Source organism: Nicotiana sylvestris, chromosome 4 (assembly GCF_000393655.2).
Source record: "Nicotiana sylvestris chromosome 4, ASM39365v2, whole genome shotgun sequence".
Taxonomy (NCBI): domain Eukaryota; kingdom Viridiplantae; phylum Streptophyta; class Magnoliopsida; order Solanales; family Solanaceae; genus Nicotiana; species Nicotiana sylvestris.
In genome coordinates this window covers 285,974-358,062 of record NC_091060.1, presented here as the reverse complement: position 1 = coordinate 358,062, position 72,089 = coordinate 285,974, and the positions used below count along the sequence as shown (strand labels likewise).

Sequence of the window (72,089 nt, the reverse complement as noted above, 5' to 3'; positions counted from 1 at the left end):
AGATGCGGAACCTGGCCCCCTAAGTGATTTCCGCAGATGCGGAGGAATTACCACAGAAGCGGTACTGCAGGAGCGGTGGTGGGATCGCAGATGCGAAAACCCCTGGGCAGGAAATTTATAAGTCATTTTATCCGCGATTTTGAGCCATTTTTCCTCCATAGCTGAGTATTTTGAGAGCTTTTTGAAGGTGATTAAAGAGGGATTCAAGGAGAATTGATTGGAGGTAAGATTTTCGAACCTAAAACTCAAATCTATTGTGAAGTTAACCTAGAAATTCTTGGAACTTAAGCTAAAAATGGAAGAACTAGAGCTTGGGATTCTGAAATTTTGAATTGGGATTTGAAGGACCATTTGAGGTCGGAATTGAGAACTTTTGGTATGTACGAACTCGTGGGGTGATAATGAATCTAATGATGTGAAAATTTCTGAGTTTTGAGAAGTGCAGCCGAGGCTCGGGTTTTGCTAATTTCGGGATTTTCGATATTTTTCGGTTGTTTTCACTTGGGTTTTGTTCCTTTAGCATATTGTGATGTATTCGTTCTGATTTTGGATAGATTTGACGCGCGTGGAGGCCTATTCGAGGGGCAAAGGCGTCGCGAGCTAGAGTTGTAGCCGGTTCGAGGTGAGTAATGATTGTAAATGATGTCCTGAGGGTTTGAAACCCCGGATTGCACATCGTAGTGCTATATTGAGTTGAGACACGCGCTGGATGATGAGTGTGGGGTCTTTTACTACTGGGGATTGCGACTTGGTCCGTCTCGATCGATGATTTTACCGCGTATTTGACTGAACTTATTTGTTATCATCATGATTTGGGCTGATTGCCATATTTGGGCTTCGTGCCAACTATTTGAATCCTTCGGGGATTTTTATCACTGTTTCCTCACTGTTTTGACTTATTATTTGAACTCAGTCCTGTTGGAATCTACTATTTTACGAACTCAACCACTTTTACACAGATTTGAAACTTAAATGACATTTCTAAATGATGTTTTGGGCTGAGAACTACTGTTTTACGAATGCCCGAGGGGCTTGTGATGATTTTCGGACTGAGTGAGGCCGAGGGACATATGTGAGGATATGCCGAGTGATATGAGGCCGAGGGACTGAGATACTTTATATGCCATGAGGTGGCTTGAGTCATGTGAGGCCGAGTGCCGTGTGATATGAGGCCGAGTGCAGAGAGATGATGCCACAAGGTGGCTTGATGTAGCGTTTGGGTCGTAAGGGCCCCTTCGGAATCTGCACCCCCACAGTGAGCGCGGGTACCCATCATGATTTGAGAGTGAGGCCGAGGGGCTGATATTGTACTGAGAGTGAGCCCGATGGGCTGATACTGTTCTGAGTGATTGTTACTGTGCCCGAGGTGCGGATTTCTACTTGTTATTTTCCTGCTAAATTACCTGTTTTACTTAGTTTAAAGGAATTTCATTTGACGTCTTCATGGTTTTATTGCTTTAAGTGATCTTACTACTTAATATAGAATTGTTTTATGCCTTTACGTGTTTTCTTGCTTTCAACCATTATTTATGATTATTACTCACTGAGTCGGAGTACACACATTACTCCCTGCACCGTGTGTGCAGATTCAGGCATCGTAGAGTCCGCTCCTGAGTGATGATCCTCCTAGTCCAGGCAGTGTTTTTTGGAGACTACGAGGTAGCTGTTGGCGTCCGCAGCCCCCGTGCCTCCCTTATCTTACTATTTTTATGTTCTTGAACTTCTGTATTGGATTTTGTATCTAGTAGACTGGTATCCGGATTTATTAGTTGCTCATGACTTGTGACACCCCGGTTTGGGCTATGTCGGGATGGTTTCTACTGTTGTTATCGTTATTTCTACAAATTATGGCTATTATATCATGTTTTAGAACTATTTATGGTATTTAATTGATTAAATGAGGTGTTCTCTTTTGGTCTGGCTGGCCTTGTCTTCACGAGAGGCGCCATCACGATTGGGTTTGGGGTCAGGGTCATGACAAGTTAGTATCAGAGCCTAGGTTACATAGGTCTCATAAGTCATGAGCAGGTTTAGTAGAGTCTCGCGGATCGATATGGAGACGTCTGTATTTATCCTCGAGAGGCTGCAGAATCCTTAGGAAAAACTTCATATTCTTGAAATTCTTGTCGTGCGAACTTGTTGGTCTGAGTACTAAACTTTGATATTCCATTCTCTCACCGATAGTAAGGACGTGAGATACCGGATGAGGTGGACGACCATCAGTGCCACCAGCTAAGCCCACCAGAGGCCGTAGACGCGGTCGTGGTCGCGGCAGAGGCAGAGCAGCAAGGTCAGCACCTGTAGATCCACCAGCTGCCCTAGCTCCGGATCAGACTCCAACTATGGATGCTCCAGCAGCACCAGATCAGGCACCAGCTGCGCCCATCATGATTCCGGGTCTTCAGGAGGCCTTGGCATAGATCTTATCAATTTGCACTGGCCTAGCTCAGGTAGTTTCAGCCACTACAGCAGCAGCTACTTCATAGGCCGGGAGAGGCAATCAGACCCCCGCTGCTCTCACCCTTGAGCAGGTAATGCAGGGACTTCAGACACCGGGGGCACCTCCAGCCCAGCCGGTTGCACCAGCTCAGGAGTTTGTTGTGCCAGTTATGCTAGATGATGAGCAGCATCGTCTTGAGAGGTTTGGTAGACTCCACCCTCCGACATTCAGCAGAGCAGAGGGCGAGGATGCCCAAGGTTTTCTAGATAAGTGCCAGTGGATGCTTTGTACAGCAGGGATTCTTGAGTCCAGTGGTGTGGCATTTACCACCTTTCAGTTTTCTGGGGCTGCCTTCACTTGGTGGGAGGCGTATGAGAGGCGTAGACCTGTAGGAGCAGCGCCCCTCACTTGGAAGGAGTTCTCCACTCTCTTCTTGGAGAAGTATGTACCGTAGTCTCGTAGAGAGGAGCTGTGTAGACAGTTTGAGTGGTTGCGACAGTGGGATATAACTGTGTCACAATATGAGTCGAGGTTTTCTGATTTGGCTCGTCATGCTGTTTGGATGGTTCCAACAGATCGTGAGAGGATCAGGAGATTTGTTGATGGACTTAACTATCATCTTCGTATTCTTATGACCAGAGAGAGTGTGTTGGGTGCTACATTCGAGGAGATGGTTGATATCGCTCGCGAGATTAAGATGGTTTGCCATCAGGATCGAGAGGAGAGGGAGGCCAAGAGGCCTCGAGGATCGGGCAGTTACAGTGGTGCTCCTTCTAGGGGCTAGTTCCAGTATGGTAGAGGTCATTCCTTCAGGCCTACTCAGTCGGCCCGTCCAGGGTATCGCGAGGCTTCTTCAGGTTGTGGTTATCATGGGTCTCAGCAGGGCCAGCCTTCACTCAGTGCCCTCCCAGCTTAGAGTTCATCTCGTGCCCCGTCGACTTAGGGTTCTTCTACTCCAAGTGCATCAGCTAGTCACTCCGGTGCGAGGGGTTCCCTTCAGTCCCCTTCTCCAGCACCCGGAAGTTGTTTTGAGTATGGAGAGTTTGGGCATGTGTGGAGGCAGTGTCCTCGTCGTGTTGCCAGTTCATCCCAGCAGAGGAGTCAGCCCTCGACTTCTGCTCTAGTTACTTCACCACCCACCCAGCCAACTAGGGGTGGAGGTCAGGCATCTAGGGGTCTCCCCATAGGGGGAGGTCGATCAGGGGGCGGTCAGGCCCGTTTCTATGCACTTCTAGGCAGGCCAGACACCATTGCTTCAGATGCTGTCATTACAGGTATTGTTTCAGTCTCCCACAGAGATGCCTCTGTGTTATTTGATCCCGGTTCCACCTTTTATTATGTGTCATCATACTTTGCTCGTTATTTGGGTATGCCCCATGAGTTTCTTACTTTACCTGTTCATGTATCTACCCCGGTGGGCGATACTATTGTTGTAGACCGTGTGTACCGGTCATGTATGGTGACTATTGGGGGTCTGGAGACCCGAGTGGATCTATTGCTATTGAGCATGGTGGATTTTGATGTCATTTTGGGCATGGATTGGTTATCTCCGTGTCGTGCTATTCTGGACTATCATGCTAAGACAGTCACTTTGGCTATGCCAGGTGTACAGCGGATCGAGTGGCGTGGTATGACTGATTATGTTCCTAGTAGAGTGATATCTTTCTTGAAGGTCCAACGTATGGTTGGGAAGGGTTGCCTGTCATATCTAGCGTTTGTGAGAGATGTTGGAGCTGAGACTCCCAGTATTGATTCTGCCCCAGTTGTTAGGGATTTTTTCGATGTGTTTCCTCCAGACCTGTCAGGCATGCCACCGGATAGGGATATTGATTTTGGTATTGACTTGGTGTCGGGCACTCAGTCCATTTCTATTCCGCCGTATCGTATGGCACCAGAAGAGTTGAAAGAATTGAAGGAGCAACTTCAGGAACTCCTAGATCAGGGGTTCATTCAGCCTAGTGTGTCACCTTGGGGTGCGCCCATTCTGTTTGTGAAGGAGAAGGATGTCACCATGAGAATGTGCATTGATTATAGGCAATTGAACAAAGTAACAATTAAGAACAAGTATCCTTTGCCTCGCATTGATGATTTATTTGACCAGCTTCAGGGAGCGAGAGTATTCTCCAAGATTGATCTCCGTTCAGGTTATCACCAGTTGAAGATCAGGGATTCAGAAATTCTTAAGACTTCTTTCAAGACCAGATATGGTCATTATGAGTTCCTTGTGATGTCTTTCGGGCTAACCAAAGCCCCAGCAGCATTCATGCATTTGGTGAACAGCGTGTTTCGGCCTTATCTTGATTCGTTCATTATAGTATTCATTGATGATATCCTGGTGTACTCGCGTAGTCAAGAGGAGCACACGGAGCATTTGAGAGTTGTGTTGCAGAAATTGAGGGAGGAGAAGCTTTATGCAAAGTTCTCCAAGTGTGAGTTTTGGCTTAGTGATAATAGGCAAAATCTGGGTGATTTAGCTATTGTTTATGCTTCTGCTTGATTATATTCCAATGTCATATTATGGATAATTGATGGAAAAACAGGCTCTACTCAAAAGTTGTATACCTTGCAGGATGAGAAGCCTAATGATGCTTTCAAGAGGAGATTGGAATGATTTATGAGCAAGAACAACCCCTAGGAGTCGAGTGTGTGCAAGGACGAGACGGAAAAAATGGACAAAATTGAGCTACTGCAGCGCGCGAACTATCGCGCGAAGTTTGAAACTTCGCACAATAGTTCGCAAATGTTTCTGCTTGGAAGCCAAGAGAAGCGCGAGAACTATCGCGCGAACTTTTAAACTTCGCGCGATAGTTCGCGCGGGTCCTATCCGGAGAAGACTTTATTTAGGGGTAAAATCGGAATTCTTTCTTAAATCCCACTCAACTTACATAAAGCAAGAACTCCATTATGGAGAAGATGAGATTTTAGAGAAAGAGTTTTAGAGAGAGGAACTTTTTGAGGAGCTTCATCTTGGAGCTAAGAAAGGAGAAGAAGAACAACATCTTGGAGCAAGGATTCAAAGGGTTTTTCTAAACTTTCTTCTATTTGTTTGTTTATATTATGTTTAAGACTTTTATTGTTGATTTTTGTATGATTATGAGTAGCTAAATACTCTAGTATTCTTGGGTCATGGATGTTAGATGATCTTGTTATTTGAAGCTGAGATTGAAGATCTTGAATTTATTGTTATGAATTGTTTATTTGATTCTGCTTCTAATTATTTTACTGCGTAGCTAACAGTGAAATATTATTTACAGATCTTGAGTTAAACTTAAAAAAGGAAATTCTTGATTGCATATAGAATCAAATAGAGCAATATCCGGATCCTGGTCATCGGGTGAAAGATTCACAATTAAGATAGAACTATACTTAATTGCCTTGCTTGGTTGAGAAATAGGATTTGTAAATGCATTTGAGTTAATATTAATACCATAAACATATAGGTATTAATTTAACTTGAATAGATGCATAAGAACTCGAAAGATTCTTATGAATATTATTAACCCTATAATCAATAACCCGGATAATTCAATAAATCAATCTTAAGCTAAAATAGTAGCATGATCTCTAGCAAGTCCATGACCCTGGAATATCTTTACCAAAATTGTTATCAAAATATTGTGTAAATTGGTGTAGTAATTTTGTATTGAATTATTGTTTAATTACTAAGTAAATTGTAAATTGGTTCTTTATATATTTTGTGATAATTTAGCTTGAATTGATAATTGTTTGAGTCTTCATCAGTCGAGAAGTTGATCACAATTCCTCGTGGGAACGATACTCTACTTACTATTATATTACTTGTCGATCGCGTACACTTGCGTGAGTGTTTTGGTCACAACAAGTTTTTGGCGTCGTTGCGGGGGAATTGAAATTAGCTACTTGACTGTTTTAAGATTTTATTAGCTGTTAATAAAAACTTAAATTTTCCATCTACTTTGTTTGTGTTGCGCAGGCTCTTCTCTTGAATGCGGAGGAGTAGAAGCACAAACAACCTCTTACCTTTTGATCCTGAAATTGAACAAACAATTCATAGAACAAGGAAGGAGTGGGAAGCTAGAAATAAAACAGAAAGATAGTTGGACATTCAAGTTCAACCACAGCCAACAGTGATGGCAGGTAATCAAGAACGTGCGATGATAGAAGCAGCAAGGCCAAACCTTGCTAATATGACTCAGGCCATTGTGAAGCCTGAAATCACCGGCCACTTTGAGCTTAAATAGTACATGGTGCAGCTGATACAGTCCACTGGGAAATATGTTGGTCTATCTCATGAATACCCACAAAGGCACATTCAAATTTTTTTGGAAATAACGGATACTTATAATTATCCAAATGTTTCCAAAGATTATGTCAGGCTGACCTTATTTCCCTTTTCATTATTGGGGGATGCTAGAGAATGGTTGCAATTGGGATGATTTAGCAAAGAAATTCCTAATCAAGTTTTTCCCCACCAAAAAGACAAAGTTTTTGCGGAGTCAGATTCTTGGGTTTCAACAACGGGATGGTGAAACTCTTCGCCAAGCTTGGGAAAGATACAAGAAACTACTTCGAGATTGTCCTCATTATTGTCAAACTGATGAAGTACTAGGCCATACTTTTGTTGATGGATTGGACGAAACTTCCAAAATGAATCTTGATTCAGCTTGTGGAGGTAGTTGCATGGCAAAACCATACAGTGAAATACAACTTCTGCTAAATAACTTTACTGCTAATGATCATAATTGGCAAGGTGAAGGAGAACCAAGGAGAGCAATGAAACAGAAAGCAGGGTTACTTGAACTGGATGACATTTCCGCCATGAGAGCAGATTTAGCAAAATTGGCAAATCAAATGACCAGAATGACAATGGGACCATCACAACCAATGCAGCAGGTTCAACAAATGTCAGTTTGTTGTGAAATGTGTGGAGATAATCACACAAGTGACATGTGCCCAACGAATCCTGAATCTATTTATTATGTGGGGCAACAAAGCAGAGGGCCGATGAACCAACAGGCACAATATGGGAACACTTACAATGCAAATTGAAGGAATCATCCTAATTTCTCTTGGGGTGGAAATCAATCAAATCAGAATCAATATAGACCCCAAGGAAATTTTAATCAACCTCAAAGGCCTCCACAACAAGCAGAAGAAAGTACAAATGATTTGTTAAAAATATTGTTGCAAGACAATCAGCAACTCAGAACAGACTTCAGAAATCTTGAAAGGCAAATGGGACAACTGGCTGCAAATCAAAATACTAGACTTGTAGGGGCACTTCCTGGTGATACAGAGAAAAATCCTCAAGTGAGTGCAATTACACTTAGAACAGGAAGGGAGTTAGAAGAAGTTTCATAAAAGAAAAAGAACAAGCAAATACCTGAAGGTGAATTAATTCCCAAAGAAGCACAAGAGGAAAAGAAAGATGATACAATTCCAGCACCTGTAAATATTCCAAGACCACCACCACCATTTCCACAAAGGCTGCAGAAAAAGAATGACGATCACATGTTTAACAAATTTCTCTCTATGTTGAGTCAGATTCAGTTGAATATTCCGTTGGTAGATGCGATGCGTGATATTACAAAATATGCCAAATACATAAAAGACATTGTGGCTAACAAGAGGAGACTGACTGAATTTGAAACAGTTGCACTTACTGAAGAGTGCATTTCAAGGGTCCAAAATAAGCTTCCTAAAAAGCTTAAGGACCCTGGCAGCTTTACTATCCCTGTGAGAATAGGCAATGTTGATGTAGGCCATGCACTTTGTGATTTGGGAGCAAGCATAAATTTGATGTCATTGTCTTTGTACAAACAATTGTGTTTGGGAGCTCCAAACCCCACCACTGTGATGTTGCAACTAGCAGACAGGTCCATAGCTTACCCGGAAGGGGTGATAGAGGATGTGCTACTGAAAATTGGGAAATTTATTTTCCCGGCTGATTTCATTATTTTGGATTTTCAAGCCGATAAAAAAGTTCCTATTATATTAGGAAGACCTCTCTTGGCTACAGGTGATGCTATAATTAAAGTAAGAGAAGGAAAAATGATCATGAGAGTTGACAACGAGGAAGCTGTTTTTAATGTATATAAAGCAATTCAACTTCTTCGGCAGTATGAAGAATTGTCTATGATATCTGTCATGGAGATTGATGAACAACTTGTTACCTCAAGTGTATATTTGCAGGATTCTTTAGAAAAAGCAATTGTGCTGTTTGAAAGTTTGGAGATTAATGATGAGGTTGAGGAGATGAAACATATTTTGAATGCAACATGTTAATATATAAAAGGTTTAGTTCCCTTTGAACCTTTGAACAGGCCAGATGGTCCTCCTCTGAAGCTCTCAGTTGAAGAAGCTCCCAAATTGGAATTAAAGCCTTTACCTTCTCATCTTCATTATGCTTATTTGGGTAGTTCTGAATTGTTACCTGTTATTATTTCGGCTGACTTGTCTGAATTGCAGGAGGAGAAATTGTTAAGAGTACTACGTGAGCATAAAAGAGCAATTGGGTGGACAATGTCCGACATAAGAGGTATTAGTCCAGCTTTTTGCATGCATAAAATTCTCATGGAGGAAGAGCACAAGCCAAGCATAGAACAACAACGCCGCCTAAATCCGAACATGAAAGAGGTGGTAAGAAAAGAAGTGATTAAATGGCTTGATGCAGGTATTGTATTTCCAATATCTGATAGCAAATGGGTAAGTCCAGTCCAATGTGTTCCAAAGAAAGGAGGAATGACCGTAGTAACAAATGAAAATAATGATTTGATTCCCATTAGAACTGTTACTGGGTGGAGGATTTGCATAGATTATAGAAGATTGAATAATGCCACCCGGAAAGACCATTTTCCCCTTCCCTTCATTGACCAAATGCTTGATAGATTAGCCGGGCAGGAATATTACTGTTTTTTGGATGGCTACTCGGGATATAATCAAATTGTTATAGCCCCAGAAGACCAAGAAAAGACCACATTTACATGCCCCTATGGGACATATGCATTTAAAAGAATGTCATTTGGTCTTTGCAATGCACCTGCGACTTTTCAAAGGTGTATGATGGCTATTTTCACTGATATGGTTGAAAGATTTGTGGAAGTATTTATGGATGATTTTTCTGTATTTGGATGTTCTTTTGATGAATGTTTAATGAATCTTGATAAGGTCCTTGCTAGGTGTGAAGAAACAAATTTGGTACTAAATTGAGAAAAATGCCATTTCATGGTACGTGAAGGCATAGTCTTAGGGCATAAAGTGTCCAAGAATGGATTGCGGGTGGATAAAGCAAAGGTGGAAGTAATCGAAAGATTACCTCCACCAACATTCGTTAGAGGCATTCGCAGTTTCTTAGGCCATGCGGGCTTTTGCCGTCGTTTCATCAAGGATTTTTCAAAAATCTCATCTCCTTTGTGCAGGCTTCTTGAGAAAGATACATCTTTCAAGTTTGATGATGCTTGTCTGAAAGCATTTGATGAGCTAAAACGAAGATTAGTTACTGCACCGATTATCATTTCTCCAGATTGGAAACTTCCATTTGAGTTGATGTGTGATGCAAATGATATAGCCATTGGAGCTGTTTTGGGGCAGCGGAAGGAGAAAATGTTTTGTTCCATTCACTATGCGAGTAGAACTCTTAATTCATCTCAAATGAATTACAATGCTACTGAAAAAGAGTTGCTCGCAGTAGTATGGGCATTTGATAAGTTTAGATCCTATCTAGTGGGGACAAAAGTCATAGTTTACACAGATCACTCCGCTATAAGGTATTTATTTGCAAAGAAAGATGCCAAGCCAAGGTTAATTCGATGGGTTCTTCTTTTGCAGGAATTTGATTTGGAGATTCGAGATCGAAAGGGAACAGAGAATCAGGTTGCAGATCATTTATCCAGGCTGGAAAATAGAGGCCATGTCACTGAAGGAGAATCAATCAAAGAAACATTCCCTGAACGAACATTTGCTAGCCATCACTTCGGATGAAACCCCGTGGTATGCTGATTATGTGAATTTCATTGCAAGTGGGGTGACTCCACCAGAATTCACAGCTGACCATAGAAGAAGGTTCTTACATGATGTGAGATTCTACATGTGGGACGAGCCTTTTCTATATAAGCAATGCGCAGATCAATTGGTAAGAAGGTGTGTCCCTGAGGAGGAGATGAATGCAATATTGCATGACTGTCATTCTTCTCTTTATGGAGGTCATCATGGGGGAGACAGAACTGCACAAAAGGTTTTGCAATCAGGTTTTTACTGGCCAAAATTATTTAAAGATGCACATGCTTTTGTTAAAAATTGTGACAGGTGCCAAAGAACCGGAACGATCACGAAGAAGCACGAGATGCCTTTACAAAATATTCTGGCAGTAGAACTCTTTGATGTCTGGGGAATAGATTTCATGGGACCATTTCCATATTCTAATGGGCACAGATATATTTTGGTTGCAGTTGATTATGTGTCTAAGTGGGTTGAGGCCATTGCTCTTCCTACTAATGATGCGAAGGTAGTGGTAAGTTTCGTAAAGAAGCACATTTTCACACGCTTTGGAACTCCAAGAGTGTTGATAAGTGATGGAGGAACACACTTTTGCAACAAATTATTGAAAAATGTCCTAGCAAAATATGGTGTGAGGCACAAGGTTGCTACTGCATATCACCCTCAAATGAGTGGTCAAGTTAAAGTGTCAAACAGGGAGGTAAAACAGATTTTGGAGAAAACTGTGAGCGCAAATAGGAAGGACTGGTCCGGTAAATTAGAAGATGCATTGTGGACTTACCGAAATGCATACAAGACTCCAATAGGTACTTCTCCATACAGGCTGGTTTATGGAAAGGCATGCCATTTTCCTGTTGAGCTAGAACACAAAGATTATTGGGCAATCAAAAAGCTAAATATGGATATGGACTTAGCCGGTGAAAAAAGACTGCTACAACTCAATGAACTTGATGAGTTCCGGTTGCATGCTTATGAAAATGCCAAGATATATAAAGAAAGAACCAAGAGGTGGCATGATAAGCACATCCAACATCGTGAGTTTGTGCCGGGTCAAGAAGTTCTTCTGTTTAATTCAAGGTTAAAGCATTTTCCAGGAAAGCTTAAGTCTCGTTGGGCAGGCCCATTCGTTGTAGTAAGCGTGACTCCTCATGGAACAGTTGAATTACGAGACACAAATTCAAGTGGTACTTTCTTGGTAAATGGTCAACGAATTAAACACTATTGGGGCGGTGACATTCAACGTCACAAAACCTCAGTAGATTTAACTGATGTTTAATGCAATATGGCATCATGCCGCGACGTAAAACAGGGCGCTGGTTGGGAGGCAACCCAACTATTGTGGTATTTGTGAATATATAATTTTTTTTATGTACTAATAAATGCAGGTGAACAAGGGCAGATGCTATGGGTTATTTATTAAAAAAAATGGGTGTAACTGAAACGCGCGAAGTATCGCGCGAACTATATAGTTCACGCGATAGTTCGCGCACCATTCTGCTTGAGAGCACTAAACGCACGAAATATCGTGCGAACTATATAGTTCGCGCGCCTGGACGATCCTATAAGACTGGAACTTTTCAGGCGTTTTATGTTCTGTTTTGTGTTTGTTTTATTTTGTTGTTTCTTTTATTTTAGTAAGATAAATAGATAATATCTCTTCCCCTTCCATTAAAACCAAACCCAAAACCCCCAAAACACAATCATCTCTTCCAAACCAAAAAAAAAAACCTAACTTTCATAACTTCAAGCACTCATCTCATATCTCAAAATACTTAGGGTTTCTTCCCTAAAATTATTAGCAGTTTCACCCCACCTCACGAATTCTAACAAGGTATGAACCCTAGTTTTAGTTTTCTTTAGTTTTATGATTTTCTCTTGCTATTTTCAGATTTTAAGTTTCTTGTTGAATGTTAAGCTATTAATATAGTTGTATCTTGTTATTTGGGTTTCAAACTTGGTAAAATGTATTGTGGGGTTAGTTTGTTGTAAGTGTGGGGTGCGTAGTACTTGAATTGGGAGATGAATGAACTTTTGTGGGAAGCCATTGTTGCAAGACCATTAGAAAAAAGCTGTGAGAGCCTACTGCCCACAAGGTATTTGTGGAAAAGCCTCAATGAGCATGATTATGTAGTTATGACCAATTTTGCGTGTGAAGTCTGAGTAACCGCAGCAAGTCATAATAGTTTTGTTGGGCTGAGTTAATATGTCCACGTTTTGCAGGTATTATGGCACCAATGAAAAAGCGCCAAGCCACAGGTCCATCATCAAGCCGCCAAAGGGCTGCTCCAGCGCGCTCTTATGACAGCACCAAATTTGTCTCCCTTGAGGCTCATAACCATTTTATAGCAAAGGCGGTTAAGAAGGCAATTACAGAAAGGGGCATCAACATCAACAAGGTCAAGGAACGATGCCCCCACATGTTCAATGAGTTGATGGAGCGGGGGTTGCAAGCTTTCATTGACGAGCCAGGGGAGGCTAATGAAATGGTGGTACGAGAATTCTATGCCAATCTACCCGAGCACGTCCACCAGGTGGTCACAGTGCACCAGAAGGAGGTAGATGCCTCCATTGAGGCGATACGCGCAGCTTATCAACTGCCCGGCCCTCTGCCTGAGAACTCGGACTTCTATGAATATGGGAGCCATCCAACCGATGCCAAGTGGGAGCGCTTCTTTGATGAAATTTGTGAACCAGGGAAAATGGTAGAATGGCTAGAATTTGGGGAGAAGTTCCATTCAGCCGTCTTAACTCAAGAGGCGAAGTGCTGGTTGTACATGATCAACAGTCGACTTATTCCCTCTACAAATACTACAGAGGTGAATGGACCCCGGGCTGCGTTGATTTTGTTCATCAAGGGCCTTCCCTTCGACATGGCTAGAGTGATACATGACGAGATGTTCATCAGATGTCCCCAACACTAGTATGGTTTCTTTTTCCCTTCTTTGGTGACTAGACTTTGCAGGAATGTGCAGGTGCCTGAAAACATTCATGTGGATGGGCTGGTAATAAAAAGCCACAAGATAAGACCTGGCCCGAACACCATGGAGGCAACCCTAGCAGCAGAGATAGGTAGAGAGAATGAAAGTTGTTCGAACGCTTCGGAGGAGGAAGAGCATATGGATGTGGAGGGAGAAGCACTGACTCAAGCACCTAGAAGATCAGCTGCAGCACTATCACGCGTAACATCCTCTTCAAGAAGTGCTAGAGTATCCCGATCCACCACATTGGAACAAGAGGTGGCTGATATACGCACTTCTATGCATGATTTGAACACTCGTGTGGACACAATAGCTGACCGACAAGTCAAGTCAGAAAAGAAGTTCATGGGTTGGCTGCGAGCTTTGGGGCGTGCGTGCAATGTGAATCCCGAAACTGTGTCCGATCAAGAGTGACTCCTCAGGGAAGTACTTCTGCTTCATCTCTTATTTATAATGAAAGACATGGGAACATGTCTCGCTTTAAGTGTGGGGTGGAAGGATGGTAGTAATTATTAGTAATTATTAATGATTTTTAGGTTGTTTAAATTGTTTTGGATTGTTGGAATGTTTTGGTGGTGTGGTACAATATATAATATTTTGGAATTGCGTGATTATTTCACTTTTGTTTTTAAATGTTTTGGTGATTTAGTATTGTTAGTAATTGTAGTATTGTTGGAGTAATTGTTCTTAAACATATAACTTTTTTTTAATAGTTATATTTGGGCGGCCCGATGACGGATTCTTTTAGATAGGAGTTCTTGAGGGACTGAGCTTATTGAAAACAACAAAAAGATTTTTGTTTTTATGTTTTTTATTATTTTTAGGTAGTATAACAAATCCCCTTTGGTTTTTCTTTAAGCCACGGTTCTTTTCCAAGGGTTTATCTTGAACCGGGCATATGTAGTTTTTAATTTCTGTTTTCATTTTTTTTGATAGGTAGACTAAAATAAGAAGTTATAAGCTATAGAAAAGTGAACCCATAGCGTTGACACACCTGAACACAATAGACCCTAGAGTGTAATGCGTTTAGTCTTAATTGTTGAATCTCACTGAAAGTGCCTTAATTTGTATGTTTGTACTGAATTGAATGCTCGTAATGGAGTGTCTTGATGAGCTGATCTGGAATGAGTTATATGCCATGTGTGGTGAGTATTTGTGTAGTCCATGTATTGTACTTGTGTCAAGAACTTGCCCGGTATGTGAGTTGAAGCAAAATTTGAGGTGATGCTCGGTTTGAAAAATGATGATTAGGATTTCTTTGACCTTTTTGAGCTTAATTGCTTATTAAAAAATAAAATTTGTCCCTAGTTAACCCTTTTGAGCCTTCAGACTTTTAGTTTGGCACCCGCATTACAAGCCTATACCCTTTTGTTCTTAATTGACATTGTTTTGATCCTTTTACCTCTTAAAGCACTTTAATTGTGAGAAGAGCGCTGAAAGAAGTAAGAAGGAAATAAGTGTGGGGTGACTTTTGAGTGGAACCAATAAAAGGATGAAAGATGCACTTATGTTGTAAATAAATACACCACTAGCAGAAATTGAGTGAAAATTTTGGAGCTAAGAATTTTGGTCTAGCTAGTGGGAATAAATTAATAGAGTGCTTAAAGAAAAAAAGTGTATATGTGGGATGGCATTGTGTATAAATGAGAAGTGGGTTGAAGAATTTATGCTGAAAAGTGTTCGTGTGATGTGTTAAAGTGCTTAGGGGTTGAGTCACTATTCCTAAATACATCCTACCCGTCCCTTAGCCCACATTACAACCATGAAAAAATCCTAATTGATTTTGGATCAAGCTCGCCTACATTAGTAGAGATTTACATTAAGGGCAAGTTTATGGTACCAATTGCATGCATGTGACCTCTTTTGTGAGATTGAGTGATTTCCTTGATATATGTGGACATATGAATTGAATGTGATGGATTGAACTCAGTTTTTGTTGATATAATTGTGAGGGCATATGATTCTTGACAGAAAAGCAAGTCTTGACTTCTATATAGAGTACTTTGAGGAAGTGTGAATATTGCATGACACTTGAGAGTCGACTTTGAGGCTAGGATTGTTCACTGCTAAGCGTAATACATGTACATTGTTCTAGGTGTAAGGCGTTAAGGGAAAGAGTTGAGTAAAGAATTCTCTACTTGATTGCTTGAGGACTAGCAATGAATTAAGTGTGGGGTATTGATAATAGGCGAAATCTGGGTGATTTAGCTATTGTTTATACTTCTGCTTGATTATATTCCAATGTCATATTATGGATAATTGATGGAAAAACAGGCTCTACTCAAAAGTTGTATACCTTGCAGGATGAGAAGCCTAATGATGCTTTCAAGAGGAGATTGGAATGATTTATGAGCAAGAACAACCCCTAGGAGTCGAGTGTGTGCAAGGACAAGACGGAAAAAATGGACAAAATCGAGCTACTAAAGCGCGCGAACTATCGTGCGAAGTTTCGCACCCAAATAATAAGTTCCAAAACTCACACTTGGAGAACTTTGTTATGTAGGCATTATTGTAATGATAATAATAAAAGTCTCTTTTCATTTTGTAGAGACAAATTTAATAGAGAAAAATGTAGGCATTTTAGGATTGTCCTTTAAAAATAAATGAGATGAGATGAGCCTAATAAAACGCACCAATTGTGGAGCCCTCAATAAATGTTTAATTGAATGAGTCAAGGGCCTGGAATGTGAACATCGTTTAAAAAACATGTCTTTGGATTGTGTCACATGAAATGCACCCGCAATCCGGAACATATTTTATTCAATGTTTTGGGATTTGGATTTGGGTCGCATGAAATGCACACCCGAGTTTAAGAAGGTAAGATTATTAAAATGCGCCTAAAGAGTCTAACGCGTTATTATCTTTGGGGAAGGCAGTGAAATTCACTAAACAGTCCATCCCGAATTCTAAATATTCAATTAAACGTTTATTAAGGGCCCCACAATTGGTGCATTTTATTGGGCGAGGCTCATCTCATTTATTTTTAAAGGTCAATCCTAAAATGCCTACATTTTTCTCTATTAAATTTGTCTTTACAAAATGAAAAGAGACATTTATTATTATCTTTACAATAATGCCTACATAACAAAGTTCTCCAAGTGTGAGTTTTGGCTTAGTTCAGTGGCTTTCTTGGGGCACGTGGTGTCCAGTGAGGGTATTCAGGTTGATCCGAAGAAGATAGAGGCGGTTCAGAGTTGGCCCAGACTGTCCTCAGCCACAGAGATTCGTAGCTTTCTTGGGCTGGCAGGCTATTATCGCCGGTTTGTTCAGGGATTCTCACCTATCACATCGCCCTTGACCAAGTTGACTCAGAAGGGCATTTCATTTGTATGGTCGGACGAGTGTGAAGAGAGCTTTCAGAAGCTCAAGACAGCTTTGACCACAACTCCAGTATTGGTTTTGCCATCAGCTTCAGGTTTATATACCGTATATTGTGATACTTCGAGAGTTGGGATTGGTTGTGTATTAATGCAGGAGGATAGAGTTATTGCTTATGCTTCTTGATAGTTGAAGCCCCATGAGAAGAACTACCCCGTTCATGATTTGGAGTTGGCTGCCATAGTTCATGCATTGAAGATTTGGAGGCATTATTTGTATGGTGTATCTTGTGAGGTATTCACTGATCATCGTAGTCTTCAGCATTTGTTCAAGCAAAAGGATCTTAATTTGAGGCAACGGAGGTGGTTGGAGTTGCTTAAGGATTATGATATCACTATATTGTACCATCCGGGAAAGGCCAATGTGGTGGCCGATGCTTTGAGCCGAAAGGCAATAAGTATAGGGATTTTTGGCATATATTCCAGTTGGGGAGAGACCTCTTGCAGTTGATGTTCAGGCCTTGTCCAATCAGTTCATGAGTTTGGATATTTCGGATCCCAATCGGGTGTTGGTGTGTGTGGTTTCTTGGTCTTCCTTATATGATCACATCAGAGAGCGCCAGTATGATGATCCGCATTTGCTTGTCCTTAAGGACAGAGTGCAGCATGATGATGCTAGAGACGTGACCATTGGTGATGATGGTGTGTTGCGGATGTAGGGCCGAATTTGTGTGCCCAATGTGGATGGGCTTTGGGAGTTAATTCTGTAGGAGGCCCATAGCTCGCGGTATTCCATTCATCCGAGTGCCGCGAAGATGTATCAGGATTTGAGGCAACACTATTGGTGGAGAAGAATGAAGGAAGATATTATGAGATTTGTAGCTCGGTGTCTCAATTGTTAGCAGGTGAAATATGAGCATCAGAGATTGGGTGGCTTGCTTCAGCAGATGATTATTCCTGAGTGGAAGTGGGAGATGATCACTATGGACTTTTTTGTTGGACTTCCACGGACTTTGAAGAAGTTTGATGCTATTTGGGTGATTGTGGATCAGCTGACCAAGTCCGCGCACTTCATTCATGTGTGTACTACCTATTCTTCAGAGCAGTTAGCAGAGTTACACATTCGGGAGATCGTTCGGCTGCATGGTGTTCCAGTTTCTATTATTTCAGATCGGGGAACTCAGTTTACTTCCCAGTTTTGGAAGTCTGTTAAGCGAGAGTTGGCTACTCAAGTAGAGTTGAGCACATATTTTCATCCTTAGACGGACGGGCAGTCCGAGCGTACTATTCAGATATTGGAGGACATGTTGTGTGCTTGTGTTATTGATTTCGGAGGATCATGGGATGAGTTTCTACTGCATGCAGAGTTTGCTTACAACAATAGCTACCAGTCGAGTATTCAGATGGCTTCGTATGAGGATTTGTATGGGAGGTAGTGTAGATCTCCAGTTGGTTGGTTCGAGCCCGGCGAGGCTAGGCTATTGGGGACAAATTTGGTTCAGGATGCCTTAGAGAAGGTGAAGGTGATTCAGGAGAGGCTTCGTACAGCACAGTTGCGACAGAAGAGTTATGCGGACCGGAAGGTTTGAGATGTGTCCTACATGGTTAGTGAGAAGGTCTTGGTGAAGGTTTCGCCCATGAAGGGTGTTATGAGATTTGGGAAGAAAGGAAAGTTGAGTCTGCAGCTCATTGGGCCTTTTGAGGTGCTTTGGAGGATTGGAGAGGTGGCTTATGAGCTTGCCTTGTCACCCAGCTTGTCTAGAGTGCATCCGATATTTCATGTTTCTATGCTCCGGAAGTACATTGGGGACCCGTCTCATGTTTTGGACTTCAGCACGGTTCAGTTGGATGATGATTTGACCTATGATGTGGAGCCAGTAGCTATTTTGGGTCGTCAGGTTCGGAAGTTGAGGTCAAAGGATATAGTTTCAGTGAAAGTGCAGCGGAAAGGTTGGCCCATGGAGGAGGATACCTAGGAGACCGAGCGGGATATGCAGAGCAGATATCCTCACCTATTCGAGGCTTCAGGTATGTTTCTTGTCTCGTTCGAGGACGAACGTTTGTTTAAGTTGGGGAGCATGTGACGACCTGGCCAGTCGTCTCATGAGTTACCGCTCTGTTTCCCCCATTTTTGCTTCATTATGCTTCGTTATTCGTATTTTATATGATCGAGTTGAGTAGTTTGCGTTCGGAGTGGATTTGGTAAGAAATGAGACACTTAGTCTCTCTTAAGAAGGTTTAGGTTGGAAAAGTCAACCGGATATAGACTTATGAGTTAGAGGGCTCGGATATGAGTTCTGATGGTTTGTTTAGCTTCGGGAGGTGATTTATGACTTAGGAGTATGATCGGAATTGGTTTTGGAGGTTCGTTGTAGAATTAGGCTTGAATTGGCGAAGTTAGTATTTTGGCGATTTCCGGTTGGTAGGTAAGATTTTGATCCGAGGGTCGGAATGGAATTCCGAGAGTTGCAGTAGCTTCGTGGTGTCATTTGGGAGGTGTGTGCAAAATTTCAGGTCATTCGGACGTTGTTTGGTTGGGTTTTTGATCGAAAACGTATTTCGGAAGATTTCTCAAAAACTAGGCTTGAATCCGATGTGTTTCGGGTAATTTGATGTTGTTTGAGGTGCTTTGATGATTGGAACAAGTTTGAATAAGGTATTGGGTCATGTTGGTGCTTTTAGTTGAGGTCCCGGGGGCCTCGGGGTAAATTCGGATGGTTAACAGGAAGATTTTGGACTTAAGAGATCTCAGAAGTTGCTGCTTCTGGTATTTCCGCACCTGGGGATTGGGGACCGCAGGTCCGGTGCCGCGCATGCAGAAGAAGAGCGTAGAAGCAGTTTGGGAAGAATAGCTAGGGGAGTAGATGCGACATATGGACCGTACATGCGGAGTTGCAGATGCGGCTCATGGACCGCAGATGTGGAACCTGGCCCCCTAAGTGATTTCCGCAGATGCGGAGGAATTACCACAGAAGCGGTACCGCAACAGCGGTGGTGGGAGCGCAGATGCGAAAACCCCTGGGCAGGAAGTTTATAAGTCATTTTATCCGCGATTTTGAGCCATTTTTCCTCCATTGCTGAGTATTTTGAGAGCTTTTTGAAGGTGATTAAAGAAGGATTCAAGGAGAATTGATTGGAGGTAAGATTTTCAAACCTAAAACTCGAATCTATTGTGAAATTAACCTAGAAATTCTTGGAACTTAAGCTAAAAATGGAAGAACTAGGGCTTGGGAATCTGAACTTTTGAATTGGGATTTGAAGGACCATTTGAGGTCGGAATTGAGAACTTTTGGTATGTATGAACTCGTGGGGTGATAAGGAATCTAATGATGTAAAAAATTTTGAGTTTCGAGAAGTGGGCTCGGGGCTCGGGTTTTGCAAATTCTGGGATTTTCGATATTTTTCGGTTGTTTTTGCTTGGATTTTGTTCCTTTAGCATATTGTGATGTATTCGTTCTGATTTTGGATAGATTTGACACACGTGGAGGCCGATTCGAGGGGCAAAGGCATCGTGAAGCTAGAGTTATAGCCGGTTCGAGATGAGTAATGATTGTAAATGATGTCCTGATGGTTTGAAACCCCGGATTGCACATCGTAGTGCTATATTGAGGTGAGACACGCGCTTGATGATGAGCGTGGGGGGGTCTTTTACTACTAGGGATTGTGACTTGGTCCGTCTCGATCGATGATTTTACCGCGTATTTGACTAAAAATTATTTGTTATCATCATGATTTGGGCCGATTGCCATATTTGGGCTTCGTGCCAACTATTTGAATCCTTCGATGATTTTTATCACTGTTTACTCACTATTTTGACTTATCATTTGAACTCATTCCTGTTGGTATCTACCATTTTACGAACTCAGCCACTTTTACTCAGATTTGAAACTTAAATGATATTTCTAAATGATGTTTTGGCCTGAGAACTACTGTTTTACGAATGCCCGAGGGGCTTGTGATGATTTTCGGACTGAGTGAGGCCGAGGGCCATATGTGAGGATATGCCGAGTGATATGTGGTCGAGGGCCTGAGATACTTTATATTCCACGAGGTGGCTTGAGTCATGTGAGGCCGAGTGCCGAGTGATGTGAGGCCGAGTGCAGAGAGATGATGCCACGAGGTGGCTTGATGTAGAGTTTGGGCCGTAAGGGCCCCTCCAGAATCTGCACCCCCACAGTGAGCGCGGGTACCTATCATGATTTGAGAGTGAGGCCGAGGGGCTGATATTGTACTGAGAGTGAGCCCGAGGGGCTGATACTGTTCTTAATGATTGTTACTGTGCCCGAGGGGCTGATTTCTACTTGTTATTTACCTTTTAAATTACATGTTTTACTTGGTTTAAAGGAATTTCATTTGACTTCTTCATGGATTTACTGCTTTAAGTGATCTTACTGCTTGATATAGAATTGCTTTGTGCCTTTCGTGTTTTCTTGCTTTCAGTCATTATTTATGATTATTACTCCCTGAGTCGTAGTACTCACATTACTCCCTGCACCATGTGTGCAGATTCAGGCATCGTAGATTCCGCTCATGTGTGTTGATCCTCCCAGTCCAGGCAGTGTTTTTCGGAGACAACGAGGTAGTTGTTGGCGTCCGTAGACCCCGTGCCTCCCTTATCTTACTATTTTTATGTTCTTCAACTTCTGTATCGGATTTCATATCTAGTAGACTGGTATCCGGATTTATTAGTTGCTCATGACTTGTGACACCCCGGTTTGGGCTGTGTCGGGATGGTTTCTACTATTGTTATCGTTATTTCCGCAAATTATGGCTATTATATCATGTTTTAGAACTATTTATGGTATTTAATTGTTTAAATGAGGTGTTCTCTTTTGGTCTGGCTGGCCTTGTCTTCACGAAAGGCACCATCACGACCGGGTTCGGGGTCAGGGTTGTGGCAAAAAGCTTATTAGAATCAGAAACATTAAACAACGAAAACAGCTTCAGGGAAATGCAGGTTTTGAAAAATGCCATAAGGCTTGCCTATATGCAGTATATTGTGTCTATATTAATGCAGAGATAAACATGTTATCGAAACTGACTCCTTTAATACCTATAAGCATGGTATCTAATGAGATTAATGCAATTTTGAAAGGGCTTGATTCAGGAAATGTCATCGCTTAATAAGACCAACATTAGAAATGAACTAGGAAAAATAAAATTGATTTCTTAGGCTAAATCGAATTTCCAGATAGAATTGCGAGTATAGATCCCTATAGACATGATATCTAGGCGTATTACTGTTTTTAGCAACGTACAGAAAGACTGATTAAAATTGGATTGGAGTCGAATCTTATAAGCATGGCATCTACTGATTTTAGATCTGATTGTTTAGAACCTGTAAACAGGGTTTCTAACATGACAAAAATGCAGAACATGATTTCTACTTGATGCAAACGACATTGGAAGTGAAATCTTATAGGCATGATTTCTATTTAATGCAAACGAAATTAGAAGTGAAATCCTATAGGCATGGTTTCTATTATGCAAAAGCAATCGGATTCAAAAGAGCAAAACCTATGAGCATGTTTGCTACTTGCACAATCAGTCAAATTTCAATAACAAGGTCCTAAGAGCAGGATCTCTACCCATATTACCCCATAAAGTATACATCTACTCACCCTTTTTACTAAATTCCCAAATATCTGTTTATAAATTATTACAGGCCAATGAATGAATTACATAAATAAAAATAGAAAATCAAGAAGCTATTCTATAGGGAGCCCCCAATTAGGCCCAGGTTTCCCAAAGCCTCCAATGGTCTCATAAGCCTCAATTTCATAGACAAATCAGAGTCTAGGTGCATCAAAGTTCCCTAAGGGTCTAAAGGACCCCGGACAATGCTTACACCTAGACTTAGCAATCAAGCATTGAACTAGTGCAGTGTAGAAAGGCCAGCCTTGGTATGCCAGAGTTTAGAGTGCTCTCAAGAGGATCCTAAGGCAGTACACATACTAGAGGGGGCAGAACTTATTGATTAAGAGTAAAGTGAAAGTGCAGGACCCAAGTTGAAAAGGTTTATTAGAGATTGTTTTGGAAAGTCTTTTTTGAAAGCACTTAGTAAAGCAATAGAGACTGCTTGAAAAGAGGTTGGAGTAGTAAACAAGCTTAAACACCTTAGGAAAAGATCACACACAGCTAGTTTTCAGAATTCAACAGTCACACAGGGGTCAAGGGGTTTGGGGATACATAAACATTTGACTGCATAACCCAGCAAGGGTCTTAAGACTGGTTTGGACATGCTCAAAGATAGTGGACACTGGCATAATCACAAACTAGTCAAGAACAATACAGACACATAGAAGGGGTGATAAGGGTTTGGGGATTCATAGAATAGTATGCACACAAGAAGTGAAAGACAACTGACAAGGCATGCTTTGAAACCTACATAAGGGAATATATTGATTTAAAGGGAGGGGAGTCATACTAGCATGCTGATAATGTAATTTAACTTTAAATTTCACAACAGAACCACAAGTAGAAGCAAGTTAGAAATAAAAGAAACTGAAACAATAAGAGAAGCATATTGTTGTTAGAGCTTTAAATCAAAACTAGGACATACTAGTGAAGATAGGAGTAAGCAGAATGAAAGAACCAAAGAGCACAGATGATTAGTCTTGGCTTGCAGCCAACTAATAGTAGTAAATAGCATAAGAGAGAGAGAGAGAGAGCAGAGATTTTTTTAGTAAGAGAGGTAGTTTTGAAAACCAAGTGTTCATGTGTGTTGTGTTTATGAAAGACTTAGAGTATTTATAATTGAAAGTAGGTAGTGAAATAAGGTAAAAATCATAGTAGTATAATAATTTAAGAGCTTAGAATCAATCAATTAGAGAATCAAGGAAGTACTCCCTTAAGTTAAGGGAATCAAATCAAATGGGAATATTCAATATCATATAAGGCAAGAAGAAAAATCAGTGCATGACTAAATAAGGAAGGAGTCAAGGTTCAGTAAGCATAGAGTAGTCGATTAGGACTAAATTTATAAAGCTTTAATTAAGGACACAACTCAGTAGAAATAAATATCATAGCAAATATGGTAAGAAAATTAGTCAGCTTAAACAGATGGGGTAAAGCTTTTAGGGCTTTAAAAGAAAATCTTTCAATCACCATCAATTAAGGAAATCATAATCAATCAAGAGGGAGTCATGATTCTGTATCTTCAGCATATAAATAGAGACGAATGAATAGGAATAACAAACAAAGTTAGCCATAGTGACAGAAAGAAGAAAGAGAAGAACAAACAAAAGGAGCATAGTCATACAAAAGTAACATAAGTAGGTTAAAGATTCAGTAGAAAACCCATTCAAAGCATGGTAACCGACATAAACTTTAACAACATCAAGTAGTCATGCTGACACATAGAACCAAAGCAAAGAAGGTCTTAAAGTTAGGGCTTTTTAACAGAGTTGAGTTAAAAAGTAGTAGGAACATAGGATCAGTCAAAAATAAGCAAGGAAAGAAGTTTAATCATAAAGAAATCGGTTAAAATAAAGGTAAAAAGAACTCCGAGAAAACCCTAATTTTTTAAAGGAAGTAAAATGTTAAAAATTGAGGATCTTTCAGAAGAAGCTTGAGAATAAGCAAATCATAGAAGGAAACAAGCTTAAAGTGTTAAAAATAACATAGATCTTAAGAGATTCAGACGAGAGTTAGGGTTTCAAAGAAAACCCAAATAGAAATCGAAAGAACCTGTTGTAAACTTCACAAATCGTAACACATATTGTGTGATTTTGCCAAAATCACACTAGAGAAGCCATGAACACGAAAGAAGAAACCCTAGGTCCAAATCGGCATGGCCCAGGACCCTTTAAGGTCTTAGAGATGATGGGCAAGGCGGTGAAAGACCCATTGGAGGCTTGGGGTTGAAAGGTAGGTCGCCGGAGATGATCGGAGAAGGAGGCGATAGACGGAGTCTAGGGTTAGGTTTGAGAGAGGAGAGAAGATGAGAGCATCTGAAGGCGGCGGGGATTTGGAAATAAGTAGGGTTAGGGGGTCGTTTGGAAATTAAAAAGGAAAGGAGGAATGAGGGTCGTTGATCTTTTAGATCAACGGCCAGAATTTAAGATGGCTTGGGTTGGGTAAGGACAATTGGGGCGGTCGGGTTATTAAATAGGAAATTGGGTTGGGGATTGGTCCAATTTGGGCCATAATTGAAAGCCAAATTTGGCTATTATTTAAATAGCAAGTTGTTTAATATTTTAATTTATATAAAATAATAGTAATTTCTGAAAAATAATTTAAGGTGACAAAATGATTTAAAATACATAATGATCGTTTTAAAAATATAGGGACCAATTTTATGCATATAAAATATAACTATACCTTAAAATGGGCTAACATTGCAATTATATGCAATTTAGCTTAAAAAATGCTAAATGTAATTGTAAAAGTACATAAAAATTACATTAGCCATATTTTCATAAGTATAGAAATCAAATAAATGAATTATCAAAACAATAATTTTGGAAATAATTATTGGGGATTTTATGGATAAAAATGGGAGAAAATAAATCAATTTAAACCCTTAAAATTATGGAAAAATAATAAAAACCTTGTGCATGTTTATATATGCACATATATATGTTATTTTGAAGGAATTTATGCATATTTAAAATATATAGGGAAAAATAAGGTATCAACAACTGCCCCTCTTTACTCGGGAAGGATGAAAGAGTTTTCGAGTAAAGAAATGATGGCCAATTTTGACTGGATGGGATATTTTGAACGACAGAGGCTGAGCTCCGGTTTTCGAGTTACCTACATATCCCTGGTTTTACAGGAATCAGGCTATGTGTAGTTCTGGATTCAGTTGCGGAGTATGCCGATGAAACTATTGCGAGAACGGACATGAGATGTGGAAGCGGCTATGATGCGCGGTTAAGGCTCGGGACGGTCAGAGGAAACTGGAGCGAGATTGATCCTGCTAGGATAGCGGTTGTTTGCTGGTTACCTACAGATAAAAGATGCTACAAACGTATTTGCAAAAATTTAAACATGATGCAAATTCCCTTTGGACCATGAAGGTTGTCTTTGGACGGTTAAAGATGAGGTCCTGGGCCATGAATTGCTTAGTGAGGGATTCACAGACCATGAAATGGTGTTCTCAGGCCATGAAAATGGTGCCTCCGAACCATGACGCCTTTGAATAATGATATGCAAACTTGAGAGATCCTCAGGCCATGGCATGGTGTCTTTCAGCTATGAGGATGATACCTTTAGACTATGATGCCTTTAGATATATTAGCGATGTTTCAGCCCATGATATGCAATAATATGAAGTAACAAGACAAGGTTTAGTCTTGTGAGGTAGAGGGCAGAGCTTAGACCGATTGAAAGGCAAATAGATGGTAGTAGAAATAGAGTAATATATGTGCAAAGAAGGGACATTGCTTAGTCCCGTGCAAGTGGAGAGGCAAGGATTAGCCTTATGCAAATGGGGAGGCAAGGATTAGCCTCATGCAAATATGGAGTCAGGGCTTAGACTCATGCAGGGAGAAGGCAGTGCTTAACCTTATGCAAATATGGAGTCCGGGATTAGACTCACGCAAATATAAAGTCAAGGCTTAGACTCATGCAGGTATGAAGGTAAAGATTAGCCTCATGCAAATATGGAGTCAAGGATTAGACTCATGCAAGAGAAGGCAGCGCTTAGCCTTATGAAAATATGGAGGTAGAGCTTAACCTTATGCAAGATTCGGGACAGGGCTTAGTCCCATGCAAAATGGAAGGCATTGCTTAGCCTTATGCAAAATGGAGGCAGGGCTTAGCCTCATGAAGGATTCGAGACAAGGCTTAGTCCCATGCAAATATGGAGTCAAGGAGTAGACTCCTACAAATGTGGATTCAAGGCTTAGACTCATGCAAATATGGAGTCAGGGCTTAGACTCATACAAATATAGAGTCAGGGCTTAGACTCATGCAAATGTGGAGTCAAGGATTAGACTCATGCAAATGTGGAGTTAGAGATTAGACTCATGCAAGAGAAGGCAATGCTTAGCCTTATGCAAATATGGAGGTAGAGCTTAACCTCGTGCAAGATTCAGGACAGGGCTTAGTACTATGCAAAATGGAAGGCAATGCTTAGCCTTATGCAAAATGGAGGCAGGTCTTAGCCTCATGCAGGATTCGGGACAAGGCTTAGTCCCATGCAAATATGGAGTCAAAGATTAGACTCATGTAAATGTGGAGTCAAGGCTTAGACTCATGCAAATATGGAGTCAAGTCTTAGACTCATGAAAATATGGAGTCAGGGCTTAGACTCATGCAAATGTGGAGTCAAGGATTAAACTCACGTAAATGTGGAGTTAGAGATTAGACTCATGCAAAGAGAGAATAGCAGATAAGGGTAGAGTATGTCTTAGCTAGGATATGTTCAGTGTCTGAAGGCCGGATGGATGGTGAATTTGCTTTGTGTGCGAATGCTATCGTCAAATATGCTTGTGTTCAAAGAAAAATCCTAAGCTTCATGAGGGGAGGTTGGTTCTTGCTTCGTCTGCTAGCCTTGCTTTGCTCTGCTCTGGAAGCCCCTTTCGAGTTCCCCTAGGTAGTACCTAACTATTATGAAAAAATAGAATTTTCGAAAAATATGCATTCATTAATAAAAATAGAATTATTTTGGAAGCGTATTTATTTATCAAGTAACTTTTGATGAACTAGCGACTGTGACACATTTCAAAGGCATTGCAGCTTTCTTATGTTGGAATTTTGAGGGTCCTCCTCAAAATTCTGCCCTATTTTGGTAGATGATTTTTTTAACCGTTTGCGGATGGTGGACTTGCTGAATCTTCTTTGGAATTTTGAGAATCCTTCTCAAAATTCTGCCCCAGTTCTTGACTGATAACTGACTTCCTGGCATGTGATGGCGCTGGCTGGACTTGCTCCGAAATTTTGAGGACCCTCTTTAAAATTCTGCCCCAGTTTCTGATTCTGGGGGAAATGAAAATTTTATTATGATATGACCGAACCCATAAGGTTGCCTACGTAACCCCTGTTAAATGGGAATCAGGTCAAGCGTAGTTCAATTACATCACAAAAGAAATGTGAAATAATCTAGGCATAGTATCTCTTGACTGCGTCTGAATTGATTGGTTTTGGCCAGATCTCTCTCTGCAAGTATGAGTGCTCTTCCTATTAGTACTCTATGAACCATATATGGACCTTGCTAGTTGGGAGAGAATTTCCCTTTGGCTTCATCTTGGTGCGGGAAGATTTTCTTCAATACCAGCTGCCCTGGTGCGAACTGTCTCGGTTTGACTCTTTTGCTGAAAGCTCTGGATATTCTATTCTGATAAAGTTGGTCGTGACACACTGTGTTCATTCTTTTTCCATCGATAAGGGCCAATTGTTCATAGAGGCTCCTTATCCATTCTGTATCGCTCGGCTTCCTATATAACTCTTAGAGAAGGAATCTCTACCTCGGCTGGGATGACAGTTTCGGTACCATAAACCAACATGTAGGGGGTTGCCTCAGTTGACGTGCAAATTGTGGTACGGTATCCTAACAGAGCAAAGGTTAACTTCTCATGCCACTGCTTGTGATTTTCTACCATTTTCCTTAGTATCTTCTTAATGTTTTTGTTGGCGTCTTCTACTGCTCCATTCATCTGAGATCTATAGGCGGTGGAATTCTTGTGCTTGATTTTGAAATTTTCACATATAGCTTTCATCAGATCACTGTTGAGGTTGGCAGCATTATCAGTAATAATGGACTCAAGAACTCTGAATCGGTAGACAGTATGATCTTGGACAAAATCTGCAATGACTTTCTTGGTTACAGCTTTGTAAGATGCAACTTCTACCCATTTTGTGAAATAATCAATGGCTACCAGAATAAACCGGTGTCCGTTTGAAGTCGTGGGCTCAATTGGACCAATAACATCCATTCCCCAGGCGGCGAATGGCCAAGGTGAGATTGTTGCATTGAGCTCGTTCGGTGGCACTTTTATCATGTCGGCATGCACTTGACATTGAAAGCACTTGTGGACATACTGAATACAATCTGTCTCCATGGCCATCCAGAAGTAACATGCCCTGAGTACCTTCTTGGCCAAAACAAAGCCATTCATGTGCGGCCCGCAGGTCCCAGCATGCACGTCCTCAAGTAGCTTAGAATCTTCCATTGCATCGACACACCTTAGTAAGCCCAAATTTGGATTTTTCCTGTACAAGTTCCCTCTGCTGTGGAAGAAGCGATTTGACAATCTCCGGAGTGTACGTTTCTGAATGTGATTCATATGCTCTGGGTATTCTCCTTTTGACAAGTACTCCTTGATATCATGGAACCATGGCTTTCAATTTGTTTCTTCCTCGACATGAGCACAGTATGTTGGCTGATTATGGATCCTCATCGGAATGGGATTAATATTGTTCTTATCTGGGTGTTATATCATGGAGGACAAAGTGGCTAATGCGTTGGCGAACTCGTTCTGAATTCTGGGCACATGTCAGAATTCTATCTTCGTGAACCTCCATTTCAATTCCTACACATGGTGCAGATAAGGCAATATCCTGGAATTTTTGGTAGCCCATTCTCCTTGCACCTGGTGCACAAGCAAATCTGAATCGTCGATCACCAACAACTTTTGAATGTTCATGTCGATTGCTATGTTGAGCCCTAGTATGTAGGCTTCATATTCTGCCATGTTGTTGGTATAGGGAAATCTGAGTTTGGCAAATACGGATAATGTTGACCCGTTTCTGACACCAAAACTGCTCCAATTCCTACTCTTTTGAAATTTGCGGCTCCATCGAAGAACATCCTCCAACCGTCATATGCTTCAGTAATGTCTTCTCCTATGAATGATACGTCTTCATCAGGAAAATACGTTTTCAAGGGTTTGTATTCTCCTCCCACCGGATTTTCAGCGAGTTGATCTGCCAATGCTTGTCCCTTGACTACCTTTTGAGTTATATAGACGATGTCGAACTCACTTAGTAGTATCTGCCATTTAGCCAACCTCCCAGTAGGCATGGGCTTCTGAAATATGTGCATTAGGGGATCCATCCTGAATATGAGGTAGGTAGTGTAGGCAAAGAAATAATGCCTCAATTTCTGGGCTATCTAGGTCAAAGCACATCAAGTGCGTTCAAGCAGAGAATACCGTGCTTCATAAGGTGTGAATTTCTTACTCAGGTAATATATGGCTTGCTCCTTTCTTCCTGTCTCATCATGTTGTCCCAAAACACATCCAAAGGCTCCATCTAACACGGATAGATAAAGTAACAGAGGTCATTCTGGTTCTGGTGGGACCAGAACTAGCGGTATGGACAGGTATTCCTTCATCTTGTCAAAAGCTTTCTGACAATCCTCGGTCCAACTTGTCTCGGCATCCTTTATTAGCATCTTGAATATGGGTTCACATATTACTGTGGACTGTGCTATGAATCGACTGATGTAATTGAGCCGTCCCAGGAAGCTCATTACATCCTTTTTGCTTTTAGGTGGTGGTAACTCCTGAATAGCTTTGACTTTAGTCGAATCTAGCTCGATCCCTCGACGACTCACAATGAATCCCAATAACTTTCCTGCAGGGACCCCGAATGCACACTTTGTGGGGTTCAACTTTAAATTGTACCTCTTAAGCCTGTCAAAGAATTTTCTCAAGTCTGCTATATGATCTGCGGCCCTCTTGGATTTGATAATGACATCTTCCACATATACCTCTATTTCCTTGTGTATCATATCATGAAAGATGGTTGTCATGACTCTCATGTAAGTGGCCCCTGCGTTCTTCAGACCGAACGGCATCATCTTGTAACAGTATACACCCCAAGGCGTAATAAAAGCTGTCTTCTCGGCATCTTCATCCATCCATCCAGATCTAGTGATAACTTGCGAAGCAATCTACAAAGGATTGGAGTTCATGCTTGGCACAATTATCGATCGGATATGTATATTTTGCAGTAGGAAGTCGTCTTTAGGACTTGCTCTGTTTAAATCCCGATAATCAACACATACTCGGACCTTTCCGTCTTTCTTTGGAACTGGCACAATGTTAGCTAACCATGTAGGGTACTCAATCACCCTGAGAACCTTGGCTTTGATCTGCTCGGTAACTTCCTCCTTGATCTTCAAACTCATGTCTGGTTTGAATTCTATGAGTTTCTGCTTGACTGGCAGGCACATGGGATTGGTAAGCAACTTGTGAGCTACTATAGATGTGCTTAAACCGGTCATATCACCATACAACCATGCGAAAATATCCTCATATTCCTTAGAAAACGGACGTACTCTTCCTTCTCTGTTGGTGACAAATGAATGTTGATGTGGGTCTCTTTGATGATCTCGGCATCTCCCAAATTTACTGCTTCTGTTTCGTCCAAGTTGGACTTAGGCTTGTTCTCAAAATTCTCAACTTATCTGACAATTTCCTCGGGTATTTCATCTTCTTCCTCCAAGTCACTATACTCATATTGCATTGCCTCATTACATGTCACAGTCACAGGTTCATCAGGAAAAGTAATAATAACACTGTAGAAGGGAAAAGTATAAAAATAGTAATGAATAATGATAAAAAACAAATGCATTTGAATAAAACTGAGAAATTGTTCAAACAAAGGTTGGCTCGAGAAATCTTAAAACAAAATTGCTGAAAAATTTAAATGCCTAGAACAGCCATAAATTTTGCCAAGCTACCCAGGGACTCGGCGGGCTCGAGATGGTGTGGCGGTCTAGTTTCTGAGGACAACTCCGTTTGCCACGGTCTGAATGGAGAGGCCTGCTTCCTCTTCCTCCTCAATTATGGCACTGCAGTCCATATCCTCATCTTCCAAGAACAAATCCTTTAGTCCAGCTAGTGCTTCTTCTTCTGTAGTTCCCCATATTGTGTCCGCCTGATGGAAAGCCTGTTCCAAACGGGGTATCGGTTGCTCAAGAAGGTAATACGGTCCACGCTATGGAGGCGACCATTCCCTGTACTCCTGCCATGTATACTGGTATCCGGCCCCAAAGGTGGTACCATAATTTTTCAGTCGTACTGGCTTGGTGATACCCTAGAGATTCTTTCCCAACCCTTTGCCGGATTCATATCCGGACCATGCTAGTATGCTTTCTATTTTGTTGCTCCACCACTTATACTTCTCGACGACATTGACCCGTTCAATGTGATGATAGGTTTCCCCTCCTAGCCTCCTTCTATGTCCAATGGCCGGGATAGTTTGACTAGTGTAGATGGGGTTACTCCCATCTCCATGAATAGTTACCTCCTGACGGTTCCATTCAAACTTTATGACTTGATGTAGTGTGGAGGGCACGGCTCCAGCAGCATGGATCCATGGGCAGCCCAACAAAAGATTTTATAAGTTCGGTATATCAAGCACTTGGAATTCAACGTCGAACCAAGTTGGTCCCATTTGTAGGAAAAAGTTGATTTCCCCGATCATGGACCTCTAAGACCCATCGAAAGCCTTTACATTCATGCCTCCGATCTATATTTCATGGAAACCTTTATCCAACCTTTTCAGGGTGTCCAATGGACAAATGTTTAGACTCGAACCTCTATCAACCAAGACCCTGGCAATGAATTTGTCTTCAAATTGTACCGTAATGTGCAATGCTCGATTGTGATTCAGACCTTCAGGCGACAATTAATCTTCGTGGGAGATAATATTATGGATCTCCAGTACCTGACCGACTATGTTGGCCATTTCTCCACCGGTGATATTATTAGGTACATAAGCCTCACTCAGTACTTTCATCAAGGCGTTCTTATGTGCCTCTGAATTCTACAATAGTGACAGGATAGATATCTGAGCAGTGACTTTGTTAAGGTGATCAACAATAGAATACTCGTTCGCATGTGCTTTGCTCCACAAGTCATCCGGTCTCAATGACTGGCTGCCTAGCAGTGGCATCCTTACTTGAACCTCCCAGGTGTTCAGGTGTGTATACTCTTCTCGTTCTAGTCATCCCTTGTGTGGCGTCAGATTCCTCTATCTTAGTCTTCCCTTTTCACCGAGTCTTGGCGACATAATCCCAGGGTATCGCTTTTAAGTTGAATGGGGGTGTGGTTGACACTATCACTGTAAAAAGGTGTGACCACTTCTACTTCAAACGAAGCGGGAGTGGCCGCAGGAGGAGTATCTCCACCTCGAATAGAGCTGATGCAGTTACCTCAATATCAATAGGTACCTAAGTCTGAATCACAATAGAAGTAAGTGTGACTGCAAACTTAAAGTCATCGCCTTCTCGGATAAGCCTGATTGACCCCTCAGGGTCCCATTCCTTATTTGTTTCTATAACATGTACATCGTCACCTCTATGATCAGGGAGGGGATTGTTGCAGACATTAGGTGCGACTTCCTTCGCATGTATAACCTTGTTGTCAATGAGCGTCTGGATCTTATCCTTCAATGGTTGGCACTCAACAGTGGTATGCCCTTTCATACCGGAGTGGTATGCACATGTTTTGTTCGGATTGACCCATTGGGATGGATTTTCTAGTGCCACAGTGGTAATAGGAGTGATGTAACCTGTGGCCTTTAACCTTTCATACAATTGGTCGATGGGCTCAGCGACGACGATGTATTTTTTGGGTGGCTTGCGGTCGAAGTTGGGTCTTGGTCTTGGATAATTTTGGCGAGTTGGTGGTGATTGGAAGTGGTATGGTTGGGAATTATAGGTACGATGGACAATGGCTGGTTGGGAATATCTGGGAGATGAAGGTTGATATGTAGGTGGTGATGCTTGGTATGTAGGTGGAAGTGTTTGATAGGTGGGTGGAGATATTTGATATGTAGGTGGAGGTGTCTGGTATATGGGTAGGGTGTTTGGTATGTGAGTGGAGTTTTTGGGCCCTGGGCCACATCTCTTTTCTCCATCCATTTCTGCAAGTATGAGTGCTCCTCCTGTCAGCACCCTGTGAACAATGTAAGGACCTTGCCAGTTGGGAGAGAATTTCCCTTTGGCTTCATCCTGATGTGGGAAGATCTTCTTCAAGATCAACTAACCTGGTGCAAATTGCCTTGGTTTGACCCTTTTATTGAAAGCTCTGGACATTCTTCTCTTATAAAGTTGGTCGTGATATACTGTGTTCATCTTCTTTCCATCGATAAGGGCCAATTGTTCATAGCGACTTCTTATCTACTCTACATCGCTAAGTTCAGCTTCCTGTATGACTTTTAAAGAAGGAATCTCTACCTCGGCTGGGATGATAGCCTCGATACCATAAACCAACATGTAGAGAGTTGCCCCAATCGATGTGCAAACTGTAGTGCGGTATCCCAATAAAGCAAAAGGCAGCTTCTCGTGCCATTGTTTGTGGTTCTCTACCATCTTTCTTAGTATCTTCTTGATGTTTTTATTGGCAGCTTCTATGGCTTCGTTCATCTGAGGTCTATAGGTTGTGGAATTCTTGTGCTTGATTTTGAAAGTTTCACACATGGCTTTCATAGATCACTGTTGAGATTGGTGGCATTATTAGTAACAATGGACTCAGGAACTCTAAACAAGCAAACAATACGATCTTTGACAAAATCTATGATGACTTTCTTGGTTGCAGCTTTGTAAGATGCAACATCTACCCATTTTGTGAAGTAATCAATGGCTGCCAGAATAAACCTGTGTCTGTTTGAAGTAGTAGGCTCAATTGGACCAATAACATCCATCCCCCAAGCGGTGGATAGCCAAGGTGAGCTTGTTGCATTGAGCTCATTTGGCGGCACTTTTATCATATCAGCATGCACTTGGCACTGAAAGCATTTGCGGACATACTGGATGCAATCTGTCTCCATGGTCATCCAAAAATAACCGGCCCTGAGTATCTTCTTAGCCAAGACAAAACCATTTATGTGCGGGCCACAGGTCCCGGCATGTACATCCTCAAGTAGCTTAGAAGCTTCCTTTACATTGACACATCTTAGTAAACCCAAATCAGGAGTTCTTCTGTACAAATTTCCTCCGCTATGGAAGAAGTGATTGGACAATCTCCGGAGTGTGCATTTCTGAGTATGGTTTGCATGCTCTGGATATTCTTCCTTTGACAAATACTCCTTGATGTCATGGAACCAAGGCTTTCCATCTGTTTCTTCTTCAACATGAGCACAATATGCTGGTTGGTTATGGATCCTCACCGGAATGGGATATAATTCTTATCTGGATGTTGTATCATAGATGACAAGGTGGCCAATGCATCAGCGAACTCATTCTGAATTCTGGGCATATGTCGAAATTCTATCTTCGTGAACCTCTTTCTCAATTCCTGCACATGGAGTAGATATGGCAATATCTTGGAATTCTTGGTGGCCCACTCTCCTTGTACCTGGTGCATAAGCAAATTTGAATCACCGATCATCAGTAGCTCTTGGATGTTCATGTCGATTGCCATATTGAGCCCTAGTATGAAGGCTTCATACTCTGTCATGTTGTTGGTGCAGGGAAATCTGAGTTTAGCAGATACCGGATAATGTTGACCAGTTTCTGATACTAAAACTGCTCCAATACCTACTCCTCTGAAATTTGCAGCTCTATCAAAGAACATCCCCCAACTGTCGTATGCTTCAGTGGTGTCTTCCCCTACGAATGACACTTCTTCATCAAGAAAATATGTTTTCAAAGGTTCGTATGCTCCTCCCACCGAATTTTCAGCAAGGTGATCTGCCAATGCTTGTCTTTTGACCACCTTTTGAGTTACATAGATGATATCGAACTCACTCAACAATATCTTCCATTTAGCTAACTTTCCAGCCGGCATGGGTTTTTGGAATATGTACTTCAGAGGGTCCACCCTGGATATAAGGTATGCAGTATAGGCACAGAAGCAGTGCCTCAATTTCTGAGTTGTCCAGATCAAAGCACAGCAAGTGCATTCCAGCAGAGAGTATCGTGCTTCGTAAAGTGTGAACTTCTTACTCATGTAGTATATGGCCTGCTCCTTTCTTCCTGTCTCGTCATGTTGTTCCAAAACGCATCCGAAGGCTCCATCCAAAATAGATAGATAGAGTAGAAAAGGTCGCCCCGGTTCTGGCTTGACCAGAACTGGTGGTGGGGATAGGTACTCCTTGATCTTGTCAAAAGCTTTCTGACAATCCTCGGTCCAACTTGTTTCGGCATTTTTCCGCAGCATCTTGAAGATGGGTTCATATATGACTGTGGACTGGGCTATGAAGTGACTGATATAATTGAGACGTCCTAGGAAATTCATAACATCCTTTTTGCTCCTAAGTGGTGGTAACTCCTGAATAGCCTTGACTTTGGACGGATCCAGCTTGATTCCTCGGCGACTAACAATGAATCCCAGTAGCTTTCCTGTGGGAACCCCGAATGCACATTTTGCGGGGTTCAGTTTCAAGTTGTACCTCCTTAACCTGTCAAAGAACTTTCTCAAGTCCGCTATGTGATCTACGACTCTCTTGGATTTGATAATGATGTCGTCCACATACACTTCTATCTCTATGTGTATCATATCATAGAAGATGGTTGTCATGGCTCTCATGTATGTAGCCCCAGCATTCTTTAGACCAAATGGCATCATCTAACCCTAAGGTGTAACGAAGGCAGTTTTCTCTACATCTTCTTCATCCATCCAGATCTGGTGATAACTCGTGAAGCAATCTACAAAGGATTGGAGTTCATCTTGGCGCAATTATCAATCAGGATGTACATATTTGGCAATGGGAAGTCATCCTTGGGACTTGATTTGTTTAAATCCCGATAGTCAACACATACTCTAACTTTCCCATCCTTCTTCAGAACCGGCACGATGTTAGCTAACCAAGTTGGGTACTCAACCACCCTGAGAACTTTGGCTTTGATCTGCTTGGTAACTTCCTCCTTGATTTTCAGGCTCATGTCTAGTTTGAACTTTTAGAGCTTCTGCTTCACTGGAGGACACATGGGATTAGTAGGCAACTTGTGAGCCACTATGGACGTACTCAAACCGGTCATGTCATCGTATGACCATGCGAAAATGTCCTCATATTCTTTTAGGAAACGGATGTACTCTTCCTTCTCTGTTGGTGACAAGTGAATGCTGATGTGAGTTTCCTTAACGGTCTCGGCATCCCCCAAATTTACTACTTTGGTTTCGTCTAAATTGGACTTAGGCTTATTCTCAAAGTTTTCAACTTCCCTGACAACTTCCTCGGGTATCTCATCTTCTTCATCTGAATCGCTATCCTTATGTTGTGTTGCCTCATTACATGTCACAGTCACTGGTTCATCAGGAAAAGTAATAATAACATTGTAGAAAGAAAAAGTGTAGAAATAGTAATGAATAATAAAGAGCAAATGCATTTGATTAAAACCGAAAAATCATCTAGACAAGTACGACTCGATGAATCGAGTATTTATTTTGAAACAAATAAACCTTAAAACAAAAATACTGGAAATCTTAAATGCCTAGAATGGCTATAGAAGTAAAATCTGCCAAGCTACCCAGGAACTCGGCAGGCTCGGGATGGTGTGGCGGTCCAGTTCCTGAGAACAACTTCCTTCTTTATGGTTTGAATAGTGAGGCCTTCTTCCTCCTCCTCCTCAATTATGGCACTGCAGTCCATGTCTTTATTCTCCAAGAATAAATTTTTCAACCCAGCTAGTGCTTCCTCTTCTGCAGTCCCCTATATCATATCAGCTTGGTGAAAAGCTTGTTCTAAGCGTGGCACTGGTTACTCGAGAGGGTAATATGGTCCACGCCATAGTGGTGACCACTCATTATATTCTTTCCATGTGTATTGATATCTGAGCCCAAAGGTAGTACCATGACCCTTCAGCCGTATCGATTTAGTAATACCTTGGAGGTGTTTCCCAACCCTTTGCCGGGTTCGTATACAGACCAGGCTAATATGCTTTCTATTTACTGCTCCACCATTTATCCTTTTCGACAGCATTGACACGTTCAATATTATGATAGGTTTCCCCTCCTAGCCTTCTTCTATGCCCAATAGCCGGGATGGTTTGACTGGTGTAAATGGGGTTACTCTCATCTACGTGAATGATCACCTCCTGACGATTCCATTCGAATTTCACGGCCTGATGTAGTGTGGGAGGCACGTCTCCAGTGGCATGGATCCATGGTCGACCCAATAGAAGATTGTATGAGGCTGGTATGTCAAGCACCTGAAACTCGACGTCGAACCAAGTTGGCTCCATCTGCAAGCAAAGGTTGATTCCCCCGATTGTGGCCCTTTGGGACCCATCGAAAGCCTTCACGTTCATGCTTCCTACCCGTATTTCATGAAAACCCTTGTCTAACCTTTTCAGAGTGTCCAGTGGACAAATGTTGAGGCTCGAACCTCCGTCAACCAAAACCCTGGCAATGAATTTATCTTCAAATTGCACTGTGATGTGCAATGCTCGATTGTGATTCAACCCTTCAGGCGGTAGCTCATCTTCATGGAAAATAATCTTATGACTTTCTAGTACTTGCCCTACATATTGGACATTTCTCTGCCAGTGATGTTATTGGGTACATAAGCCTCGCTCAACACCTTCATTAAAGCATTCTTATGTGCCTCTGAATTTCGCAACAGTAAAATGATGGATATCTAAGCTGGGGTTTTGCTCAGATGGTCAATAACAAAATACTCCTTTGCTTGTACTTTCCTCCACAGGTCATCTGGCCCTATCTCAATGACAGGCTGCCTGGTAGTGGCATCCTTACTCGATCCTCCCAAGTGTTCAGGTGTATAGACTCTTCCAGTCCTAGTCATTCCTTGTGTAGTGTCATAATCTTCTACCATGGCCTTCCCTTTTCGCCGAGCGTCGGCCACGTAATCCTAAGGTATTGCTTTTGAGTCGAATGGAGGTGTGGTTGATACTTTCACAGTGAAAGGTGTGACCACTTCTACTTGGGGGTGGCCACAGGTGGAGCTACCTCTACCTCATATGGAACCGGTGTAGCTACCTCGACCTCGATTGGTAACTGAGTCTATACCACAACAGGAGTAAGCATGACTGTAACTTTAAAGTCATCGCCTTCTCGAATAAGCCCAATCGACCCCTCAGGGTCCTATTCTTCGTTTGTCTCTATCACATGTACCCCACCACCTCTATGATCAGGGAGGGGGTTGTTGCGTACATTGGGCGCGGCCTCTTTCGCCTGTATAACCTTGTTGTCGATTAGCGTCTGGATCTTATTGTCACGACCCAAACTGAAGGGGCCGCGACGAGCACTTGGTGCCTTACTCAACTGAGTACCAACGTAACATATCTTTCTTATCATACTATCATGGGTTTATGAGCAAGAAAACCCGTCACAAGATAACATGAATGAAACATAAGGGAATACTCAACATATGACGACCCAACATGAGATGCGAACTTATACATGTGACATACGGGCCTATAAGGCCGACATGACCATTTGTAAACTCAAAACATAATCCAACAAGGCCATACAAGTATCCATACACCTGACATTTGTCTACAAGCCTCTAAGAGTACATAATATCATAAAGGTCGGGAAAGGGCCCCACCATACTAATCAATACATATCCAAAGCATACTGACCAAATAGGCAACTCCGAAGCAAGTGGAGTGCACCAACACCTTCCGCTGAGCTGATAGCCTACTTGGAGGACTGTCAACCTATCAATCGGGACCTGCAGGCATGAAACGCCACATCCCCGGGTAAAAGGGATGTCAGTACCAATAAAGTACCGAGTATGTAAGGCAGGAAAACATAAATAAGAATAGTAATGTAAAGAGAGATAAAGGAGATATAACTTGTAACATCTGAGTGCCTGTAGGGGCTACTGATATATATATATATATATATACATAAACTTTTAAAAAGCATATGCCTCTGTGGGCATCATCATCATCATCATATCGTACCCGGCCTCGAAGAGGACTCGGTAAAATCGTACCCGACCATCATAAGGCTCGGTAGAATCATACCCAACCACGTGAAGCTCGGTAAAACCCAACTGATCAGTGGTTGCACAATAGGTGTCATACCCGACCGACTATAGCACGGCTCGGTAGAGTAAAATAGATACATATATATAATACAAGTAGGACCCATTAGAATCATATTATGAACCTTTCAGAGTGACGTAAGGTCGATATTCTCTATACACGTTATTAGGAATAACTCTTCATCAAGAATGTTATAAGAATCAAGAAGTACCAACAACATTGATAACATAAGAATAAGAGAAACAACCTCAACATCAATTGTTCCATAAGAAGGGAAACAATGTAAGTACTGCTAGCTTCTAAGAGTAGAGTAGCTTTGGAAGCTCGTTAACTGCATTATGTACAATCGAAGTCATGCAAAAGAAGGAAAGGGATAGTCTCACATACCTTGTATATGTATTGCCCAACCTCAAGCTATGCAAATATCACGACTCCATAGTCTACAATAAGGGAAATGAAAATATCGTTATTGTTTAAGCGTCGTAACTATTATGTATCGCCCACAACCTATTTTACAATGAAACGGACAACACCTCCCCTATATATATGACTTCACACAAGTCAAAACAATCACCAAACATCCCAACATACCGCTATCATTTCATACATAACACGACAACCATAATAGTGTCAAACAATCCGAAAATGTTACGACGAATGACCAACAAACAACCCTGCCATTATGTGGTGTTTATCCACACCATTCCTCCTCTAAACTTCATAAAAACGGTAGCAAAAGAGACAACCTAATAGAAACACGAAACAGCCCACAAAACAGTCCCACAAGTTCAGCAACTCAAAATTAATTTTTCAGTTTCATTAAATACATTTTAACTTGTCTTTTCTTTCAAATTGAGAAACACAACCGAAAGTACATAATTATACAACTTATCCAATAAACCAGCCATGAATTCAACTTAAAAATAAGTTCAAAACCATCCAACCATGATATAAGAACAAACAACATACCACTCTTTCGAAACTCGCTAGGTCTAGTCTTTACGATCGAGTTACAACTCGCAAACGCATAGATAATGGAAAGAGAAGCATAACCTTACCTTGTACTGAGTATAACCCACAAAACCTAGTCCTTCTTCATCAAAAATCAGTTTCTCAACGCATCTACAAGAAGGAGAAAGAGAAACTAGCAAGCTGTCCGGACTTTTCAGCACTAGAACCACGGCGTAACACCCGAAATACCCTAGGTTTTGTGTGGGATTTTTAGGGTGGAGATTCAGGGGTTAAATTTGGTTTTCGAGGTCTGAAATATGGGTGAAATAAATGAGTTGATCCCTTAAAAGTCCCCTCTTGGCCGACTTTGGGGCTTTTAATTGAGTCCTCTCATTTTGGCAAGTAGGTGATGCACCTACTTGTCACCTACCAATCTGTGTTGTCTCACAAAAATACAGATATCTCTATATTTGTAGATTGTATTGACAAACGATTTAATGAGTTGGAAACTAGACTCATAGATCTTCAATTTGATATATAGATCATCCCTTGATTCCAAGTATATTGGGAGAAAAGTGCAACTAGATTTGACCTAAATTTCAGCACATTATGAATGCAACTTGTGATGACCTTTGCCAAATTTTTGTTCCACAACTCACTTGACTTAAAAAACATAACACACGACTATCATTCGACTAAAATAACTCATAACGTAACCTCCTCATCATATTAATCACCCTAGTCTCACCCCAAAAGTATATGTTATAACATTCCAAACTTGTCGACTTTCGACGAAACTTATTTTCTTCAATTCGTTTAGCGTCTAAGCTTCCCAACCCTTTTGGTACTTGTTATTCATGATCTTAAAGATTTGTAACCTCCAAGATAACATGATGAACTTACATTATATACTTTCAAAAATTATCTCATTTTCGAGCTTACATCAATTGGCTTACGATGTACTTTTGCGTACGAAAACGTGGGATGTAACATTTATCCTTCAATGTTAGGCACTCATTAGTGTGTGCCCATTCATACCAGAATGGTACGCACAAGTTTTGTTTGAATTGACCCATTGGGATGGATTTTCTAATGTCATAGAAAGAATGGGGGTGACATAACTAATGTCTTTCAACCTTTCATACAGTTGGTCGATGGGTTTAGCAATAGCGGTGTATTGTTTGGGTGGCTTGCGGTCGAAATTGTGTCTTGGTCTTGGAAAGTTTTGGCGAGTTGGAGGTAACTGGAAATGGGATGGTTGGGAGTTATAGGTGTGATAGACAGTGGCTAGATGGGAATATCTAGGAGATGAAGGATAATATATAGGTGGTGATGCTTGGTATGTGGGCGGAGGTGTTTGATAGGTAAGTGGATATTTCGGGCCCTAGGCCACCATTACTGCCCCAATGTCTTTCTTCTTTGATATGTCGCCTGATTGTAATGCCTTGTTTGTGGCCTATAGTGCCTCAAAATTCGTTACCATCCCGTTTTTATGCCTTCCTCAATTTTCCCCCCAAGTTTGATGATATCAGAGAATTTATGGTTTTCGATAACCATCAACCTTTCATAATATTGTGGATACTATGCTCTGACAAAGAACTTGTTCATCTATTCCTCGTCCAAAGATGGCTTGACCTTGGCCGCTTCCGACCTACAACGAATAGCATACTCTCAGAAAGTCTCAGTAGGTTTCTTCTTAAGATTATGAATGTAGAAACATCTGGTGCGTTCTCTGTATTGAACTTGAACAGGTCCATGAAATCTGATGCCATACCTACCCAATTGGACCATTTCTTGGGATCTTGGTTGATGTACCAAGACAAAGCATCCCCATTAAGACTCTTCATATAGAGTGTTATTTGAATCTTTTTGTCTTTTTCGACCCCAACAAGTTTATCGCAATAGGTCCTCAGATGGACCCTGGGATCACCTGTGCCATCAAACATTTCAAACTTGGGAGGTTTGTATCCCTCTGACAGTTCTACGTCTGACTGTATGTATAGGTCTTCATAGTCCAACCCTTCTATTCCTTTGCCACCTTCGACACCTTGAACTTGACTTGTCAACTTCTCGAGTTTTTCAGCCATGTTTTTAATGAGCAGGTCCTTCTCGGACGATTTCGGTGTATAGGAGATCAGTTGGATGGGGTGAGGTACAATTTCTACGTATATAGGGTTGCTTTGATGGGTGCTGGGGACTTGGGTGTAATGATGGTCATTAGTTGAGTTTTGGGGATCAGGAATAGGTTGTGGTGTGTTTTGGGGAGTGTGGTAAGTGGTGGTTGGTGGGTACTAAATTAGTTGATGGTGTTGTTGTGGTGGAGTTGGTACTGGTAAGGGATTGAGATTTTGGGGCGGGGTTGCGTATTGATTCGGTGTAGGAGGATTTTATGGGTGTTGGTTTTGTGTGTTTTGGGGAGGTGCTGGGTTTTTTGTGTTTTGTTGGTGGATGTCGGGGACATTTAGGGTGAGTGACAAGTTTGCTAAATTGCAAACCTGCTCAAGTTCCCCTTGAAATTCCAATATCTTTTGTTCTAGTCTCAAGACTAGATCATTTGGGGCTAGAGTACTACGGCCATCTAAAGTTTCTGCTTTCTCAATATTCTCTTTTCGGATGTCACTTAAGTCGTCCATTTTTGCTTTTCCTCTGCCTTTTGCATTGCTTGGAGGAGGAGGAGGTAGAGGGCCTCTAGATCTGGTATGGTATGTTGTTGATGCCAGTATGAGTGAACCAACCTAAGGGGATGGGAATAATCAAAATAAGGAAAAATAAAAAGGTAACAAGTCAGTGAGGATTCTGAAATGTTTGCAGTATCTAAACACATATTGCGGAAATGTAAATTCGTGTCCTAATTTGAGGAGCCTCGTTGTACCCGAGGTAGGCCTAGTGACAAGTAGATTTGAAGAACTTTAGATACCATTAAATACTTCATTTCATAATGTAAAATAGACGAATCCTAAAACGACACTAAAATAATAGAAAAATAAGTCACTACTGGCACTTGGCCTTATTACATTTCAGGAAAGCAAATAAATCTAGCATATTTGGTCCCAGAAGGACCTTCCCCAGATTCGATCTTCCTAACTCCATCATACAGGTCCCTGAGCTCCCGCAGACCCAGCAGTAAGTAGGCTCTAGCCAGATGTCCTCTTTCAGTTCCTTCAGCATTCTAGCAATCCTCGATCCTCTTTATGACTTTATCTTCCAGCTCCACTATTCCTCACTCCAGAATTCCAACTTCCTGTTGGAAGTGACTGTCATTTCTTTCCATTATTCGATCAACCTCACATTCCTCTCATGTATTTCCTGGTTCTCATTCTTAGAGTTGTGGACCCTCTTGCGCAGCCTGTTGTATTTGACTTGAGCTTCAGCTTCTTCGTCTATGATTCTATTCCCTCGACTGGCTCCTGGTATCACCATTCCTTTTAGATTGTCTTCTAAGCACACCGGGTAGAGAGGCTCACTCCCCGTATGATACTTGTTTGGCTCAACGATGTTCTTTTCCATAATGATTTTGTAGTGCCACATGTGCTGAGCTTGGAACTTGTAAAGGACGTCATCATATTTAAAGTCTACCCTGAAATGACTTATCTTGGCAACCCTTGGTACAACCCGTTTCCTGCCTGCTTGCCTCATAACTCGGATAGGGACATAAAGGTATATACCTCTCAACCCAATCAGTACCAGGTGTGGATCGTCTCTGGATCTGATGATGAATTCGTCGGTTGGGAACCATTCAAACATCCATTACACTTGTTCCTCGGTCAGATTGTCGAAGAACTCTACCCGTTCTTTGGCATTTTCCGGCTGAGCAAACCTGTCTGGAGTGTAAGTCATTTGTTTGGGGTGATGGAAGGCAATATGGTCGTTCCAAGCCCTTCGCGGAAATTCTTGGCGATAGTGACCCTTTTGAAAATTTTCTAACAAAAACAACTGCAGCAACAAATTACAACCCTCGAAATACTTAACCCCTCTTTGACAGCACTTTAGAGCCCTGTAGATGTCGGTTATGATCACGGGGACTATAGCGTATGTCTGTCCATTGATCCCTTCCATCAAAGTCTTGGCGACCATGGCCAACCTAGTGTGGATTCTTTCCCTTTTCATTGGGAATACTATCAGGCCTAAGAAGCATACAATGAACACGAACACTCTGCGGTGGATGTGGCCTAGAGAAGTGAGAGAGAGAGCTCATCATAGTAGGTACGGTAGGACTTGCTGTAGCCATACCTCTCATACAGATATTCGAAGGGTATATAAAATTCTTTCAAGCATACCAGGTCAGTATTTTTCTTCAACCCCATCATCTTTAAGAACCTTTTACCGGTACGGTTCTCCGGCACCAATAAACCGGGACTATCCCAAGTCAATCCCGCAAGCCCTCCAATTTCTTCTAAAAGTGGTGTTATTTCTATGTCGCCGAAATGGAACACAGACCTTTCAGCGTCCTAGAACAAAGTGGCAGCCTCAATCAACTTATTGTTTGGCTCAATGTCTAACAGGGAAGGCAAGTTACCCAGGTACTTTTTTACATGTTTCTTTTCACTTGAGGAAAGGTCCTCCTACCAATCTAGTAGCAATGATGGAATATTGCTAACCATACCGAATCTGGGGACCTCGTGCCTCATTTTCTGCAAAACAAAAGGGCCTTTCTCCCCCACCAGACTCGACTATTTATACATTCATGATTAGCATATTGGATTTAGTTATCCAAATTAATGCACAGAACGTGGTTGTGTCCATTGGGATTATGGAAACCCCGGTGGACTTTTGGATAAGGCTCATCTTAAAGGATTATTATGTGGACAACATATTGATCCGACTGGGTTTGGCCATGATGCATGCACAATTTCGATCAAAGTAAGTTTACTATGGGGGTCTAGACTGGTACCCTCAAGCGGACAACTTGAGGGGGAAAGGCACGGAACCGTCGACTGCACCACTGATCGACTTGTTTTACCGCAAATAAGCCTTTCCGAATTTAAGGGTAATAAATAGGAAGAGTGCAACCACTCAGCAAGCATTGCTATAGGATTTAATAGCACGAGTGAAATATGATGTGGATCATGATTTATGCAGCAATCAATAGCATGTAGTCAAGTATTTGCACGTAGAAAAAATAAGTACAGTTTTTAAATAATTGAAAGACAGTTACGGAAAAAAAACAAAGAGACAAGTCAATTTCAGGAATAAAATAATCATAAACGCTTAAAAGAAAGTAGACAGTTAAATCCACATAAAGGGAAAGGGTACGTGGGATGGAGCATGTTTGGACTAATTTACAAAAGATAAGTTCGTTATGGTAAGAGCCTACAGGTTTCGCCAGCAGATTCGCTATGTTGTCGCGCCCCCTTTTTTCTCTCTGCGGGGAGAGAGAAGTCTGGGTTTCGACATTCATGGGGGGGGGGTAATAACTCACTTACTTTTGGGAATTTGGGTTTTTGAAGAGTCGGCACCTAACGGATTATGGTGCGTTAAGGCACCTAGAGTGATTAACTCTTTAGACTAATTTGCATTACCAGAGATTTAGGGTAAGGGCTCGAAATAACCTTGAAGGTAAGGTGTTAGACACCCCTCGTGGTCCACAACGGTGGGTCCCAGCCGAACTTAATATTTATGAATTAGTCCTTTTTAACAAATAAATAGTTTAAACACATACTTGCAAATAAAGGCATGTTTTTGACATTTGCATGACTCAAGTAATGAAACAAAAGGAAAAGACTTGAACGAGTTGCATACATAGAGAAAAGTAAAGTTTAAACATCAGGAATTGGAAAGGGGGTCCTAAGTTGGTTAGCCTACAGGATCACCCCACACAATGCCCGGTAAACACTCCTCAACGAGGGGCTACACGTGACATTAATGCGTAGTCATCATATCCTTACTACTCAATTCCCTCCCCTTGGTCATAGCCTAAAACGTTCTAATAACCTTGACATATGTCCTATACGTGCACTACCCGTCCCTTCCTCGTGGCCCTGGAGGTATTTTAGGACCTCTGTTTTTGGGCAGTTCTAGACTTTCCTAAGGTTTTAAAGGATAAAAGTCTAGTAGTCAATCAAGAACAGTTAGGATTGCATTTAAAGAGAACAAATTACAGGCTCACAGTCACCTTCACAAATATAACAGATAAATGCACGTCTTCAAACAACAGTTAGGTGTTTAAGAGAAAATCCTAGAACATGATATCTAGGTAAGCAGGGATTATACAGTATTGAATTAGGACAAAGTGTCAAAAACCTATTTAGCTTGCCTACTGATTTAGACTTGTTAAATCTGAACATTTTTAAAAATAACAAAGCACAGTTTTATAGTTGCAAAATTTGAATCACCCTAGAGGCTTGCCTAAACGCATAACAGTGGTGTCCTAAGAGCATGGTATCTATATTGATTAGAAAGAAGTAAAACAGTGAACAGTTTTTTAAAACGGACAACTTGAGATCCTAAAGACATGCTTTCTAACTGTATTTATCTTAAGGCAGCATTTGAAAACTTGTTTAAAGAAGCGGACAGTTAATTAAACCAATTCAGAATGAACTAACATGAATTAAACTGATTTGTTTAACTAAACTGATTTTAAGTTCTATAGGCATGATTTCTATTAGAGCTGATTTTAATCCCTATAGGCATGGTATCTAGTTATAAGGCTGATTTTGACCCTATAAGCATGATTTCTATTACTAGAGCCATTTAGATCCTATAGGCATGGTTTCTAATATTAAAGCAAACATAGCCAATGTGTTAACATGATCCTATAGGCATGGTATCTACCCGATTTACCCAACATATATAACTACCCACCCCTTTTCACTAATCACCCCAATGTTATTTAGAAATAATTATTATAGACCAGCTGAATAAATTACATAAACAAATAAAGAAAAAGAAGAAGTTAATTATAGGGAGCCTGAAACAGGCCCAAATGACTTCCCAAGCCTCCAATAGCCTCAAATGCCAAAGTTCCACAGACAATTTCGTGTCTAGGTATGTCAGAGTTCCCTAAGAACCTCAAGGATCCCAGGGCAGTGCTCACACCTAGACCTTTTCTCAAACTATAACTGATTTAGGTGCAGTGTGGAAAGGCCAGATCTGACATGCCAGAGTTTAGAGAGATCTCAAGGATCTCAAGGTAGTACACACATAAGAGGATATTCTAAGAGTGAAGTGAGAGTGCTTGACATAATTTTGAAAAGGTTTTGAAAATAGTATAGAGAGAACTTCATAAGTAAAAGAGATTTTTCAGAAGCATGCAATAGTTTTGTGGTAAAAGATAGTTTGATAAGAGTACCATAACAACAGACAATTAATTGGTCATAAAAACATCCAGATTCATAAAACACCTAACAAACAGATCTTACATATGGGTAAAAGGATTGGGGCACATAAGAGTCACTTTGGGGTGCATGGATAGGGTATAGAGAAAACATATAGTCAATCATACTGTATAAACACTTAGGATATTAGGGACTTTGACAGGCTAGTCATGCTAGGCAAAAAAATAAGCAGGAAAGAGTGCATACATTGAACAAGACAGAATTTTAGACATGCTAGGCAAAGCAAGAAGGAGTGCAGAATATAAAGAGTACATTGAACAGGAAGATTTTAGACATGCTGAGCAAAGAAGTAAGCAGGAATACAAGTTGAGCTCATAACTGATGAACTAGTGCAGGAATGAAAACATATAAGGTTTGGATTCTAAAACTTAACTAGAGACATACCAGTTGAAGAAAAGGGTGCATAAAGAAAATGAAGTTCCAATATCTAGCCTTGGCTTTCAGCCGGCTAGATTAGCAAGTATCACAAATAGCAGAAGAGAAAGAGAACCTTCAAAGTGTAAGTGTGCTTTTTTGTGAACTAATGTTCTGTGTAATTAGGGTAGAAGAAAGCATATATATATATATAGTAGTTTGAAAGCTAGGTAAATAAGGTAAGAATTAAATTGTTCAGTAATTGGAGAATCTCGGAATCAATTAAAGTAAAATCAGTCCAAGTCTTCCCTTAATTAAGAGAGTCATTTCAAACAGTAAAGAACAAGTTCCAAATAAGGAAAGAGTTCAAAAGACCTGGAATAAGCAATTAGGGGTAGATACATAGAGTTCTAATTAAGGAAATAACAGTAAAAATCAAGCAATAATGCAGACAAGGCAAGGGAAAATTAATTAAGACAAGCAATTCAATCGAATCGAGTAGAAAAGTAATAATCGAAAGTTTAAGGGAAAGTGTTTAAATCAAACCAAGAAATGAGGGATTCATAATAATCAAAGAGAAAGTCACGAAAGAGGCAACATATAAAATAAGGTAGAACATGAATAGTCAGAATTCCACATAACTTTAATAAAACAAATAGTTAGAACAACATTGATTCAAGGAGAATGATACAGGTCTTGATATGAATAGTCAAGATGAACACAAGCACATAGAATCAGTGAAAGGTCAAACTAAGAAATTCATTAGAAGCATATTAGGGCAAGAAAGTCATGAGAAATCACAAGAACTCAAAGCAAGAACCAGTCAAATGTACTAATACTCAGAAACCAAACGAAGAACCCCAAAAATTTAGGGCTTTTGGTACAAGCGAGTTAAGGTTGTAGTAGTCTCATAAAATCAATCAAAATATATGAGAAGCAGAAGATTAAACACACAAAAGATCATCAAACAATTTTTAAAAAGAAATTCTGGAAACCCTAGTTTTAAGAAAAAATGAAAATCGCTTGAAAATCATACGATTCTTGTAAAGAAACTTAAGGTTATTGTAAAACTCACATGAAACAAGTCTAGATCGTCTCAGATCTGTGCAGATCTAAGAGGTCCAGAAAAAGAAATTTAGGCTTTCAAAGAGAACGGCACAGAAGTGAAGAAACATACTGAAAAACCCATAGATCGTAGTCAATATAGGATGATCTTACTCGGAATCACACTGAAATGGCCTGAAACAGGCGAGAGAGAACCATAGATGTGAGCCAACTAGCCTTGGTCCCTTAAGGGCCATGGAGATGGCAAGAGTAATGTGAGAGAGGCCATTGGAGGCCTGGGAGGTAGTGAGAAGCCACAGGAGATAGCCATAGATAAGAGTCAATGGGATTGGATTAGGGTTAGGTTGAGAGAGTTTGAGAGCAGAGAGGATTAGATGACGGCGGTATAACGTAGGAAATGAATTAGCACTACAACAAAAATGGCATTTACCGGCAATTATTGAGCTGCAATAACATTATTGCTGCTAATTTATTCCTCTAGACCCAAATATTACCGGCAGATAAGCTATAGCCAGAAAAAGTCATGCTTTTGCTATCAATTGAAAGAAATTGCCAGTGAAAGTCAATAATTGAAACAAACCTTTTAGAATATTTCATTTCCCTCCAAGTTTTTCATTCTAAATGTTCCTTCCCTGGATAATATATCTGCTCGCATTGCCCTAATCATACCTTTCCTCTTTGTAAACCACGAATACACAAAGTCCAAAAGAGCATCTTCCCAATCAGTCTCGTCTTTTCTATTATGTGACACAAATTCTCGAACAGAATCATGTTAGCCGGTGCTTTTCTATAATATCTGATCTTTTTTTGGTCTATTTTTTGTTTTTGATCTGCTTATTTACGATTCATGATATTAATTTTTTTTGTATGTGTTTTATCGTTATTCATATGTTTATGAATACTTAACTGGTGTAGTACTTTTATATTTTAAACTTAAAACTCTAGTAAGATTTGAGAAGCAAAATCGGGTATCGAAATTTAAAGTTGTTACAGTCCACAATTTTTTTGATTGATTTGAGAAACAGAGAAAGAAAAATAAATCTCGTATCAGACACTTTTTCTTCTCTTCATTTCTCTAATAGCCAAAAAGCATCAAAGGCTACTAAGTCTTTAAGGTGTTCTGTGTCAAGTTTCATATGTTATTTTAGTCGATCATTTTCGCGGCTAACATGTTTGTGAAAATGCTAGCCAGATTACTTGTCAAAAAAATAAGTTAGAATATTATTATGGAAGCACATATTGCTACTGCTTTTGGCATGAAATGAGTAGTTACTTCCTACCAGTAATTTTGGTGGTTTATTTCTTAAAAGTTATTTTGCTGTGAAGCATGATAATTTCTAGGTTTCATCGGATACCACATCACACTTTAAATGTGTTTTGAATTTGAGACATGAGAATGGTGGTGAGGATGACCTCCAAGAGTATTGCTGATGGTGTAACGGGGTATGCTTTTTCACCAAGTCAGCTAGCATTGATCTATCGGCCTTTTGAAACATTGAACGTTAAGTAGATAAGAATTGTTTTGTTATTCTTAAACAATGCTTGCAGGACATAGGAGGTGCATAGCTGATAACACAATCGTGAAATTCCATTTTTTTAGTCTAGTATATACTAGTTGTGCTTATTATTTGAAGGTCACTTCAAATGGATTACACTTTATCTTAAATATGATGACTTTCATCCTGCTCTTGTTGACTTTGATCTGATGTCTTTTTTGATGTGCCATTGAATAGGATGGCTAAGAAATTGATGGATTGCTTTGTGCAATTGATGGATTCAATACAGGCGCAATAATTGGTCAATTCATTCTGTGCTTTCTTGTCTTTAATTTTTATTTTGTTTCTCTTTTATCCTACGAATTTGTGATAAACGTTTTTCATGTACAAGCTCTTCAGGTATCACTTTCGTTAATCAATGTGTGAAGGGACCAAGATGACTTTTATTTTATTGGGATAGGGCTATTAATCCTTTTCAGTTGTTTCTCATTTTTTCTTTGTCAATCCTCCATTTAATTGTATACTAGATTTGTCCCTTCTCGCTCTCTCTAAATTTGAGTAGATAGGCAATATTCAGTTTCGTTTTATATATTTCATTCTTTTTTATTTTGAGATTTTGTCCTGCAGCTTCCTCCTCTTTTGATGCTTTTTGCTACAAGTGCAACATTTGGAGGTATGGCCTAAAATGTGTCTTTTTGTTGAATAAAGTTTCTTTTTGTTGTCTTATAGTGACCAACTTGTTATTTTGTATTTGCAGTATTGTGAATAATCTAGCAAAAAGTACTTATATCCCATCTACTCTTTTATGTTATTTCATAATTATTGATATCTACAGTTCCTATTATATTTAATTTAATGTACTACATTTTAGAGGACTACTAGGAATTAACTTCAAGATGATTTGTTCCTCAATCTTTCTTATAATTAAATATAATGTACTGTATAATCTCATTTTGAGCAATTCTGGGATTTAACTTCAAGATGCTTTGTTCCCTTAGTCTTAGTTCGTCAAGGTTTTAGATTCAAGTGTTTGCACCTTCATGAGTTGCTTATATATGACCATACATTTGAGAGTTGAGATTTTGGTAGAATAATGCAGACTTGAACATAAAACGAACAAAGGAGGTTGGAGTACACTTTAAGATTGTAGCGTTATAAGTGGAATTTAATGAAGTAATTGAGACAAGAGGAAAGAGAGAATGTATAGGAAAGAATTTCTGAAGGTTCACCTAGATGTTCTTGTATCAAAATCATAGTAGATAAGGTAGCCATCATTACATCTCATTAACAAAAAGCTCATTACATCTCATTAACTAACCTTCTTTTACAAGAGCCTCTACCAACTCTATTAAGAGGTTTACTTAGACATTAGGCAAATATAGACTTGTTAGTGTCAATTCGTAGTTTGAGAATTGATTACCAAGTCTAAACTATAATTCAAGTCACTATTGAAGTTATACTTTCTCAGGAGTTCAGAGATACAAATAATTTTTAGACGAATATTCCCAAACAGTGGTGAGTCTCCTGAGAAGAATTCAAATCTTGATGAGTTTGCTGTAAATCACGCTCTATCTGCTCTGTAATTTCCTTTAAACACAAAATGCTTTTTTTTATTGTCATAAAAAAAAAATTCTATGAGGTAAGTGTTGTAGAAGAACTTATAGTGCAATAGGCATTTGCCTCAAATAGTTAAAGCCATATACTAGTTTTTTGTAGGCTTAGTGGATGATTAACTTTGCTACTAGTATTGATTCTACGAAATCTCTTAAATTTTTATATTTTCTCCTTGAATTTCTGACTATCTAAAATAAAAGAGTTTTACTTGATATGCAGTCATAATGAATAGTAGGAGAAATTCATCTGTTAAAACTTTGAATTACTATAAGGTAGTGGCAGCTTGCAAGGTTAGTAAAAGCTCCTCTGTTAGCTTTGGAATATTTTGATCGACTCTCAGTCAACTCCTTTTATCATAGGTCACGATAAGTTGCTATATATCCCAATAGTAGCTGCAATAAAGTATCATGGCAAATCTGTAAAGATAAAATTGGAATATTGACAGAGAAAGATGATAGTTAATAACACATTAAATTTTTAGCATGTTACTTTCACTGTTTATTATTTGCCATATCAATTGTACATGTAGTTGTATAGTTTTTTTGGTGATTGGATGGAGAAAATTTTGTTCTTCTTGATGCATATTAACAAAGAGGGTGTTATCTAGCGTGTGTAAGGTTTTCTGTTCGGACACTTGCACGGATGATTGTGTTATAACTTGGTAATAAGATTATATTCTATTACCTGGTCATTTTCATAGCGTTTTGATTTTAGGTATGCTCAATTTTTGTTTAAGGTTTATAAGATATCATTTTAATATTTCAATGACAGAGACATACCCAAGCAAATAGAAACAATAGGGCCAAGCAAACGATGCCTCACACAGGAGGATCAAAAAGTATTGCCACCTTGATGAATGAGCAAGTAAACCTGTGAAAACTACAAACTATAATATTTTAAACTTTTTTTGTCATGCATATATGATATCATTTTTATTGTATTAAACGTTTCTATTAGAGCCTGCCTAGGAGTTTCCTTCTTGTAAACAGGGAAAGACAGTAGCAAACAGATTTAAAGAAAGTAGCAAATAGATTTTAATGTTTAATGGACACCTTCGATAGTTGTGACTGTCTAATAGTGCATTGGTGTGTGCGTGCAACCAATCTTTGAGACATTTGTGCTTCCAATAAATGTGATGCTTTTCTCATTAGGATGCCTTTTGATTGAAACTTCCTGTTGTTTTCCAGCTATGTAAGGCTGTTAACTTGAGCATCATTTCCAGCATAGTTGTTGTTCTGGAGTTAACTAAATTTGGAGACATTCAGGGACTACAAAGAATTCTCAACAGATTTTGAAATGCGTAGGCATGTAATACCAAAATATTTTGAATTGGGTGAGATCATTAAACAAATAACAATTGAGTATTTTGCCCTTATTGACACTAGCACTACTAGAACTCACTTATATGTCGAGCCCCTTTCAAGGCTATGTGAAGAGGAGAATATATTTTATTATTGTGACGGACTTGCTATAAAGACTCAAAGATAACAATATTGTCAAACATTATATATTAGCAACAAGTGGCTATCAAGAGATTGTGAATTTAGTGTATTGTCTTTATATTATATAAGATAATTATATGACTATCCTAGATATGCAAGATAACCAGCTTAGAGGCCCTATACCGCCATCAATATTTAACATTACAATGATGCAAGTCATTGCTCTTTCCAAAAACAATCTTACTGGTAAGTGTCCCACAACTATATGTGACCATCTTCCAAACTTGGAAGGGCTTTACCTCTCAGACAATATCCTAGATGGCATTATTCCACCAAACCTAAAAAAATGCATAAAGCTTCAAATCTTGTTATTATCCAATAATGACTTCACTGGAACTGTACCGAGAGAGAGAGAGATGCAACTTAACAGCTCTTACAGGATTAGCTCTTGGAGGACAGCACTTGGAAGGTACTATGATATTTCCTTAAGATAAATCAGAAAAAGAGTTGCATTTGTTTCCCATATAGAGCTAAGCAATTCCAGAATGAACATCATAAAATGCTAATACCACTGGATAAATGCACAGTACCATACAGTAAGTACTCCGTCCAAAGATTTCCAATCCAAACAGTTAAGTAATCAAAGCTCACTATTCTCAGGTTGATTGACTTGTCTTTGAAGATGTGTGTTGTTCTACAAAGTATCGCAACAGACCATGTTTGCTCAGATGCTTCAGTGATATTAGTTGATTTTGAGTATCCAAACGTTCTGGTTTGTAGTGGCTGACATTTGGTTGTTCGGTGCTAGCAATACTGATGGGTTTTGTCGTAATAAAGCTCCTATTATCTCCACCAGTTTGCTATTACTTTAGATCAATGTGTGACTCTTCACTGGAGTGATAGAATATCTTGCGCAGTGAACCTTTAGCTTTCCAGTTAAGATCTTCCTTTCATGTGGTGTTCCATATGTCGTGTAAATGCCCTCATGCCGAGTTCTCAATCTGGTGGTCTTATGTTAGCAATTCTAATCCTTAGATTTGGAGTTTGTGACTTGTCGAGGTTTAGTAGCCTCCTTCCAGCACTAGGAATCTGTGAGAAAAAATAAAATTCAGTTGTTCCTGCAAAAGAAAATGCATTGTTAGCTATAAAATCTGCACTATTAGCTATAACACTAGTCTCATGTTTCAGCACTTCATGTTTATGGCTAAGTTTAGAGTTACTCAGTTTACCTTTTCCCAATTCACATATGCATCATTCGAGTTTTTTCATCCAGTTGTCCCTCTAGAGAATCCTCATGAAGAGCTAGTTTATGAAGGGAATAGGACTATAAATTCATCTATGAAGCCATTGATGTTCAAATAATAGCTGAAGCTTGACCATGGTTCTTCGTTATGTTAAGATTTTGATTCTTCGTTATGCACGATCAAAAGAATGTAGTTGTTTTTGCTTATAGATGTTAGGCGAGGGAGTTGACTGACAAAGTATCTAACATTGATGGAATCTTCAAGATGTTTTTTCATATTATATTTATGCTATAACACAATTATTTTATAATTTCAGGTCATACAGTCTGATGTTCGATAATTTAGTGGTTGGAAGATTTTAAAATGATGAAAAGTTGTGGAAATCATTTGAAGACCATCATTCTGGATCATTACTATGATGACATTAGCTATTTTGTCCAAACAATATATTTTTATGTTTTAAGTTACCGTGATATTAATATTTTTGATTAATACTTCCTTTTGTTTGTTAAGATTTAATGAGATATATTACTTTTTTTTAATTAATATTAATATATTTTATTATTTGGGTCATATTTTATACAAATGTAATACCTATTATTAATTGTCGCCAAATTATTGCTATTATCGCTAGTGACTTTTAAAGATATTGATTTTTAGCGGCAATTTAGCGGCTATAAAAATGGATGCTAAAGAAGTATAGTTGACCATTTTGGATTGGATTTAGTATCCATTATAATTGCCACAAACAATAGCCATTAAAGATAATATGTTTTAGCGGCAATAAAACATACCTTATACCAGCTTTTGAGAGAAAAGCCGCTAAGGCTTTGCCGATCCCAGCATCAGCGGCAAAACACTATTGGCTGGTAAAAGATATAGCGGCTATTGTTATTACCGCTAAAGCCATTTTGTATTGCCGCTAAAGGTCTTTTTTGTAGTAGTGTAGGTTAGGGGGGGTCGTTAGGTTAATTATGGAAAGGGGGAACCTGGACCGTTGATCAAAATGATCAACGGCCAGGATTTGGCCTGGTATTTGGTTGGGAAGATGGGTATTTGGGCCTGGGTAGGTTTAGGTTTTAAAGTTGGGCTGGGTATTGGGTTAGAATTAAGGTTGAAATTGAAATAAAAATAGGCTAGATTTTAAATAGCCACTTTTAATCCTATATAATTTATAAAAAATAATAAATGACTTCTAAAAAGTATTTTCGTGTAATAAAATAATTTAAAATAGTTGTTTAATATTTTAAAAACATAAGAGATCATTTTATGCATCAATAACGTAATTATGCGTTAGTAGGGATATTATTGCAAAGATATGCAATTTAGCCTAAAAATGTAAATGCAATTATAAAAAATGCACTAAAATATTTAAATAAAATTTTGGCATAAATAAAGAATTTAGATGACTAAATCACCACGAAAATAATTTGAAAGATAATTATTGAAAATTTTATAAATAAAAAGAGAAGAAATAAATCAATTTGGAGCTTTCAAAAATTATAGAAAAATTACAAAATGCTTGTGCATGCTTATAGCTGCATTTGTGCTATTTTGAAAGTATATATATGTACTAAAGATATATGAGGAAAAATTAGGTATTAACAACAACCGGTGCAAGTCAATATAACCTTAGCAAGTGATCAATTAGTCCATTGCAAAGTAAGGGATAAAAGTACACAGAGTACTTTTGTATATGGAAAGAACACTTTTCAGAAAAGAGGAACTTATGGGATCAATTAAGGAAAATTCAGAGTAATATTCAAGAGGCATGGCTGCTAATAGGAGATTTGAATAGTATGTTGTTTGTTGATGATAGAATTAATGGACAACGAGTACAACAAGCAGAATTGGTGGACTTTCAGAGATGTGTTGATGATATTGGGGTGGAACAACTAAACAGAAAAGGAAGCAATGGTCTTGGTATAATAAGAGGGATGTAAATGATAGAATCTATAGTAATATAGACTGGGCATTTGGTAATGTTGCTTGGCTGACAAAGTATAGTAGTGTAGAAGCTATATTTGAAAACCAAGGTGTGTCAGATCATTCTCCTATTGTCATTAACACAATGGTAGTCAAGTCTTATATGCCTAAATCGTTTAGATTATATAATGTGTTATTGCATAATAAGGAGTTTGAACAAGCTGTTAAAGAAGTATGGGGACAACATATAGAAGGATACAAAATGTATTCTGCATGGATGAAATTGAGGAGATTAAAAGATAGAGTGTTGAAGCTGAACAAAGAGATGCCATCATTAGAAAAGAAGCTGGATAGCCTAAGACAACAATTGAAGATCACTCAGGAGAAGCTTGACAAAGATCCATTCAATGATGTGTTAATTACAAAAGAAAGGGAACTGATAAGCTAGACAATAAAATGGGAAGAAGTGAATGAGAAGGTGCTGAGACGGAGATCCAGAGCAGTCTGGATAAAAGAAGGAGATCAAAATACCAAGTTCTTTCATGCACAGCTGAAGGCAAGACAAGTAAGAAATAGAATTGGTTCAATATGCAATGATCAAGGGGCCAGGATTACATAGCCAAGAATGATAGAACAAGAATTCACAAGCTTTTTCCAACCCTTACTAGGAGAGTGTGCTGAAGAACTAACATGTATAGATCTGGAAACAACTAGGAAGGGCCCTTGTCTCACAAATGAACAACAGTAGGAATTGGTCAGACCAATAACAGAACAAGATATAGAGCTGACAATTAAAGAGTTACCTAATGATAAAGGTCCAGGAGTAGATGGCTTCCCTGCAGAATTCTTCAAAATATACTGGAAACTTATTGGAAGTGAAGTCAAACAAGCCATTAAGGATTTCTTTGATAATGGGAAATTGTTGAAAAGTATAAATTGTACAACAATAACTCTAGTGCCCAAGGTGAATAGCCCTACATATGTAAAGGATTTTAGACTAATAGCATGTTGCTCCACAGTCTACAAGATAATTGCAAAAATCCTGACAGTAAAGCTGAAGACATTGGTTGATTATATTGTTGGGCTAACCCAATCTGCATTTATAGAGGGGAGAAATATATTGGATAATGTGATCATAACCCATGAGTTATTCAAAGGATATACAAAGAAGGGGTATAACCAAGGTGTTTAATTAAGGTAGACATATGAAAGGCGTATGATTCAGTCGAATGGCCATTTTTAAGAATGATTCTGATTGAGTTTGGTATGCCTATGAAGTTTGTGCAGTTGGTAAGGAATGTGTAACAACAGTGAGTTATTCTCTATTGCTTAATGGAGGATTAACAACAAGATTCCAAGCAAAAAAAAAAGGGCTTAAACAAGGAGACTCAATGTCTTCTTACTTGTTTGTCTTGGTAATGGAGTACTTTAATCGATCCTTGAAGACATTGGAAGGAATACCAAACTTCAATTACCATCCGAGGTGCGCTAAGCAGAAAATAACTCATATTTGTTTTACAGATGACCTTATATTGTGTTGTAGAGCAGATAAGATATCAATTAGATTACTCATGAGCAGATTCCAGCACTTTTCAGAAGTATCAGAACTGAAGGTAAATATGGAGAAAAGTGCCTTATATATTGCAGGAGTTTCAAAAGAATTTAAGAAAGAGATGATGACGGAGATGAGTTTGCGGCAGGGGAGGTGCCATTCAAATACCTTGGAGTCCCATTGTCAGCAAAGAAGTTATCTATACAACAATGTATGCCATTAGTAGAAAAGATTACTGCTCGACTCAAATGCTGGTCAACTAAATTTCTTTCTTACAGTGGTCGAGTACAATTGATTAAGAGTGTGATCTTTGAAATGCAAACCTACTGGACACAGATTTTCTTACTTCCAAAGAAGATATCTAAGCTGATAGTAACTGCATGTCGAACATTTCTATGGACTGGAAACACTGAAACCTCAAGAAAAGCATTGGTTGCATGGGATAAAGTTTGTATGTCATACTCAGCAGGAGGATTGAATATAATTGACATAGTGAACTGGAATAAAGCTGCTCTTTGTAAGCTTCTTTGAGCAATTACTGAAAAGAAGGACGATCTCTGAATACAATGGATACATAGCTATTATATAAAAAGAAAAGAGATTATGTCAATTCAAACACCTAAACAATCCTGTTGGTTGATTAGAAAAATATTTGATACGAGAGAATGGTTGGCTAAAAGGGATCCAAGAGCTAACTTGAACAAGTATTGTATCAAAGGGAAGTTGAGTATAAAGAAATTATATGTTGCAACAATGCCCCAATATCCTAAGTGTAGTTGGAAGAAGATAACAATTGGTTCAAAAGTTCTGCCAAGACATCAATTTATCTTGTGATTGGCTATGCACAAGAAGCTCACAACAGTTGATAGATTAAGAAAATGGGGCATATCAATAGCTACCGATTGTGTGTTGTGTGAAAAATCTATTGAAGAAACAATGGAGCACTTATACTTTGAATGTGATTACTCCAGACAACTGTGGGCAACCCTGTTAAAATGGCTGGGGGAAACACATATCATAGGGAGCTGGAATGCTGAAACAGAATGGCTAGAAAAGAGAAGTTCGAGCAGAGTTAAAGCACAATTGTTAAGGTTCCTATATGCAACTGTTGTATATCTTGTTTGGGCAGAGAGGAATCAAACGAGATTTCAAGACAAAAAGATAACTAAGCCAACAAAGGATGAAGACTATTATTTTAGAGCTTCATGAGGGCAGAAAGAAATCAAATGGCAAAAGGAGCTGGACAAATTGAACAATTATCCTAGTTAGAGTAGTAGAAAATGTATAGCAAGAGTTAGAAAATGTAAGAAGTCAGTGATTGTCAAATATTTTATTCTTTAGGAGAGACTAGTTCAAGAGTCCAAAAGAATTAGTGAGTTGTAAATATTATATTTGGTTGAACGAAAATTTGACAGTTTGACCAAAAAAAAAAGTAAATGGCAATAATAATGTAATATGAGTAAACGGCACATCATGTAATAATAAAGAAATTAGGATTTCTTTAACCTAACCATAGTGTCAAAATTTATTTTAAAAAGAATAACATAATGTCACAATCCTGCAGCAGGCTACGTACGTTGGTAGCTTCTTGGCTGTCTAGACTGCAAGACACCTCTGCTTGCATAATTTGAAAGAATTATATAAATAACATTACCGTTATTTTAGTGTTGAGGGGAAACAGAAAACACCAAAATCAAGCATGGTGCTCTATCTTATCATATAGGCCGCAACCCAAAATTGCCTTGTTCATATTCAATAATATAACCATGATATAGTGCCAAAAGAAATCATACAATTTTGTACCTTATTTGGGAGCGTATTTTGTCTGGCATCACATACCACATCCATAACCATGGTCTATTCATCCATCATTTGTGGCTAAAATTCTAATGTCCATATGGCTTGTTGTTTGTTGGCATATATATATATATATATATATATATATATATATATATATATATATATATATATATGGCAATGGACCTTTCTGCTTTCCTATCATAATATGTACCTTTTAATTTTAACCATATATTGCAAGTTAACTACTACGAGAAGGCAACTTTGTGGATCTCATCATCTATGACAACTTAACCATTTGGGAAAGGAAATCATTGGTGGATAACTTGTAATATTATTCTTGGTTAAATTCACATATACTAGTAGAATAGTGGGACTTGAACCGTTTTCGAGTGTATCTCATTCTATAAGGAAAATATATGTTTCATATATGTAAAAAAAAAATAGAAATTTGTTTAGTTCATTAATTAGCAAGGATAACTTTGAAAAAAGAAAATTACTCGATAACAAAGATTATTTTGGACCAAATAACAAAGACTAAAAAATCAAATGTAAAAAGGAATGGAGAGAAGAGTAGCATTTATCCTCTTTTAACATGTGCTCTTACTATGATGTTATCGATATCCTAACTCATTCTGCTATTAATTCATACCACCTTAATTATTGTTTAAAGTTTATTAAGTAAGTTTGTATTGATAAACGATTTAATTACTTTGATATCATTGATACCCCTTCAATGTGTGACAGTTTTTCCACCCCCAATTGTTTATAGATTCTTAATTGTTACGTCTCAAACAAAGCTATAATTAGAGATCAGATCTAAAAGAAATATTCCTCTGATAGAAATAATTTATATAAGGAACAAGAAAACAGAAAAACGGAAGGAAAAATATAGAGAGTTGGTGTACCTTTGGTGGGATATCATGTGGATACAAGCAGTTCCTGTGCGAAATATTTTATGAACTTTCTTATCACTAAATAAGGAAAAGAAGAAAATAAAAATAAAAATCAAAGAAGTGAATATACTTTTCTGTGAGGTTACTTTTTTATTCTTATTAGTGCTCGATCATTTAACAAAAAAGAAATATACTCAAAATTGGTGTTCTAAATTCGTGTCACCGTAAATCAACTTATTGAGGGTAAAATAAAAAATTTATAGTTAAATTATTTCTTAATGTATAAATATATCATTTTCTTAACTAACATCTCGAAATATGCAAATACTGTGACAAGTTAAATATTTATATATTTGTCCTACTATATAGAAACTGATTTATTTGTTTGGATGGAGCGTAGAGTACTATGTAGCCTCAGCAAACTTCTCTTCTTCTATTTTTTTACTTTTTTATATGTCGTGAAAATGTAAGTAACTATTTATGCATGTTAAAACCCACACAAGTATCTAATATAGTGTATTTTCAGTCCTCCAAAAACTTAGCCTAGCTAATGGCGTTTTCTCTGTTATCTATTTCTACCTCCAGCTTAACCTTTAAGCTTTCATTTGCGGCAGCTATTGTTGTTGTGATAGCTGTGTCCTTCTTCTCATTACTTGATCAAAACTCATCAATTAATCCATTAATAGAGAGACGGTTTGAAGAATCAGAAATAATTGGAATAGTGGGTGCTGTTGGGCCAGAGAGCTTTGCCTTTGACCGTCACGGTGATGGTCCTTACGCTGGCGTTTCTGATGGCCGAATTATCAAATGGCTCCGAAATGAGAGCCGCTGGCTGGATTTCGCCGTCACATCGCCGGAGAGGTATGGTTTTATCTCTTATTTTTCTTTATTCTTATGGTTGTTAGAACATGTTTTGTTGACGCTAGAACTAGTCAACAAGGAACTAACGTATTACGTATAGCATGCTCTTTTCATGACTACTTTCCAACATAAAACACTTTGGTAGTTCAGAATCACTCACCTAATTCTCCGCTTCTCCTACCCCTTCCCTCCTTTCCCTATCACCACTAAGACAATTTATTTATTTTTTATTAAATTCCTTTTATTACCACTTGGAAGAATTGATATCTATATAAACAAACAAAAATAAAGGAAATTCAATCACTGGACATGAAATCCCCAATGAAAAAGTCATCACTACTAAACAAATTGGAAATTGGAATTAGCTATAAATTTTGTTGTTAATCTTTCGCTAAATTACTTATAGTTAATAGATTTTTTGATAATTTGTCGTTAAGTAAGATTAGTAACGAATTTTGTTGTTCAGATACAAAATTTGTTCCTATATTTTTTTAGTGCCTAATGAGTAAAACAGACAAACAGCCTATAATCCTTCTCATTCCCCTTTGCTCCTGATCTATTCTAGCTATAATAAAAGTTTTAAGTCTTGCAACTTCTAGTCATAGAAATCCTAAATATTTCAGGTGTGACAAAAAAAATATTTAAAATAATATTTCTTCTTTAAAATTAAACATCACATATAGTTCGTTAATTTTAATTAACTTATCTCATTTTTCATGTATGAGATTAAAGATTAACATTGTGGTGTAAATAATTTTTATTTAAGCGAAAAATACATGTTGAGTTTTGAGAAACAAACTACTCCTCTTGGCGTTCAAATAAAGTGTCACGACCTCAAATACTCAATCGTGATGGCGCCTATCACGTTACTAGGCAAGCCAACCCAAACTATTAACTACAACAAATTCCTTTTATAAAACCATTTCCTAACACAGGTTTAAATACCAAATTTCTATAATAAGTGTTTAAAAACAACAAAATATAAGTGGAAGTCAAATAAACATGAACTACACAGCCCCAAATATTTGGTGTCACGAGTCTAGAGCCTCTGCTACATAACTGATTGTCTGATACAACAAAAGTCTAGAAAATGCGGAAAAGAACAAGATAAGAAAGAGAAAATAGGGTTGCGGACGCCATGCAGCTTCCTTTAAATCTCTGGCAACCTCTGGATCAGCTGAGGACCCTCACTCTACCACTCGGGCACCTGGATCTGCACACAAGGTGCAGGGAGTAATGTGAGTATGCTAACTCAGTAAGTAACTAAAGTAAATAAGGTCTGAAGGCAATGCCGAGCAGTTAAAAATCATATAATTGAATAAACAACAAGGTAACAAGTCCATTTCATAGTTTAAAATCAGTTTCGTCGTAAAATTATCAACTTCAGTTTAAACACTTGAAATCATATACTTAGCAATTTTTCCAACAGAGACTTGTTTTTAAAAGAAGAGTGAAATCAGTGAAAATATCATAACTGGGCCCCTCGGGCAAGGTATCACGCAGAATATGGCCTCTCGGGCAGCCTCTCAGTCACTTGTGACTCACTCTCGTCACTCAGTACTCACTCTCAGCACTCAGGCTCATTAATATCTCATAGTAATAGAAATCATAGTAACCACTGCAGCGTGCAGTCCGATCCATAATTTATAGTCGACTGCGCTCACTGGGGGTGTACAGACTCCAGAGGGGCTCCTACAGCCCAAGCGTCATATCGCTGCGGCGCGCAGCCCGATCCAATATATATATATATATATATATATATATCGCTGCGGCGTGCAGCTTGATCCAATATATATATCATTGCGGCGTGCAGCCCAATCCATATAAGTATCGCTGCGGCATGCAACCCGATCCATATTTTATATATATATATATATATATATATATATATATATATATATATATATATATATATATATATATATATATCCTCACTATTAGGTTCTCAACCTTTCTCAGTCATTAACCTCACAACCTCTCGGGTACAACAATAGAAATTAGGGAACTCAGCCCAAACAGTCCTCACAATTAGAAATGGAGTGATAAAACCAGTTTTAAACATTTAAACAGGTAAAACATGACTGAGGATATGCTTCTAACAAATAAAGTGAGAAAAAACAGTAAAAAATGCTCCTAAGGGTATCAATAGGTTGGCACAAGGCCCCAAACAAGACATACAGCCCATAATACAGGGTTAATGACTAAAGCACGGAATATCATAAGGTTTCAAATCAAATACGCGGCTCAATAGTCGCTACGGGATGGACCAAGTCACAATCCCTATCGGTGCACGCCCACACGCTCGTCACCTAGCATGTACGTCACCGTATTTATCAAAACAAATCAAATACCAGGGTTTGTACCTTCAGTTCCAGATTTACAATGGTTACTTACCTCAAACCTGTAAAAATACAACTCCGCGATGCCTTTGCCCCTTGGATTGGCCTCCAATCATGTCGAATCTATTCAAAATAGAATCACGACGTCAAAATATGTTAAGGAAACGAAGCCAAAGCAAAAACAATCAAATAATACCAAAAATCCCGAAATTGGCCAAACCCGACCCCCGGTCCCATGTCTCAAAACTCGATAAAAATCATATCAATAGAATCCTTATCCTTCCACGAGTCCATACATACTAAAAACACTGAAATTGGAGTCCAAATGACCCCTCAAATTCTCATTTTAAAGTCTCTTAATCTCAAGCCCTAATTCCTTAATTTTAGGCTTAGATTCTATGATTTATTTGGTAGATTTCACAACAGAATCGAGTTTTAAGTCCAAAATTCTTACCTCCAAGTGGTTCCCCTTGAATCCCTCTTCAATATCCTTCAAATAGCTCCAAAAATGACCAACAATGGAAGAAATAAACCCCACATTCACGAACAAGACGACCTTTTAAACCTTCTGCCCAGACTTGAAATCCTTCTTCGCGAACGCGGTCAAAGCCTCGCATTCGCGAAGCACAAATTAACTTTGACCAATTTTCTTCTTTCGCGATCACGACACCCCCATCGCGAACGTGATGCTTTGCTTAGACCAATCTTTGTGATCGCGTTCCATCTCTCGCGAATGCGATGAACAAATTCCCCCTAAATCTCAGCTGCCGTTTTTGCTCTATGCGAACGCGACACCTTCCCCGCGAATGCGGTGCACAAACCTTTTGCCCTTCGCGAAGCTATATCCTTTGACCTCAACTTTCGAACCTGACGACCCAAAATAGCTATTAGCTCCACATCATAAGTCAAATCATCATCCAACTGAACTGTGCTGAAATCCAAAACATGAGACGGATCCCCATTATACTTCCGGAGCATAGAAACATGAAACACCGGATGCACACTCGACAAGCTGGGTGGCAAAGCAAGCTCATAAGCCACATCCCCAATCCTCCGAAGCACCTCAAAAGGTCCAATGAATCGAGGACTCAATTTCCCCTTCTTCCCAAATCGCACAACACCCTTAATGGGTGAAACCTTCAACAGAACCTTCTCGCCAACTATTTAGGACACATCCCGAACCTTCTTATCAGCATAGTTCTTCTGTCTCAATTGTGTTGTACAAAGCCTCTCCTGAATTACCTTCACCTTTCCTAAAGCATCATGCACCAGGTCTGTCCCCAATAGCTTAGACTCACCGGGCTCGAACCAACCAACTGGAGATCTACACCGCCTCCCATACAAAGCCTCATACGGAGCCATCTGAATACTCGACTGGTAGTTGTTGTTATAAGAAAACTCTGCAAGCGGCAAGAACTAATCCCATGACCCTCCGAAATCAATGACACAAGAACGCAACATGTCCTCCAATATCTGGATAGTGCGCTCGGACTGCCCGTCCGTCTGAGGGTGAAACGTTATGCTCAACTCAACCTTAGTACCCAACTCTCGCTGCACATACCTCCAAAACTGCGAAGTAAACGGAGTGCCCCTATCTGAAATGATGAAAACTGGGACACCATGCAACCGAACAATCTCCCGGATATAGGTCTCCGCCAACGGCTCTGAAGAATAAGTAGTACACACATGAATGAATGAAGTGCGCGGACTTGATCAGCCGATCCACAATCACCCAAATAGCATCGAACTTTCTCAAAATCCGTGGAAGTCTCACAACAAAGTCCATAGTGATCATCTCCCACTTTCACTCGGGAATATCCATCTGCTATAGCAAGCCACCCGGTCTCTGATGCTCATATTTCACCTGCTGACAATTGAGACACTGAGCTACAAATCCCACAATGTCTTTCTTCATTCTTCTCCGCCAATAATGTTGTCCCAGATCCTAATACATCTTCGCGGCACCCGGATGAATGGAATACCGCGAGCTATGGGCCTCCTCCAAGATCAACTCCCGAAGCCCATCTACATTGGGCACACAAATCCGGCCCTACATCTTCAACAACCCATCATCACCTATAGTCACATCTCTGGAATCATGATGCTGAACTCTGTCCTTAAGGACGAGCAAATGCGGATCATCATACTGGCGCTCTCTGATGCGATCATATAAAGAAGACCAAGAAACCACACAAGCCAAAACCCGACTAGGCTCCGAAACATCTAACCTCACGAACCGATTGGCCAAGGATTGAACATCAACTGCAAGAGGTCTCTCCCCAACTGGAATATATGCCAAACTCCCCATACTCACTGCCTTTCGGCTCAAAGCACCGGCCACCACATTGGCCTTCCCCGGATGGTACAATATAGTGATATCATAATCTTTAAGTAACTCCAACCACCTCCGCTGCCTCAAATTGAGATCCTTCTGTTTGAACAAGTGCTGGAGGCTACGATGATCAGTAAACACCTCACAAGACACACCATACAAGTAATGCCTCCAAATTTTCAACGCGTGCACTATGGCAGCCAACTCCAAATCATGAACGGGGTAGTTCTTCTCATTGGGCTTCAATTGATGAGAAGCATAAGCAATAACTTTACCCTCCTGCATCAATACACAACCAATAGAAACTCTCGAAGCATCACAATACACGGTATATGAACTTGAAGCTGACGGCAAAACTGATATTGGAGTTGTGGTCAAAGCTGTCTTGAGCTTTTGAAAGCTCTCCTCACACTCGTCCGACCATACAAATAAAGCACCCTTTTGAGTCAACTTGGTCAAGGGCGATGCGATAGATGAGAATCCCTGAACAAACCAGCGATAATAGCCTGCCAAACCAAGAAAGCTGCGAATCTTTGTGGCTGAGGACGGTCTGGGCTAACTCTGAACCGCCTCTATCTTCTTCGGATCAACCTGAATACCCTCGCTGGACACCACATGCCCTAAGAAAGCCACTGAACTGAGCCAAAACTCACACTTGGAGAATTTTGCATAAAGTTTCTCCTCCCTCAATAGAAATTAGGGAACTCAGCCCAAACAGTCCTCACAATTAGAAGTGGAGTGATAAAATTAATTTTACACATTTAAACAGGTAAAACATGACTGAGGATATGCTTTCAACAAATAAAGTTAGGAAAAACAGTAAAAATGCCCCTAAAGGTATCAACAGGTCGGCACAAGGCCCCAAACAAAACATACAACCCATAATACAGTATAAATGACTAAAGTACGGAATATCATAAGGTTTCAAATCAAATACGCGACTCAACAGTCGCTATGGGACGGGCCAAGTCACAATCCCTATCGGTGCACGCCCACACGCTCGTCACCTAGCATGTGCGTCACCGCATTTTATCAAAACAAGTCAAATATCGGGGTTTGTACCCTCAGTTCCAGATTTACAATGGTTACTTACCTTAAACCGATGAAAATACTATTTCGTGATGCCTTTGCCCCTCGAATTGGCCTCCACTTGCGTCGAATCTATTCAAAATCAAAATCACGGTGACCAAATATGCTAGGGGAACGAAGCTCAAGCAAAAACAATCAAATAATACCAAAAATCCCGAAATTGGCCAAACCCGACCCCCGGGCCCACATATCGAAAATTGATAAAAATCACATAAACAGAATCCTTATCCTTCCACGAGTCCATACATACCAAGAACATTGAAATCGGAGTCCAAATGACCCCTCAAATTCTCATTTTAAAGTCTCTTAATCTCAAGCCCTAATTCCTCAATTTTAGGCTTAGATTCTATGATTTATTAGGTAGATTTCACAATAGAATCGAGTTTTAAGTCCAAAATTCTTACCTCCAAGTGATTCCCCTTGAATCTCTCTTCAAATATCTCCAAAAATGACCAACAATGGAAGAAATAAACCCCACATTCGCGGACAAGACGACCTTTTAATCCTTCTGCCTAGGCCTGAAATCCTTCTTCGCGAACGCGGTCAAAGCCTCGCGTTCGCAAAGCACAAATTAACTTTGACCAATTTTCCTCTTTCGCGATCGCGACACCCCCATCGCGAACGTGATGCTTTGCTCAAACCAATCTTCGCGATCGCATTCCGCCTCTTGCGAACGCGATGAACAAATTTCCCTCTGAAGCTCAGCTGCCCTTTTTGCTCTATGCGAACGCGACACCTCCCCCGCGAATGCGATGCACAAACCCTTTGCCCTTCGCGAACGCGAATGCTTAAATTCCACCTTCCTCAACTGACTCTTCCTGAACGCGAGGGTCCACTCGTGAACATGAAGAGTAAAATACCTGCAACAGCTGAAACCAAAATCTACAATTTTCTTCAACTCAAAATGATCTGTTCAACCATACGAAACTCACCCGAGGCCCTCGGGACCTCAACCAAAGGCACCAACATATCCCAAAACCTTATTTAAACTTGTACCAATCTTCAAAACACCTCAAACAATATCAAATCAACCTAAACACATCGAATTCAAGCCTAGGTTTCCAAAATCTTCCGAATTCCGCTTTTGATCAAAAACTCAACCAAACCACGTCCGAATGACCTGAAATTTTGCACACACATCCCAAATGATATAACGGAACTATTGCAACTCTCAGAATCCCATTCTAACCCCTATATCAAAATCTCACCTACCAATCGGAAATCGCTGAAAATCCAATTTCGCCAATTCAAGCCTAAATCTACTCCGGACCTTCAAAACCCATTCTGATCACGCTCCTAAGTCCCAAATCACCTCCCGAAGCTAACCGAACCATCGGAACTCACATCCGAGCCCTCTAACACATTAGTCAACATCTGGTTGACTTTTCCAACTTAACCTTCCTCAAAAGAGACTAAGTGTCTCAAGCCTTACCAAAATCATTCCGGATTCGATCCGACCAACTCGATACCACATAACACGGATAAACAAAGCATAAAGAAGCAAAAATAGGAAAAACAGAGCGATAAATCATGAGATGACTGGCCGGGTCGTCACATAAAGAGAGGTCTTTTGTTAGATAGACAAGGATGACCTAATAGCTAGCTCGACCCCTCGCCTCGTGAAATTAAATTAATTCTTCCTCCCGATTCTTAGCTACTAGCTAGTCCTAATTACTTAATTATGAATTAATGTTGGTAAACGTGAATGAGAAGAAAAAGAAAATGGTAAACATGCATGAATTTATATGAATTCTCTCCCTCTTTCTTTCTGTGTATATAAACACACCAATAAATAATCCGAGAAAGCAAAATAAAAAGATATTTTTTTGCTTTATAATTTTGATAGTATAATATCAAGTGTAATTTATAATTAAATGAACTTCATTCATTCTTTAAGCAAATCGATCTATTTTGTGATTGCACGTTTTGGGACTACTACTAGCAGAACATCCTACAACTACTGCTGAATTCTATCATCGTAGGCGTCCTTAAGGCCGCATAAACGGTATTAAGTATCCCTTTTTGGAGCGTTTAACAAGGTCTGGTCCCCCAGCAGATTATTTTTGTGAGGCTCTTTCTTTCTTGTCAAAAATTCTTGTCAAATATCTAAGGCAAATCTAGGCTTCAAAAATCAAATCAAATTGAAGTTGTGAAAAGAGTTCGTTGATATATCTCTTTAGTAATAAACATACGATAGGATGTTTAACCATGTTTAATCAAATTTATTTTAGGAGAAACTTTCTTAAAGTACTATACATAGTTTAATCAGAGCCTAATTACCATACAAAAGTATAGCTTGCCTAATTACTGTTCGTATCAAAAGTTCCGCTGCCAGCCGTCTATATCAACTGCATTCGTTCGCACATAATAGTTGTGTCAATGAATACAATTTTGATGGAAATACTAATATTGCGGGAGGATATCTTCTTAAAAACAAAAAATGCAATAAATCAACGTGCGTCACGCTCATGTAAATTTTCCTTTATGTAATGTTTTTGAGTTGGACTGCAATAACAGGAATGGATGTGAAGGTTTTCATGACCATACTGATACTGAGCACAGATGTGGGCGCCCATTGGGTATGGACTTTGATGAAAATAGTGGTGATCTATATGTTGCAGATGCTTATTTGGGCCTCCTCGTTGTGGGCCCAAATGGAGGCCTTGCTACCAAAGTTGCTAAAATGGCAGAAGGTGTTCCTTTTGGATTCACCAATTCACTCTGCATTGATCAAACTCATGGAGTCCTCTATTTTACAGATAGCAGTACTACATTTTCAAGAAGGTAACACTCGCAAAAAATGTATTTTTTTCACTTTTAGTCCGTGCCAGAAACTACTTATATTCGTTAATCAAAAAAATATAGTATTATTTTTGTATATAATATCCATATAGAGAGAGAGAAAGAAAATATATATATATATATTGTCGGCTATTATTTTGAGAGCGTTTATATAGTGTTATTTTTCCTTAAACAAATACTAAAATTTTATTAAATATTAAATTTTGAATTCATTATTTTCAAAAGTATAACGAATTCAGTTGTGAGAATCTAAATGTTGAATTCATTAAATTTAAATGTTGGATACGCCTCTATCCGTAGACCAAACTGCTAACATGGCGATTCATGCTTTTGAATGTTCAGGAGTTATATATCAGTCATAGTTAGTGGTGACAACACGGGAAGGCTAATGAAATATGACATGCAAAGCAAGCTAGTATCAGTTCTACTCAAGAATCTCAAGTTCCCAAATGGAGTAGCCATGAGCAAACATGGTGATTTCCTCCTTTTTGCAGAGACAACCACTTGCAAAATCTTTAAGTTTTGGCTCAAAACATCACAAGCTGGCAGTGTTGAGGTTGTTTCAGAGCTCCCAGGTTTTCCAGACAACATTAAACGGAACAAAAATGGAGAGTTTTGGGTGGGAGTTAACTCAAGAAGAAGCAAATTCTTGGACTGGTTTCTCTCCAAAACTTGGATTAAAAATTATTTGGCTAAAATCCCTTTTGATATTACTAAAGCACATTCCTACTTGGCAAGTCTTGGTCTTGGTGGGGGTGGTTTAGCAGTAAGACTTAGTGAAGATGGCCATATAGTGGAGATTTTAGAGGACTCAAAGGGCAAAAGATGGAAATTTGTCAGTGAAGTAAATGAAATAAATGGGAATTTGTGGGTTGGATCAGTAAAAATGGCATTTGCAATTAAAGAGAAGAAGGCTAGTTAATTAGGAAAAGTTTTAGACACTCCATTCATTTTCTTGATTTTTTTTCTTTTTGGTGACCATAGCAAGAGGAAGGAAAAAGGGAGAGTCGAGATATTATTCCTCTAGATTGCAATGTTGGAATTCTAACATCAAACTCTTACTAATTCTATTTCTTTACATCTTTTAATTATCTTTTCCTCCTGGAAGAGAGATACAAATGTAGTTCGTGACAATTACAAGATGTATATTTCCAAGAATTTTACCTGAAACTGTTTAAGTTTTAACAAATGGAATATACATGTATATTATATGTTTTATTTTAGCCAATATGCATTGTGTTTATGTTCATCGTAGAACTCTTGCACTATTTTAGCCCATATGCATTCTGTTTGGATGTGTTACATATCGTTTCATAATATATTGTATCGTATTGTAATGTATTGAAGTGTTTTGATGAATACTAACGTTTGGATGGAGTGTATTGCTGGCTCTCCTTTTATAATGTCATGCACCAACAATATGAAGAATAA

The 72,089-nt window shown here is 39.5% G+C and overlaps 3 protein-coding genes across 3 annotated transcripts; 2 read left to right on the top strand and 1 right to left on the bottom strand.

Moving 5' to 3' along the window:
- Positions 1-31,379: 31,379 nt before the first annotated feature.
- Positions 31,380-34,089, bottom strand: LOC138889094 (uncharacterized). The gene is made up of 2 exons (XM_070171654.1): positions 33,799-34,089; positions 31,380-31,553 (listed from the first exon to the last, which is right to left on the bottom strand). The coding sequence occupies exons 1-2, from the start codon at positions 34,087-34,089 to the stop codon at positions 31,380-31,382; spliced, it is 465 nt and encodes a 154-aa protein (XP_070027755.1).
- A 19,883-nt stretch (positions 34,090-53,972) lies between these two features.
- Positions 53,973-59,073, top strand: LOC138889093 (uncharacterized). Its single transcript, XM_070171653.1, has 8 exons — positions 53,973-54,289; positions 54,481-54,592; positions 56,968-57,404; positions 57,750-57,919; positions 58,010-58,174; positions 58,278-58,473; positions 58,534-58,753; positions 58,879-59,073. Exons 1-8 carry the CDS (start codon positions 53,973-53,975, stop codon positions 59,071-59,073), a joined length of 1,812 nt encoding a protein of 603 aa, XP_070027754.1.
- Positions 59,074-61,785: 2,712 nt separating this feature from the next.
- LOC104232219 (protein STRICTOSIDINE SYNTHASE-LIKE 2-like) lies at positions 61,786-71,876 on the top strand. The gene is made up of 3 exons (XM_009785362.2): positions 61,786-62,096; positions 70,374-70,640; positions 71,001-71,876. Exons 1-3 carry the CDS (start codon positions 61,786-61,788, stop codon positions 71,578-71,580), a joined length of 1,158 nt encoding a protein of 385 aa, XP_009783664.1. The 3' UTR covers positions 71,581-71,876.
- The last annotated feature ends 213 nt before the right edge of the window (positions 71,877-72,089 follow it).

Bases quoted from the DNA above. Each gene is read 5' to 3' on its own strand.
- LOC138889094 (XM_070171654.1), bottom strand. From the start codon at position 34,089: ATGTGTGAAACTTTCAAAATCAAGCACAAGAATTCCACAACCTATAGA. The intron at 31,554-33,798 runs GTAGAGTAGATA...CGTTTGGAACAG, and splicing joins AGGAAGCTGAACTTAGCGAT to GCTTTCCATCAGGCGGACAC.
- LOC138889093 (XM_070171653.1), top strand. From the start codon at position 53,973: ATGCAAGATAACCAGCTTAGAGGCCCTATACCGCCATCAATATTTAAC. The intron at 54,593-56,967 runs GTTTGTAGTGGC...ACAACTAAACAG, and splicing joins TTGAGTATCCAAACGTTCTG to AAAAGGAAGCAATGGTCTTG. The intron at 58,474-58,533 runs GTGCGCTAAGCA...ATTGTGTTGTAG, and splicing joins AACTTCAATTACCATCCGAG to AGCAGATAAGATATCAATTA.
- LOC104232219 (XM_009785362.2), top strand. From the start codon at position 61,786: ATGGCGTTTTCTCTGTTATCTATTTCTACCTCCAGCTTAACCTTTAAG. The intron at 62,097-70,373 runs GTATGGTTTTAT...CTGCAATAACAG, and splicing joins GCCGTCACATCGCCGGAGAG to GAATGGATGTGAAGGTTTTC. The intron at 70,641-71,000 runs GTAACACTCGCA...TTGAATGTTCAG, and splicing joins AGTACTACATTTTCAAGAAG to GAGTTATATATCAGTCATAG.